The sequence below is a fragment of the Salvelinus sp. IW2-2015 genome, linkage group LG5 (assembly GCF_002910315.2).
Source record: "Salvelinus sp. IW2-2015 linkage group LG5, ASM291031v2, whole genome shotgun sequence".
NCBI classification, from domain to species: domain Eukaryota; kingdom Metazoa; phylum Chordata; class Actinopteri; order Salmoniformes; family Salmonidae; genus Salvelinus; species Salvelinus sp. IW2-2015.
The window spans coordinates 16,370,627-16,442,715 of record NC_036844.1 but is presented as its reverse complement, the minus strand read 5'-3'; the positions used below and the strand labels follow the sequence as shown (position 1 = coordinate 16,442,715).

General features: G+C 43.4%; 1 protein-coding gene across 1 annotated transcript; it reads right to left on the bottom strand.

Moving 5' to 3' along the window:
* Positions 1-21,288: 21,288 nt before the first annotated feature.
* On the bottom strand, positions 21,289-71,747 carry LOC111963976 (transmembrane protein 132D). Its single transcript, XM_023987590.1, has 9 exons — positions 71,193-71,747; positions 59,431-60,313; positions 39,727-39,870; positions 34,724-34,904; positions 33,328-33,471; positions 29,173-29,381; positions 27,898-28,195; positions 24,735-24,926; positions 21,289-23,572 (listed from the first exon to the last, which is right to left on the bottom strand). The coding sequence occupies exons 1-9, from the start codon at positions 71,233-71,235 to the stop codon at positions 22,115-22,117; spliced, it is 3,552 nt and encodes a 1,183-aa protein (XP_023843358.1). The 5' UTR covers positions 71,236-71,747; the 3' UTR covers positions 21,289-22,114.
* Positions 71,748-72,089: the final 342 nt, after the last annotated feature.

Here is a 72,089-nt window from a genome sequence, read left to right as displayed (position 1 = left end):
CATTATCCCACACTATTTAGTTCAGTTCTTTGCACCCCATTACTGTGAGGTATTGTTTGTTTTGTGACACACGTTGTGCTGAGTGCTGGTTTTCCCATGATTTACTCCTCCCGTGTATGATAGTTTTTGCCTGCCTCACTAACAACGCCTTTTGCCTATTCCCTGCATGTACTTTAGCCTATCGGATTTCCTGTTATCTACCTATCTGTTCTCCCGGACTATGTAACTATCCTTTTCCCTGCCTGTACTGTTGCCCTTTTGGAACCCTGTGCATGACCTTCTGCCTTCCCCTGAACCCATCTACCTGCCTCCTCCTGTGGTCCTTTGCAATAAACCAGCTCTCTGTCTCCCCTCGTGTTCATTACACTCACACTCCATGTCTTTCTCGCATTGACAGGCCAGTATGTTTTTGCTGCTTTCATTCTTATCCTTATATAAAAACACGCAAACACAAATGCACACAAACATACACACACACCTTCCTGTGCTCTTTAGATCTGAAGCTAAGTGAAAAATAACTGCAGACCCAGACTAGTTCCTCCATATTTCTGGGATGAATGTAACTTTTCCATTAGAAATAAACATATTTTATGCTGCTACATATGCCGGAACTTTTAGCTGGCTATATATATACATGTTATTTCCAGTCTGGTACCAATAATTCACTATATTCCACCTTTACACCAGCACTGTATATAAAACAATAGTGTATGTTTTTTCAAAAGCCTGAATGGTGAAGTACAATGTGCTAAATGCATGATCCAAATCTCCTTGGCCTGGTGCCAGTATAAAACAGCTACGTCACAACCATAGATGCTGTCACTCAATGTGCAGTTGCAGTTATTACTTTAGTGTAGTGAATGTAATGTATTACATATCTCTGGAAGCAAAACAGTCATCGTACAGCGGAACAGTTGTAATGAAGCGTGATGACCCTACATTTTTCAGTCTCGGAAACCTAGACATTGGAACAGCGTTGGAACGACGACACAAGGTCTGGGGAGAAAGTCGGATTCTCTTGGACATTTCGAAAGGAGAAAAAATTGTTCCGGAGAGGGTCTTCTACAGACAGACAACACCCAACAAATCACGAGTGTGATTCAAACCTTGCTCAATTGAAGGACCTAACGAGTGCCAGGAAAACATTCCCCACACCATTGCACCACCGCCACCGTCCTGTACCATTGACACCAGGCAGGATGTGACCATGGACTCATGCTGCTTARGCCAAATCCTGACTCTGCCATCAGCATGAACCGGGATTCGTCGGACCAGGCAATGTTTTCCCACTCCTCAATTGTCCAGTGATGGTGATCGGGTGCCCACTGGAGCCACATCTTGTTTTTAGCTGATAGGATTGGAACAAGGTGTGGTCGTCTGCTGCAATAGCCCATCCGTGACTGACAAGGACTGACAAGTTGTGCATTCCGAGATACTGTTCTGCACACCACTAATGTACAGTACCGTTTTTTGCCTGTTTGTGGCCCGCCTGTTAGCTTGCACGATTCTTGCCATTCTCCTTTTACCTCTCTCGTCCACAGGACTGCTGCTGACTGGAGTTTTTTTTTGTCGCGCTATTCGTGTTAAACCCTACCCACTGTCATGTGTAAAAAGCCCAGGATGCCGGCCATTTCTGAGATACTGGAACCGGCGCGCCTGGCACCGACTATCATACCATACTCAAAGTTGCTTAAGTCACTGTTAGTGACCTAAACTGGGACATGCTTAACACCCCGGCCATCCTACAATCTAAGCTTGATGCCCTCAATCTCACACAAATCAATGAATCAATGATCAATGAACCTACCAGGTACAACCCCAAATCCGTAAACACAGGCACCCTCATAGATATCATCCTAACTAACCTGCCCTCCAAATACACCTCTGCTGTCTTCAACCAGGATCTCAGTGATCACCGCCTCATTGCTTGTGTCCGTAATGGGTCTGCGGTCAAACGACCAACCCTCATCACTGTCAAAAGCGCCCTAAAACATTTCAGCGAGCAGGCCTTTCTAATCGACCTGGCCCGGGTATCCTGGAAGGATATTGACCTCATTCCGTCAGTAGAAGATGRCTGGTTATTCTTTAAAAGTGCTTTCCTCACAATCTTAAATAAGCATGCCCCATTAAAAAAATTCAGAACCAGGAACAGATATAGCCCATGGTTCACTCCAGGCCTGCCCTTGACCAGCACAAAAACATACTGTGGAGTACGGCATCAGCATCAAATAGCCCCCGCAATGTGCAACTTTTCAGGGAAGTTAGGAACCAACATACATAGGCAGTTTGGAAAGCAAAGGCTAGCTTTTTCAAACAGAAATTTGCATCCTGCAGCACAAACTCCAAAAAGTTCTGGGACACTGTAAAGTCCATGGAGAATAAAAGCACCTCCTCCCAGCTGCCCACTGCACTGAGGCTAGGAAACACTGTCACCACCGATAAATCAACAACAATTGAGAATTTCAAGAAGCATTTCTCTACGGCTGGCCATGCTTTCCACCTGGCCACCCCTAACCTGGTCAACAGCCCTGCACCCCCCACAGCAACTTGCCCAAGCCTCCCCCATTTCTCCTTCACCCAAATCCAGATAGCCGATGTTCTGAAAGAGCGGCAAAATCTGGACCCCTACAAATCATCAGGGCTAGACAATCTGGACCCTCTCTTTCTAAAATGATTAGCCAAAATTGTTGCAACCCCTATTACTAGCCTGCTCAACCTCTCTTTCGCATCGTCTGAGATCCCCAAAGATTGGAAAGCTGCCACGGTCATCCCCTCTTCAAAGGGGGAGACACTCTAGACTCAAACTGCTACAGACCTATATCTATCCTACCCTGCCTTTCTAATGTCTTCGAAAATCAAGTTAACAAACAGATCACCGACCATTTCGAATCCCACCGTACCTTCTCCGCTATGCAATCTGGTTTCCGAGCTGGTCATGGGTGCACCTCAGCCACGCTCAAGGTCCTAAACGATATCATAACCGCCATCGATAAGAGACAATACTGTGCAGCTGTATTCATCGATCTTGCCAAGGACTCCGACTCTGTCAATCACCACATTCTTATCGGCAGACTCAACAGCCTTGGTTTCTCAAATGACTGCCTCGCCTGGTTCACCAACTGCTTCTCAGACAGAGTTCAGTGTGTCAAATCGGAGGGCCTGTTGTCCGGACCTCTGGCAGTCTCTATGGGGGTGCCACAGGGTTCAATTCTCGGTCCGACTCTTTTCTCTGTATACATCAATGATGTCGCTCTTGCTGCTGGTGGTTCTCTGATCCACCTCTACGCAGACGACACCATTTTGTATACTTCTGGCCCCTCTTTGGACATTGTGTTAACTAACCCCCAGATGAGCTTCAATGCCATACAACTCTCCTTCCATGGCCTCCAACTGCTCTTAAATGCAAGCTCTTCAACCGATCGCTGTCCGCACCTGCCCACCCGTCCAGCATCACTACTCTGGACGGTTCTGTCTTAGAATATGTGGACAACTTCAAATACCTAGGTGTCTGGTTAGATTGTAAACTCTCCTTCCAGACTCACATTAAGCATATCCAGGCCACAATTAAATCTAGAATCGGCTTCCTATTTTGCAACAAAGCATCCTTCACCCATGCTGCCAAACATACCCTCGTAAAACTGACTATTCTGCCGATCCTTGACTTCGTCGATGTCATTTACAAAATAGCCTCCAACACTCTACTCAGCAAATTGGATGCAATCTATCACAGTGCCAACCGTTTTGTCACCAAAGCCCCATATACTACCCACCACTGCGACCTGTATGCTCTCGTTGGCTGGCCCTCGTTTCATATTCATCGCCAAACCTACTGGCTCCAGGTCATCTATAAGTCTTTGCTAGGTAAAGACCCGCCTTATCTCAGCTCACTGGTCACCATACCAGCACCCACCCGTAGCATGCGCTCCAGCAGGTATATTTCACTGGTCACCCCCGAAGCCAATTCCTCCTTTGGCCGCCATTCCTTCCAGTTCTCTGCTGCCAATGACTGGAACGAATTGCAAAAATCACTGAAGCTGGACACATTACATTTACATTTTACATTTAAGTCATTTAGCAGACGCTCTTATCCAGAGCGACTTACAAATTGGTGCATTCACCTTATGATATCCAGTGGAACAACCACTTTACAATAGTGCATCTAACTCTTTTAAGGGGGAGGGGGTTTGGAGGATTACTTTATCCTATCCTAGGTATTCCTTAAAGAGGTGGGGTTTCAGGTGTCTCCGGAAGGTGGTGATTGACTCCGCTGACCTGGCGTCGTGAGGGAGTTTGTTCCACCATTGGGGTGCCAGAGCAGCGAACAGTTTTGACTGGGCTGAGCGGGAACTGTACTTCCTCAGAGGTAGGGAGGCGAGCAGGCCAGAGGTGGATGAACGCAGTGCCCTTGTTTGGGTGTAGGGCCTGATCAGAGCCTGAAGGTACGGAGGTGCCGTTCCCCTCACAGCTCCGTAGGCAAGCACCATGGTCTTGTAGCGGATGCGAGCTTCAACTGGAAGCCAGTGGAGAGAGCGGAGGAGCGGGGTGACGTGAGAGAACTTGGGAAGGTTGAACACCAGACGGGCTGCGGCGTTCTGGATGAGTTGTAGGGGTTTAATGGCACAGGCAGGGAGCCCAGCCAACAGCGAGTTGCAGTAATCCAGACGGGAGATGACAAGTGCCTGGATTAGGACCTGCGCCGCTTCCTGTGTGAGGCAGGGTCGTACTCTGCGAATGTTGTAGAGCATGAACCTACAGGAACGGGTCACCGCCTTGATGTTAGTTGAGAACGACAGGGTGTTGTCCAGGATCACGCCAAGGTTCTTAGCGCTCTGGGAGGAGGACACAATGGAGTTGTCAACCGTGATGGCGAGATCATGGAACGGGCAGTCCTTCCCATATCTCCCTCGCTAACTTTAAGCACCAACTGTCAGAGCAGCTCACAGATCACTGCACCTGAACATAACCCATCTGTGAATAGCCCATCCAACTACCTCATCCCCATACTGGTATTTAAAAAATGTTTTGCTCCTTTGTACCCCAGTATCTCTACTTGCACATTCATCTTCTGCACATCTATCACTCCAGTGTTTAATTGCTAAATTGTAATTATTTCACCACTATGGCCTATTTATCTTACAGCATTTGCACACACTGTATATATACTTTTTTTTCTCTATTGTGTTGACTGTATGTTTGTTTATTCCATGTGTAACTGTTTGTGTTGCACTGCTTGCTTTATCTTGGCAAGGTCGCCGTTGTAAATGAGAACTTGTTCTCAACTAGCCTACCTGGTTAAATAAAGGTGAAATGTTGTTCCATTTTAACGGCTGGCTTCCTGGGCTTTTCACAACTGACAGTGGCTAGGGTTTACCGCGAATGGTGCACCAAACAAAGAACATCTAGTCAGCGGCAGTCCTGTGGATGAAAACAGCTTCCTGTTGAACACGGAATGAGGGAGAGCTTGGTTTGTTGTTTTGGAAAGTTTGTTGTTTTGAAAAGTTTCTTAGTAGCTAGCTAACTTTTGAGTTTGGATCCCACGAAGCAGTTGGCATCAGTTGCTGGGACTGCTACTCTCTGTCCAGTGATCCTGCCGACCAAGGCCGTGTCTGAGGAGCTATTTGGCATAGCAGTTAGCCTATCTGCTAGCTAGCTGCCTATCAAACTAGCAGGGTTTTCTTGAGGGCTTGAAAGCAGCCCGCGACGCGGTTAGCCATTGTGGCTGGGACCGCTGATTGTCCCAGGTTTGTGAATGTCTAGATCCCTGCTGTTTGTTCTCAATCTTCCCTGTGACCTGCCCTGTCTGGAACTATGAGGAGTAACTGCATAACCTACTTTGCTAGCTACCATGACAAAGACAATAATCCACTGAGAGTACCGTTGAGGACAGTGGTGTCTCTCTATCACAGGGGAAGGATCTGTTAACCCTTGTGTGGGACCCGTTTCCAAAAATAAAAATTATACAATTAATGATTTTTTTAAACCTGAGACTCAATGGCTTTGGCTCATTTTCTGTGAAGAACATGTAAAATATCAAATTTTCATTGAGTGCAGACTGTGCACCCCCTACACATTTATATCACATATGTGGTGTTCGGGTCCACTGGACCTGAGTGTAATAAAAGTGTGGAAAAGTACATATGTAGGTGAAAACAAGTAAACATTTAACAAAAAGGTTTGCTGTGTGCCTTCACTCTCTCTTCCTCCTCCCTGGGCCTGCTGTTTCAACATAGCACCAAGAACCTGTCTGTCTCTGTGCCTGGCTGCCTGGCTCCCGTTTTTCTCACACTCTTTACCCTTTGTAGTGTGTGAAACTACACATTGTCTTGCAGGAACCTGCACAATGTTTTTACAATACATTATTCCGATACATTATTTCGATACATTGTAAAAAAAAATCTGTAATTTTCCACACTCTACCCCAGACAGGTGAAAATTGGGGGAGGGACACAAAAAATAAATAGCTTTGCGTGTGTGGCTCCTTACCACAATCAATCAGTATGGCAAAAATAATCTCTGATAAAAAGGGCCTTGGAAATGTTTTTTGCAGAGAGAGAAGCTAGTGTGGAAGGAGCGTCTTCTACTTTAGAAGATGAATAATTTTCCGAATATGAGGATCATGTATCTGTCAATTCGGAGTCTGACAGTGAGTTGTAGAAAAGGATGAGATTGTGTCATGACTTCTGCCGAAGTCGGTTCCTCTCCTTGTTCGGGCGGTGTTCGGCGGTCGACGTCACCGGTCTTCTAGCCATCGCCAATCCATTTTTCATGTTCCATTTGTTTTGTCTTGTTTTCACACTCACCTGGTTTCAATTCCCTAATTACATGTTGTATATGTTCCCTCTGTTTCCCCCATGTCCTTGTCGGGAATTGTTTATTGTAAGTACGTGTGCTTTGTGTGACTGGTGCGATACGGGTTTTGTGCCCATGTGTTTGTTGTTTTTGTATGCCGGTAGTTATGTATATTAAAGGGCTCCGGCTATTTACCAAGTTCTGCTCTCCTGCGTTTGACTTCCCTGCCACCAGTTACGCACCCCTGACAGATTGACCCTCAGCCAGCCCCAGGACCAGCCCATCAGTAAACAGCTCATCAGCAGCCTGCAGGAGGAGAAATATGGATGTCAACATTTTTTAAAATGGAATGTTCTTCTTGCCCAAGGAATGAGCCACCCCGCATTGCTGCCAATGTGATAAGGATGTAACCAGGGCCGACGCAGATAGCAGTTACTTATGTGCAGGACATAAAGTCTACTTTTGAACTGTACATCCCAGACACCATCCAGAAAATCATTCTGGACTGCACTAATTTGAAGGGAAGGCGTGTTTTTGGAGATGGACCAAACTCAATTACATGCACACATTGGGGTTCTTATCCTTGGTGGTGTTTTCAGATCCAATGGGGAATCCACAGAATCCCTGTGGGATGCAGAAACTGGCAGATAACTTTTCTGTGCAACAATGTCTCTGGAAAACTTCTACAGTGTTTCAAGGATTATTCAGTTCGATAAACGAGACACCAGACCAGCTCGGCGGCAGAGAGACAAGCTAGCTGCAATCAGGTCAGTGTGGGACAAGTGGGTGGACCGCCTTTCCCTGTTGTATAACCCTGGGCCCAACGCTACTGTTGATTAGCGGCTTATGCCATTTAAGGGACGCTGCCCGTTCAGGCAGTACATACCATCTAAACCCGCAAAATAATCAAGATCTGGGCTGCCTGTGATGCTGCTTCATCATATACGTCGAACTTGCAAGTGTATACGGGGAAGCCAGATGGAGGAGCCCTGAGAAGAACCAAGGGATGCGGTTGTCCTGGACTTGACACAGGGACTACGTGGTCACAACATCACATGCAATAACTTTTTTACTTTGCACAAGCTGGGACAGGAGCTCCTCAAGAGGAAGCTGACGATGGTAGGAACAGTACGAAAATACAAGCCAGAGGTCCCACCTCAGCTGTTGAATACACATAACAGGCCTATCAATTCCTCTATGTTTGTGTTCCAGGCCGACACGTCCCTAGTGTCCTACGTGCCAAAGAAAGGCAAAAATGTGGTACTCATGAGTACTCTGCATAGGGATAGGAAAATCTTTGGCCAGAAACATCAAAAACCAAAAATCATAATGGATTACAATGCCACAAAAGGAGGGATGGATAATTTAGAGAAGCTGGTGACTGGCTACAGCTGCAAAAGAAGAACCCTACACTGGCCACTTGTGATATTCTTCAACATCTTGGACATCACGGCGTACAATGCGATTGTCATCTGGATGGAGTTGAAACCAGATTGGAACAGAGGGAAGCTCCAGATGAGACGGATATTTCTCGAGGAGCTGTGCAAGGCATTGGTAAGACCTCCAGTTAGGAGGAGGTAACATATCCCAAGGACCCCAGCTTCTGCAGCCTGCATCTGTCTATTGGAGCTGGTCAGTATGTTTAGGTAAATCGTGTCTAACGCGGCTTCAGAAAAATGTATTGCGTAGTAAAACTACATAAACCTAATGTCAAGTTAAAGTGTACTGTTGGCTAGCTAACGTTAGCTGACTGACTCGCAAGCTAACGTTATGTGTATGCTCTCCACTTTTTGGAGGCCCGAATTTTGAAATCAGTGGAATTCGAGTATGATAGCTAAGGAAATGGAGAAAACACCAGTCTGGATTACATCGTCAAACTAAGGTATCAGAGAGGAGACGCGTCCAACCAATATGTATACTGGTAAGATTTTCAGATATTACACGTTTCTAGTTTTGACAGAAAGTGGTTTCATTTCAATTGTACTGTTACCTAGCTAACCTTAGCTGGCTGGGTCGCTAGCTAATGTTATGTGTATGATCTTATTCTTCGTATCTCAGACACATTTGCTTGACTAGTTATAGCCATAGAACCTGGTTGGTTAGCTACCTGCAGATTCATGCAGGGTAGTAACGTCATGAGTTGTGATTATGATCCATTGTTTTGGTAGCTAGCTACATGTCTTAACAAAAGACTCCACTCTAATTTTGACAAAGTATTTTCATTTCAAGTTAAAGTGTACTGTTAGCTATCTAGRTAATGTTAGCTGGCTGGCTCGCTAACTAATGTTACGTCATGCGTTGGGATTCACTGTTTACCTAGCTAGTTATCTAGCTACATTTCTCAACAAAAGCCTATCGTCTTAGTGTGGCAGAGCGCAGAATAACTTTTGCATTTTTGAACACTCAACACCCGTTGAATATGTCCGGTGTCAGTAAATGTCAGCAACAATTCAATTGTTGCGAGGAGCACAGGTACAGTCACCAACACTCTGGATAACATGAAAAAAGCCCAACCAGCTCAGCAAGGGGAGTAAAATGATCAGAGTGGGGTGTTCTCTCATCATGTGTCTGGAAGTAGCTAGCCAATGTTAGCCAGTTAGCTTGGGTTCTTGACTGTAGTTGTGAGGTCAGAGCTTTCGGAACCCTACTTATTGGCCTGAGGTCCAGTGTGCGCTCTGAACGCGAAACCACAGATAGGGCAATAGGGCGAGTAATGTTCAGTGAGCTCTCTCTCTCCTAGATGTCTGGAAGTAGCTGGCTAGTTAGTACAGAATGATTGGATCAGCCCTTAAAGAGATGGGTGGGGCTAAGGCTTATAAGAGGGTGTGAACAATGCTGAATGGGTGTAGACAAAGAAGTGCTCTCCAATAGTAGTACCAAAACATTGAAAGACAGTTTTCTCAAAAGTGAGTTTACAAGTTGATCAACTTTCAAAACAGAATTACTTTCTCATTGTTTCCTCAAATGCCGTTTATGGTATACCATTTTGTAGCTCTGAGTCTCTACTTTTATCCAATGTTTATCCTATTATTATTATTTTTTTTAATGTATTGTTTTTTTAAATGTATTGTTAGTGTTGTGTTGTGTGGTGGCTTTGCTGGCGTGCATCCCAACATTTTTGGGGGACTTTGCCCCACCAAGATGTACATATGTCACTCCTTATAGAGGAGGTGTTGCTGTATGTATTTAGAGCCATATCCCTGTAATGCTTAGAGAAGATCTTATGTCAACTGTTATTGAAGCCTTCTGGTTGCAGGTTCACTTGGCACATCTAAAGCCTTTTCTTTTTGGGTGTTGCTATAGGCCACCAAGTGCTAAGAGTCAGTATCTAAATAATATGTGTGAAATGCTTGATAGTGTATGTGATGTAAACAGAGAGGTCTACTTTCTTGGGGACCTGAATATTGACTGTCCCGGTTTAGGGACACCGATCTCGTAGAGGTTTAAAAAACGGACTGTTAGAACTGTTAAGGCTCCATGGATTGATTAGGAATTGAAAAACTGTATGGTTGAAAGAGATGGGGTAGAAGGAGTGGCTAATAAGTCTGGCTGCATATCTGATTGGCTGACTTAATGTAAATTGAGAAATTACGTGACTGAACTCGTCAAAAGAAGACTGCGTGGCCAGGCACGACTCCAACACCATCATTAAATCTGCCGATCAGTGGTAAGCCTGATCACCGACAACAACGAGACAGCCTATATGGAGGAGGTCAGAGACCTAGCCGTGTGGTGCCAGGACAACAACCTCTCCCTCAATGTGATCAAGACAATGGAGATGATTGTGGACTACAGGAAAAAGAGGATTATTTTCTCATTGACGGAGCTACAATGAGCAGGTTGAGAGCTTCAAGTTCCTTGGTGTCCACATCACCAACAAACTAACATGATCCAAGCACACCAAGACAGTCGTGAAGAGGGCACGACAAAACCTATTCCCCCTCAGGAGACTGAAAAGATTTGGCATGTGTCCTCAGAGCCTCAAAAGGTTCTACAGCTGCACCATCGAGAGCATCCTGACTGGTTGCAACACTGCTTGGTATGGCAACTGCTCAGCCTCCGACCGCGAGGCGCTACAGAGGGTAGTGCGAATGGCCCAGTCCATCACTGGGGCCAAGCTGCCTGCCATCCAGGACTTCTGTACCAGAGGAAGGACCTAAAAATTGTCAAAGACTCCAGCCACCCAGGTCATAGACTGTTCTCTCTGCTGCCGCACGGCAAGCGGTACCGGAGCGCCATGTCAAGGTCCAAGAGGCTTCTAAACAGCTTCTATCCCCAAGCCGTAAGACCACTGAACATCTAGTCAAATGACTACCCAGACTATTTGCATTGCCCCCCCCCCTCTTTTCACCACTGCTACTCTCTGTTGTCATCTATGCATTGTGACTTTAATAACTCTACCTACATGTACATACTACCTCAACTAACCAGTGCCCCCACACATTGACTCTGTATCGGTACCCCCCTGTATATAGTCTCGCTATTGTTATTTTACTGCTGCTCTTTAAGTACTTGTTACTTTTATCTCTTATTCTTATCCGTCATATTCTCCATTTGTCATCGAATCAGATGGCTTATTCATCAAAAAACAATTTGACGTTGCCAATTATTTTAATAATTATTTAATTGGCAAAGTGGGAAAACTTAGCCATCGTATTCAGGCATAAAAAACMAATAATGAAAGAAAAGCATTGCAAGTTTGAATTTTGTAAAGTGTGGGAGAGGTGGACATTTTTTAATCGATCAATAATGACAAACCTCCTGGCATTGACACCTTAGATGGAAAGCTACTGAGAATGTTAGCTGACTATATAGCTAGTCCTGTCTGTCAATTCTAATCTGAGCCTAGAAGAAAGTCTTTGTCCTCGGTCCTGGAGGGAAGCCAAAGTAATTCCGCTACCCAAGAGTGGTAAAGCTGCCTTTACTGGTTCTAACAGCAAACCTATCAGCTTGCTGCCAGCTCTTAGCAAACTGTTGGAAAAAATGGTGTTTGACCAAATAAATGTTTTTTTCTCAGTAAACAAATTAACAACAGACTTTCAGCATGCTTATAGAGAAGGGCACTCAACATGTACTGCACTGACACAAATGACTGCTGATTGGTTGAAAAACATTGATAATAAGAAGATTATGGGGGCTGTACTGTTAGATTTCAGTGCAGCCTTAGATATTATTGACCATGACCTGTTGTTGAAAAAACATATGTGTTGTGGCTTTTCAACCTCTGCCATATCGTGGATTCAGAGCTATCTATCTAATAGAACTCAGAGGGTTTTCTTTAATGGAAGCTTCTCTAATGTCAAACATGTAAAGTGTGGTGTAACACAGGGCAGCTCGCTAGGCCTTCCAATCTTTTCTATTTTTACCAATGACCTGGCATTTAACAAAGCATGTGTGTCCATGTATGCTGATGATTCAACCATATACGTATCAGCAACCACAGCTAATGAAGTCACTGAAACCCTTAACAAAGAGTTGCAGTCAGTTTTGGAATGTGTGGCGTGTAATAAACTGGTCCTCAACATCTCTAAAACTAAGAGCATTGTATTTAGTGCAAATCATTCCCTAAGTTTTAGACCTCAGCTGAATATGGTAAGGAATGGTGTTGCTGTTGAACAAGTTGAGGGGAGAACATTATTAAGACATGGTTTTACCTTATATTTTAAACTGTCTTGGTTTAAACATATATGTGACTCACCACCTGGATTTGGTCTTATGTAGAAACATTTGAATTTCAGTTTTTTTAATTTTTTAATTTTTTTAAACATTTGATAAAAGTAGAGCCTCAGAGCTACACAATGGTATATCATACACTGCATTTGAGGAAACAATGGGAAAGTCATTCTGCTTTGAAAGTTGATCAACTTGTAAACTCACTTTTGAGAAAACCGTCTTTCAATGTTTTGGTACTACTATTGGGCTACTATTGGAGAGCCCTTCTTTGTCTACACCCATTCAGCATTGTCCACACCCTCTTAACTAAGCCTTAGCCCAACCTATCTATTTAAAGGTTGATCCAACCGTTCTTTACTATCTTGCCAGCTACTTCCAGACACATAACGAGAGAACACCCCACTCTAACCATTTTACTCACCCTATCAAGGCTGGTTAGGCTTTTACCAGTATACATCATGGTTGGACGAATCTCCTGTCTGATGCCATGCATGGTTGCCTTAGTTTGATGATGTATTCCAGACTGGTGTTTTCTCCATCTCCTTAGCTATCATACTTGAATTCCACTGATTTCAAAACTCGGTCCTCCAGAAAGTGGAGAGCATACACATAATGTTAGCTAGCGAGCCAGCCAGCTAACATTAGCTAGCTAACTGTTCACTTTGACTTGACATTAGATTTATGTAGTTTTACTACACAACACGTTTTTTTTAAAGCCGCGTTTGACGCGTTTACCTACACATACTGACCAGCTCCAATAGACAGATACATGCTATATGTTAGACCAATCCAAACTCATCTCTCGACATGTCCAGCCCACTCATTGTCTCGGCCAATCATGGCTAGCGGGAAGGTTGCTTTTTCTGTGGCTAAACCACCTAGGCTCGTAATTGAACCATTTTCGTATTTACAGATGGCATACAAGTTTGATATTAAGGCACATGAAAGTTCACATGTTCGAGAAGGCATTTCTGCCAAAAAAACGCATTTTGATAAAATAATATTTTACGTTCAAACAGCTCTCCTGTCGTGGCTTGCGACATATGCCTCGTTTTCTGAATCGGGTCACATATATTCAATGTTTGTAAAATGGGGAGAGGTCTGTCTGTAATAAAGAGATGCTCTGCTTTTTTGACACCACACTCCAAAAAGCAAGTCCTGCAGGCTCTAGTTTTGTCTTATCTTGATTATTGTCCAGTCGAGTGCAGCGAGGAAAGACCTAGTTAAGCTGCAGCTGGACCAGAACAGAGCGGCACGTCTTGCTCTTCATTGAAATCAGAGGGCTGATATAAATACTATACATGCCAGTCTCCCTTGGCTAAGAGTTGAGGAGAGACTGACTGTATCACTTCTTCTATTTGTAAGAAACAGTATGTTGAAAATTCCAAATTGTCTACATAGTCAACTTACACACAGCTCTGACACACACACACTTACCCCACCAGACAAGCCACCAGTGTTTTTTTCATAGTCCCCAAATGCAGAACAAATTCAAGAAAGTGTACAGTGTTATATAGAGCCATTATTACTTCGAACTTCAATCTCATGTTGCTCAAATGAACAGCAAACCTGGTTTAAACCCCCCCCAGATAAAACAACACCTTATGGCACAACTCCTCTCCCCTATTTGACCTACATAGTGTGTGTGTATGTATTGATATGTAGGCTACGTGTGCCTTTACATTTTTATTGGTGTAGTTATGTCCTTGAGCTGTACTTGTCTTAATGTTCTGTATTTTGTCATGTTTTGTGTGGACCCCAGGAAGATTAGCTGCTGTTTTTGCAACAGCTAATGGGGATCCTTATAAAACACCAAATTGAACATTAACTGAATGCTTCGATGCCTGTCTGCCTGCTTTTTTATAGCAAGCCACGGACACATGACTCACTGTCTGTGGGAGCGAACCATGTTTGTGAACGGGGTGGTGTACCTAATAAACTGAGTGTACAGTCAAGATGATTCATCAAAAAGTAACTCTGCACTGGTATACAGTAGAGTAAATTCATCCTACAGGTTTATCAATAGAGGATCTAGAATGTACCCCCTCTACTAATATACAGTGCCTTCAGAAAGTATACCTCTTGACTTTTTCCACATTTCGTTGTATTACAGCCTGAAACCAAAATGGATTAAATTTTAAAACATGTTTTTAGAAATTTTTGCACATTTATTGAAAATTAAATACAGAAATATCTAATTTACATAAGTATTCACACCCCTGAGTTAATACATGCTAGAATCACATTTTTGCAGTGATTACAACTGTGAGTCTTGGATTGCACATCTGGATTGCACAATAGTTGCACATTATTAATTTAAAAACGTTTTAAACTGTCAAGTTGGTTGTTGATCATTGCTAGACAGCCATTTCCAAATCTTGCCATAGATTTTCAAAGCCGATTCAAGTCAAAACTGTGACTAGGCCACTCAAGAACATTCAATGCCGTCAAATTCAGTGTATATTTGGCCTTGGGTTTGTCATGACTGGCCTGTGAGGATCAGGTGACAGTGATTCAGCTCTACAGAGATATCTCTCTCTCCCGCAGAGGGGGAGCGAAATGAAGGTGGGGGGGGGGGGTTATGACCTCATGCCCATCGTAAATTGTAAGGCAGCATGCCAACTCCTTTCTGGTCTAATGTGAGAGATCGGAATGTCTGTGTGCCTTATGAAGAGTTTACAGCCCAAAACTAAAACATCAAATGAATGGACTTCGGGACAATATATTTGATCAGCCAAATGGTGGAAATAATGATGGATGGAATATGAAAATGTATATCTATTTTATGATGTTATTAAAAATTAAATGAGGACATTAGAAGGAAAACATTGTAACGAAGAGTTTTCATCATGTGTATATGATGTTTACATCCTTTACGTTGTGTAGAAAATATCCAGATTAAAAAGCATGTTTTTGTAAAGATAAACTGTGATTTTAGTTGTCTAACAAGATCATAGTAAATTCTAATACCTTGCCTTGTAACGAGCTACACTCCAGGGAACCCAGAGAGCGTGTCATAAAGACAGAAACGCCCCCCTTTGACCCGAGGGTATAGAGCATGTGAGTTAAGAATTATTATACAAGACTAAGTTGACCACACGCTGCAGCCAAGGTCTACGAATAGTTGTGGCCCCAAAATGCAACACGAGGTTGTTGAAGAGGACAAAGGAACCTCTTAACAATCAATTTTACGTTTGAGTACTGTATCTAAGAAGGTGAATTCAAGCAGGACCACCCGGTTATTCTTTTCAAGTCACCGGTTGTCTACACAGTCCTCCTACCCATGCTGGGAGCGTCGACACAGCTGATTAGCCTCCTCCGTTGCCCACTTTCACAGAACGTGTGCAAGGAAACAGACAACTAAGAGAAAGGACATTGTGACATCTTATGGACAATCAGAGACTTACACCCGGCCATCCGAAGAACAAGACCCACTAAGAAGAACACAGCCCACGAAGGCCTGAGCCTATCAGAGATACACGAAGAGATACCCAACAGCCACCTTTAATACATAAATACAGGCATTACAATTCTTACCCATAAGAGCGGCAGTTCGGGGCAAGGTGTTAGGGTTAAAACTAAGCATAGTTTACAAATGTATCCAAGTGTTGCTTCTCTCTCTCTCTCTCTCTCTCTCTCTCTCTCTCTCTCTCTCTCTCTCTCTCTTTAAATCTACATCTGTGTAACATGTGTCATATTGTGTTGGTCCGCTAGGGACCTGTTGTCACAGTATTAAGTTCTAACCAATAACCCAGACTGTTTGTGTATATGTATATAATGTTATCATTTAGCTTGTTAGTAAATAAATATTCAGCTCAATTTGTGTGGTACGGAATGACTAGTGAGACCCGGGTTTGTGCAGATTTACAAATTATGAGATGTTCAGAATGAGACTGATGAGGAAATTCATTAATTAGTGACTGCTATGAAATCGATATATTCTGATATTCTTTGAGTTAATTCGGGAAACGGTAATTCCTTAAAGAAACTTTCCCGTCGTGCCCCAGGTTACTGATTTAATTGTTACATGACTCGTTGAATCACGTAATAATAAACATAGTTCATTATTCAATAAATGGTATGTCATCATATTAACGATAGCAACGTCACGACAGGTTTTAGGTTATTGTCCTACTGAATTGTCATGCTGTCCTGGGGAATTTGTCTCTCTGTGTCTTTTGGAAAGCAGACTAAACCAGGTTTTCTTCTATAGGATTTTGCCTGTGCTTAGCTCTATTCCATTTATTTTCTATCCTAAATATCTCCCTATTCCTTGCCGATGACAAGCATACCCATAACAAGATGCAGCCACCACCATGCTTGAAAATATGAAGAGTGGTACTCAGTAATGTGTTGTGTTGGATTTGCCCCAAACACAACACTTTGTATTCAGGACATAAAGTTAATTTCTTTAACTTTATGTCCTTATTGCAAACAGGATGCATGTTTTGGAATATTTTTTATTTTGTACAGGCTTCCTTCTTTTCACTCTGTCATTTAGGTTAGTATTGTGGAGTAACTACAATGTTGTTGGGCCATCCTCAGTTTTCTCCTATCACAGCTGTTACATTGTAACTGTTGGCTTCATGGTGAAATCCCTGAGCGGTTTCCTTCTTCTCTGGCAACTGAGGTTAGGAATGACTCCTGTATCTTTGTGGTGACTGGGGTTATTACTACACCATCTAAAGTGTAAGTTATAACTTCACCATGCTCAAAGGGATATGTCTGCGTATTTTTTATTTTTTTTCTACCAATAACTGCACTTCTTTGTGAGGCATTGGAATACCTCCCTGGTCTTTGTGGCTGAATCTCTGTTTGAAATGCACTGCTCGACCGAGGGACCTTACAGACAATTGTATGTGTGGGGTACAGAGATGAGAGAGTCATTCAAAAATAATGTTAAAAACTATTATTGCACACAAAGTCCATGCAACCTATTTTGTGACTCATTTATTTAGTCTTGAATACTTATTGACTCAATATATTTCTGAAGTCTAAAAACATAATTCTACTTTGACGTTATGGGTTGTTGTATGTAGGCCAGTGACAGAAAATCTCAATTTAATCAATTTAAAATTCAGACTGTAACATAAAATGTGGAAACAGTCAAGGGGTGTGAATACTTTCTGAAGAGACTGTAATCATGGAGTGATAATCTTATAGATTTAGACTGCTGAAGACATTTATGGTACAAAAATTATGTACTGTTTCTGCCAGCAGTTTAAATCTTCTTCCTCAGAAACGATCTATACACGTTGTAAGTGAGAGCTCTCACTCTCCCTAAAAACATTTTCAGTCACATTCCAGCCCTTCAGGCTAGGGTATTGATTGGCCGGTTCGGGTTCCGCAGAGAGAGGAAAAATGGATGTCCTTGTTTGTTCTGCTCCAGCTGCCCCCTGACCTGAGAGTGTCTGTCCCAGGGGCCCTTGGGGCATTGACTGTGTGGTCCCACTCAGGTCCTCATCACAGGCTTGACTGACTACCTCATTATACACAGGCTGTTGTGGGCTTAATGGTCTCGTTTTATTGTGTCCTCTCTCTCCATATCTAACCTCTCTCTCTTGCTCCCAACTTCTCCCTCTCTCTCTCTGTCTCTCTCTCTCTCTCTTCCTTCCTCTGTTTTCCAGATGTCTGTCGACTTGGCTGCTATGCTCTACTGGCCTGGTTTATTTTCTTCTGCCACTGTTTCATTAGTGTTCATCCTCATCGTGCTCCATAGTTAACCTGCCCTGCTTTACAGAATGACATTATCGTTGCGTATCAATGAGTGAAATGGGAGACTGTTGATCAGTGAGATCTGCGAGATGTGTTACGGCAAGTGCACCAGGGAGATCTGTTGATGCCTGCCTTTTGTGAGTTAATGAAGCACCAGGCAGAACTGCCATTGCACAATGCGTCACTTCACTGTTAGTGATTTCGCTTATTCATCTGAAGACTTAAACAGCATCTGGGGCAATATCCTTTCTATTAAACACCACTCACATCTAAACTTCCTTCAACAGTAGCATATCAGAGGATTCAATAAGGAAATACTGTAGCCTACATGAAAGAACAAGCATAAGGTTAGAGGCACTGTATATCATTAGTAGAAAAGACAACATTAGAAAAACATTCCATCTATTATGGCAAATCAGAAGCAGAGTCACGTTCAAAACGAGACGGCACCATCCAAACCTGTCCAGTACACGAGCACTCCTACTCGATTTCAGTTTGACAGCATTTGCCCCATTGAGCGTGATGAATATGACCCAGGGTAGTGTTGTTAACATAGCAACAAGTAAGCAACCTTGTCTTCTCTGGCCAACATTAAAGGGCATAGAGAGGGTCCACTAATGCACACTAATCCCAGCCCAACATAACGACCCCAATCCCTTCAATCTGACAATAGGGAAGCTGATGCTCCAGATTAAAGGGCCACTGTAATGATACTGCGGATGTAGGGAGATTGTCCTTCCTCCCTGTTGTTCATGAATGACAAACAGGAAACGGAAAGTGCTTGTCAAACCCAAATCTTTTTTATTTAGACAAATGTCTCAACTACCTTTCCTTTTTATACATTGGGGTACATTTGAAAATGCCTATCCGATTTGGGAAAATAAAATGTCAAGTATAAAGTACACTATTCAGTATGAGTCAAAACTCTTTATTTTTTACTATTTTATACATTGTAGAACAATAGTGAAGGCATCACAACTATGAAATAACACATATGGAATCATGTAGTAACCCAAAAAGTAAAAAAAAAAAAATATATATATTTTATATTTGAGATTCTTCAAAGTAGCCAACCTTTGCCTTGATGACAGCGTTGCACACTCTTGGCATGCTCTCAACCAGCTTCGTTAGGAATGCTTTTCCAACAGTCTTGAATGATTTCCCACATATGCTGAGCACTTACTGGCTGCTTTTCCTTCACTCTGCGGTCTAACTCATCCCAAACCATCTCAATTGGGTTGAGGTCAGGTAATTGTGGACCATCACTCTTCTTCTTGGTCAAATAGCCCTTACACAGCCTGGAAGTGTGTTTTGGGTCATTGTCCTGTTGAAAAACAAATGATAGACACACTAAGCCCAAACCAGATCGGATGGCGTATCGCTGCAGAATGCTGTGGTAGCCATGATAGTTAAGTGTGCCTTGAATTCTAAATAAATCACAGACAGTGTCACCAGCAAAGCACCCCCACACCATCACACCTCCATACTCCATGCTTCACGATGGGAACCACACATGCTGAGATCATCCATTCACCTTCTCTGCGTCTTACAAACATGACGAGTTTCAGAAGAAAGTTATTTGTTTTTTGCCATTTTGAGCCTGTAATCGAACACACAAGTGCTGATGCTCCAGATACTCAACTAGTCTAAAGAAGGCCAGTTTTATTGCTTCTTTAATCATCACAACAGTTTTCAGCTGTGCTAACATAATTGCAAAAGGGTTTTCTAATGATCAATTAGCCTTTTATAATGATAAACTTGGATTAGCTGTCTACACTGTATATCTGATCAATTTGATGTTATTTTAATGGACAACATTTGATATTTTCTTTCGATAACAAGGACATTTCTAAGTGACCCCAAACTTTTGAATGGTAATGTATTTAAAACAATATATATGGTCGATTAGAAATGATGCAGACAATTACATTGATGGTAGCTACAATCTATCTGCAATATTAAAGCTGATCTACATATATAAAATTGATATACAGTATAATTTTAATATTTGCCTTTACACATGAATGCCAGTTGATGTAATCTCTTATTACAGTAATTTTGTGGTCAGAAACACTGCAGAGATTCACGAGAACTGTCGCAGGTGAAAGTGTATTTAACTCTCCAGCTCCTGTATGAAAGATAAACTGTCTGATGGGGAGAGAGTCTACCCACATAGCTAGAAAACATGCTGGATGTGTAAAGGGAGAGAATTTTGGGAAAATTTAAATAGCCTTTATCAACACTTCAAATCCGTCCCCCTCTACAGCAGAAGGAAATGACACATGCTGTCAAATCCTCTGCTGTCAGTTTGAGGTTCAGCGCATCAGCACATCAGATTATCTGGGTTAGTTTAAGCTTGTACAGGTTTTTTTACTGTTGAAATGTAATTTAGAGATGTGTTGCCACGGTTACACCATAGAGAGGGAGCCAGGGAGTTATCACTTGTGTACCTCGGCAGAAGATAACAAACAGCATTTCCTCAGGAGTGTGTTGGCGCTATCGCAATAAGCAAAAGGGAGATCTCTCTCTTGCCGTCTTTCTCTCTCACTCACTCACTCACTCACTCATTCACTCTCTCTCCCTTACTCCTATCACTCAAAATGGACCTCATCCAGTGGGTGACTTCAGTTAACGGGAAACACTTCAATACCAAAGTGACTTTTTCGTAACAGGTTAGGAGAACTTACGCAGCAGGTTAGGATAATTCATGTAGCAGGTTTGGAGATCAGGTTAAGGTTAGGAAAAGGGTTAGCGAAAATGCCCACCTAACCTGTTATGAAAATCACTTTGTATCAAAGTGGAGTGAGAAGTTCCTTCATTTCACAGGCCACATAGAGGAGGGGACCTCTGCAGCAAGACCTACTCTTGTGATGCCACTGACATATTGTACTGTATGCCACATGACATACAGAGACAAACCAAAGCTCAGGGAATCTCACAATTTCCATTGGCTTTTATAGTAATAAACAAAGTATATTTTGGACAATTTCATTATTATGTGTTTTAAATATAAAAATAATCACATTATTTTAAATAAAAAGGAATAATGGTGGAAGACAATATGATGAATATGATGAAATTATGCTCCCAAACCATCCATTTGGTCCTCCATTCAGTAATTTATTGGTTAATCTCATAGGAATTGAACATCAAAACAGCATTGCACAGACAGAGCACTATTCATCTTCATTTACACATGAAATAACCCTCTCTTTTAAAATGCATTGCTCTGTGTTGAGGACAAGATTATACTTTTTTGTTCTTTTTTATTTTTTTCAAATGGAAGAACTTGTAGCAGAGGTATTTTCATTGTTTGGTTGGTGCCAATATTAAATTCAAACTCTACATGAACATGAACGGTGTTTGCATAGCACATACAATTTGAATAAATGTCCATTCAAAAGGGTGGTCTGTATAAAATCATTTTCCAATAATATTCATAAATATTGCATTTTCTCTGACCAATTGTACAAACTCTTAAACTATTCAGTTGAGGAATCATACAAATATACAAAGGCTGGAAAGTATATAACCAACTACAAATAATGTCTTTCATATTGCAATTACCCTAACAACTGGTACAAAGTGAAATCTGAAGCTATTTTGTGGAGGAGTCATACAAATATATAAAAGCGAAAGGAAATGAAACATTATTAAACTGCATTTAAACAGTGTAAACAATAATCTGTAGAAATATACATTTTTTACCATCCCATATTAATGAAGTCTGGTTATTCATTTGGTAATTTGGTCATATGTGTAACTTGTTCATGTGTGTGACATAATATGTGTGACATAATGGAATGACAGTGTCCATACACCTATTATTATGTGTATACTCTACTTACACAATTTATACACTTAAACAGGTTCAGAACACACAAATGCATGCACACACACGCACGCACACACACACGCACACAACCCATGTGGAATCTCACTTTGGCTCGCCCAGGGGTCTGACTACAGGCCATGGCATGTCAGGTAGGGGCCCCTGAGGCTCCCCAGCTCCCCCAGCCTGACTGGGCCAGTTAAAGTCCACTTCGTTCCTCTTCAGGGCAGCCAGGTGCTTAATGTCCAGCGTGGTGAAGGTGGTGAACTGGACCTGGTTCCTCTTGCTGGTGGGGGAGTGGAGGGGATCGCTGCAGGTGGGCTTGGCTAGGAGGGTGGCTGAACGCTGGGCAGTGGGGTCCAGGGCGGGAACCTGCTGGGAGCTGGTCCTCCTGCCCAGGGTGGCTGTCCTCTCTGGGATAGCACTCATACTCAGACTGCTCTCCAGGGCCCGGTGGGTATCTATGGAGCTGTGACTTTGCAGGCTGCAGTTGGACTCCATTGAGCGGTGGTTCTCCCGCTTGAGGGTGGAGACTTGGGGACCTGTGGTGGTCCCCAGCGACACCCAGTCATTCCTGTGCTCCTTAGGGCTGTTGGGATCTGGGTTGCCCTGGATGGGGGTCTTGTGGCCCCGGAAGCAGAGGTTATAGGAGGTGCAGTTTAGCAGGAAGGCCAGGATGGCCACCACAGAGACCCCCACCAGGGCGAAGATACCGATCTCTAGGTCTGACATGGCTCTAAATGTCCTCACCAGGTCACTCTCCACCACCAGCGGTGGCTTGGGCTGCTCTTTCTGGGGTGGTGCCTCTGCTTTGGGCATCTTTTTCTTCTGGTTGGGGTTTTCCACCAGGTTTCCCCAGTCTCTCCTCAGCCCCTGTCCTCTTCCCAGGGTTCTATCCCTGCCAGGTCTGCCAGTCACCAGAGGTTTGTCAGTGCCAGGTTTGCCCATGGTGGTGGTACTACTGTCAGTGTTGGTGGTAGTGGTGCTGATGGTAGAGATGCCACCTCCAGCCACTTCCTGAGCCCTGCTAGATGATGTGGTGACGTCAGTCATGATGGTCTCCTGGAGGTCTGGCACAGTGCTCGTGAACGAGCGTCTGTCTTCGCCCCCCTCAGTTAGAATCTGTGGTGATGTCACAACGCGCTCAGGCTCTCGTTGGGATGCCACGACTGCTGTGGGCTCCCATGGTAATGTCACAACAGGCTTAGGCTCTCCCTCTGACTCTGAACCATCATTGCCATACTCAGCAACACCCCCACCAGTGTCCCCTCCGTCGGGCCTGCTGCCCATCTGGAAAGTGACCCTGAGAAGCCCGTTGCCCACCACCAGCTTGCTCTTTCTCTTGGACTTCTGGCACTCCTCACAAATCCTCAGCTCTGCTTTCACCAGCGCCCCCTGACCCTCGCCCTCCGCCACCACAAACGCTGACTGGGGGGTCCGGCGCACAGTCGCCACTCTCTCGTCCCATGAAGTCACAGTCAGGGAGTAGACGCTGCGGTCAAAGAGGTCCAGAGGGGTCACTGAGCCATCACTGAACTGGACCCAGCAGCTGACCAGTGCCTCCTAAGGAGAGACAACACAGAGACTGGATCAGGAGAGGACAACGGAAATCCTAAAGTAGGACAAAATGCAACAATGAAATCAATATTCTCCCCAAGTTTGGTTCATCAATTTATTTCCAAATATTCCCTCTCATAAATAGATCTTGTGATAATGCATAATAGTAGGTGGTAAATCAGGAGCTGATCTGATTCGGTATCTTTCCAAAGGATCTTCAAGCAACCCAATGGTTCACAATTCTACAGTTATTTAATTTCCTGCCTCAGTGTTTTGTCGGTTGGGTTGCCATTTTAGATAATCCCTCCTTTTGTTGGTATCTAAGAACTGCCTCTGTTAATCTCTTTATAATTAGCTCAGAGGCTATTGTACCACACACCATAGTCCTATCAAATCATGCTTTGAAACTCAATTTAACCACAGGGGATCAATATCAATATACAGTAGATGCATAATAAACACTGTTAACAATAGCCACCAGAGGGCGCAATGTGGGTAATTACCCCCACCACAAGTCAGTCCAGTTACCATAGAACCAGAGAGCTGTTAGCTGATATGAACGATTAGAGCAAGAGGCCTGGCCTATATTCTGAGGGGAAATACATTATGCATAGCCCAGAATTTTACATTAACACAGCCCATCACAGAAACAAATGGGCATGTGCGCTAGCTCCATTCTAATAGCTTGAGTATTGACTGGGTCAAGCTAGCGGTTCACCAGGCCCCAAGGCAGCACAGGGCTGTCATAATGCTGGCTATGAAGTATGGACAACTGCCTAATGGTTTCCCCGCTCACAGTTTGGGAAGTGTTTTTGAATGGGCATGCTGCCCGGCTAATGTGTGAGCTGTTAAACTGTGTGCGTGCTCCCTGCCTGACTCACAGCGTGGCCACTGTACTACAGGCCTGAGCTGTGGACACCATTCAATCACACACACAGAAATCACAGGGACAAAACATATGCTACTAGACCACCAGGTTACGCTGTGAAATTGATAATTGTCTTGCCTAATATCTGTGAAGGGCTTTGAGGGTACAGTTTTCTAGCAGTGGCCCAGCTTCTGAATGGCACAATGTGTTGGGGCTTGTTCTTTGGAAAAAGTATTACATTGGAAGTTCTATATTTTTGCATAATAGGTTTAATACAGGTTTTATTTTACAGCTAGTTACCTGTTTGGGTTTCTGCATGACTTCCTGTGTGGTAGCCATGGCGACGATGGCCCTGTTGCTCCCTGAGCTGAGCTGGAGGGACAGAGAGAGGCCAGACACCAGCTGCACTCCCAGCTCTGTCACGCTCACTTTCTCATCCAGAACCCTGACCATCCGCTCAGCCAGGATCGAGTCAGACAGAGGAGACATCACCTGCAACATCATACACACACATTAGTATATACACAGACACACACAGTGCCTTCAGAAAGTATTCAAAACCTTGACTTTTTTCCCAAATTGGGTTTCAATTAGGCCACTGAGAAACATTCAATGTTGTCTTGGTAAGCCACGGTAGTGTATATTTGGCCTCATGTTTTAGGTTATTGTCCTGCTGAAAGGTGAATTTGTCTCCCAGTGTCTGTTGGAAAGCAGACTGAATCAGGTTTCCTCTAGGATTTGGCTTGTGCTTAGCTCTATTACGTTTCTTTTTATGATAAAAACTCCCTAGTTCTTGCCGATGACAAGCATTCCCATAACATGATGCAGTCACCACCCTGAAGAGTGATACTCAGTGATGTGATGTGTTTGCCCCAAACATAACACGTTGTATTCAGGACATAAAGTTGCCACATTTTTTGAAGTTTTACTTTGGTGCCTTATTGCAAACAGTATGCATGTTTTGGAATATGTTTTTTCTATACAGGCTTCCTTAGTTTCACTCTGTCATTTAGGTTAGTATTGTGGAGTAACGACAATGTTGTTGATCCATCCATCACTATTGGCCTCTCTGGCAACTGAGTTAGGAAGGACGTCTCTATTTTTGTAGTGCTTGGGTGTATTTATACACCATCCAAAGTGTAATGAATAACTTCACCATTGAGGGACCTTATAGACAATTGTATGTGTTGGGCAGAGAGATGAGGTAGTCATTCAAAAATCAAGTTAATAGGATCGGACCCTTTTTTTCAATTTTCGCCTAAAATGACATACCCAAATCTAATTGCTTGTAGCTCAGGACCTGAAGCAGAGATATGCATATTCTTGATACCATTTGAAAGGAAATACTTTGAAGTTTGTGGAAATGTGAAATTAATGTTGGAGAATATAATACATTAGATCTGGTAAAAGATAATACAAAGAATTAAAAAAATATAGATTTTTATCATCTTTGAAATGCAAGAGAAAGGCCTCAATGTATTATTCCAGCTTTGGCGCAATTTAGATTTTGGCCACTAGATGGGAGCAGTGTATGTGCAACGTGTTAGACTGATCCAATGCACCATTGTATTTCTGTTCAAAATGTTGTATCATGTCTGGCCAAATGTGCCTAATTGGTTTATTAATACATTTTCAAGTTCATAACTGTGCACTCTCATCAAACAATAGCAAGCTATTCTTTCACTGTAATAGCTACTGTAAACTAGACAGTGCAGTAATATTAACAATAATTTAAGCTTTCTGCCCATATCAGATATGTCTATGTCCTGGGAAATGTTCTTGTTACTTACAAATCAAATCAAATCAAATTGTATAAGCCACATGCGCCAAATACAACAGGTGTAGACCTTACAGTGAAATGCTTACTTACGAGCCCCTAACCAACAATGCTGTTTTAAAAAATACATAAAGGAATAAGAAATAAAAGTAACATGTAATTAATCAGCAGCAGTAAAATAACAATAGTGAGACTATATACAGGGGGGTATTGGTACAGAGTCAATGAGAGGGGGCACCGGTTAGTTGAGGTAATATGTACACGTAGGTAGAGTTATAGAAGTGTTGAAAATAAAGGAGAGCCGCACACTCTAGGAGCTCAGATGCAAAAATTGAATGTCCAACATTTCGACAGCCAAGCTGTCTTCATCAGGGTGTAATCAAACATTACGGGATGACTCGTTTATGTAGTGTCAAAAGACACAGGTGTCTGTAATCATGGCCAAGTGTGGCCTAATATCATTGGCTAATTATCAAATATTAAAATGGCATACAAAGAACAGCATACAAAAAAACAAATGGATAGCATACGATCATAGATTTATTTTAGACTACACAAGCTTACAAACAATTACAATGGCAAAGTCACAATAATCACAAGAATGGCTTCAGATCAAAGTCTACGTTGAGACCCGAAGGGAGCAAGGGTCTTTAAATTAAAGATCCAGGCAGCCTCTCGTTTTAACAATAAATTATCAAGGTCACCCCCTCTCCTAGGGAGGGTGACATCTTCTATAAGTTATAAAAGTGACTATGCATAGATGATGACAACAGAGAGTAGCAGTAGTATAAAAGAGGGGGGCAATGCAAATAGTCTGGGTAGCCATTTGATTAGATGTTCAGGAGTCTTATGGTTTGGGGGTAGAAGCTGTTTAGAAGCCTCTTGGACCAAGACATGGTGCTCCGGTACCACTTGCCGTGTGGTAGCAGAGAGAACAGTCTATGACTAGAGTGGCTGGAGTCTTTGACAATTTCTAGGGCCTTCCTCTGACACCAAGGTCCTGGATGGCAGGAAGCTTGGCCCCAGTGATGTACTGGGCCATTCGCACTACCCTCTGTAGTGCCTTGCGGTCGGAGGCCGAGCAGTTGCCATACCAGGCAGTGATGCAACCAGTCAGGATTCTCTCGATGGTGCAGCTGTAGAACCTTTTGAGGCTTTGAGAACCCATACCAAATCTTTTCAGTCTCTTGAGGGGGAACAGGTTTTGTCGTGCCCTCTTCACAACCTCATGCTAATGACATTAGCGCACTTTAGTTCAACCGTCCCGCGGGGGGGGGGAACTGATCCTGTATAGGTTAAACACTATTATTGCACACATTGTCCATGCAACTTATTATGTGACTTGTTAAGCACATTTTTACTCCTGAACTTATTTAGGCTTACCATAACAAAGGGTTTGAATTGACTTATTGACTCAAGACATTTCAGCTTTTCATTTTAATAAAATGTATAATCATTTAAAAAAAAAACATAATTCCACTCCGACATTATGGTGTATTATGTGTAGGCCAGTGACACAAAATCTCAATTGAATCCATTTTAAAGGCAGGCTGTAACATACCAAAATGTGGACAAAATCAAGGGTGTGAATACCTTCTGAAGGCATTGTATGTACACACGTATACACACATGCACACACGCATGCACGCACGCACACACACATACAAACACACACACACACATTACCTGTAGAGTCGTGGTCCCTGCAGCGCGTCCCTGCAGTACAGTCCCAGCCTGTAGTGTGGCTATAGCTGGGTCTCTCACCCTGAAAGAGTAACGCACCAGCCTGGTGACATCCACCTGCCAGTCTGTCCCCAGGAAACTCTCCAGAGTCCCCCCCACTTTCCCTGCCATGGGGTCTGGAGCTCGGTCCGACGGCTCGGCTACAAAGGGTGTGAGCACCCTAACCACAGTGTGTTGGTACTGTAGCATGCAGCCCCTGCCCTTCCTCATCTCCTCCTCTTCCTCACTGTCCCAGCTGGTCCTGAGACACACAGAGACACACAGAGACACACAGAGACACAGGGGATTGATGGCTATGACCAGAGTAATGCAAGACAAAACATAGTTATATAAATTGTGTAAACCGGGTAGTTTGATACTGGGTGCTAATTGGCTCAACCCAACCACCCACCCGTGTGTATATGAGACGATATTGGCCATATACCACACCCCCTAGGGCCTTATTGCGTATACTTAAACCAAGAACTGACAGACGTCTGCAAAAATAAGTGAGTGTTAAATGGATTTGGGTAGCTGGCTCTGACACCACCTATAACCATGTTAAGATATCTCCAGAGAAAAACAACAACACCCTACACAATCCATCCATCCACGTCAGTGTATTGAGTGAGAACCAGGCAGCGGTACGAAACTCAGTATTGAGAGAGACCCTACTGACCTGTTTCCTGAGAGCAAGTCTATACAGTCCCATCTACAGGGCATAACACACTTATGTAACTAACAGTGATGTGATTATAGTTGATTATTATAGAGTCTCTCTGTAATATGCATTAGGCAAGGCTGGTAAGCTGGGGGATTTCCATTCCGTACCCTCTCTGTCACAGTACTTACTGTACTGCTTGCATTTATGAATTCATCTATCTGTCTGAACAGCACAGCTCTAGTTTATAGGCTGGTAAACAAACACTATTTTGTGGTTTAGGGGTTTAGGATTCTGGGTATAGCTCTGTGAAATCCTACTTACATTTAATGTTCTTTGATTTCATCCTTTGTCACTATGCAGTGGGTCACTACCAGTAGATCTTGTGATGATTTGTTATGACGTTTGTGCAACTCACAATTTATCAAATCCTTCCTTAAAATGTAATGAATGCCAAACTCCAGCAGGTCATGGCATCAGCTCTCCCATTCTGTACTATGGCTTTAAAATAGCATTGACCGAGACGAAAGCTCTGCCAACATCGATATGTGGAGAGTTGTAAACAAACAAAACCATACCTCTTGTTGCCAGCGGCCACCGGGACCCTCCAGCCCTTGATCTGGCTGAGCTCGGGGTCAGCCACGTCGATGACCAGGGGGAGGCGGGGCATCCACACACTCATCTCCAGCTGGGCGCTCAGGTAGCTGTAGGTGAAGTTGAGCACCATCCTCATCCTTCCCCTCGTCTCCTTCCCATTCACAAACACATAGTCACAACGATCCGACACCTGGGGGGGGCAGGGGGAGGTTGAGTTAAAAAACACAACCTCTCCATGTGGAGTTATTTAAGTGGTTAGCAAGGGTTCTATCAAACGTGAGGTCCCTGTGCCCATAGTCACATACTGTAGGCGTATCCATCTAAGTGCCGAGAGAGAGAAGACAGAAAGAGCATGCTGTGGAACTATCTTACTGTATCTGTGTTTATGTGTATGGAAATGTATCCATGCTCGGGGATCATCCTTTACCCTGACCCAGTGAGGTGCTTTACTCTAAGAGGGGTCACTGATCGGGAAGAGAGAGTGATATGAAAGAAACTGGATAAAGTTCCAGGGCTAACCTTGAAAAGACCTGCCCGGGCTCTCTCTCTCTCTCTCTCTGCATGCTGGGAGTGTTTGGTGCATGCTGGGAATTGTGTGAGTGAGTGCGAGTGTTGTGTAGAGTTAGATATCTTGGTTTTTCTTTTACGTTTCTTTTCTTCCTATGCATGATTAAGGTTATCATTATTTTTATTTAGTTGTTGTGGTAGAATTAAGTATATTGTTTTTCGTGTCGAAATTACCCTGGTTTTGGCGGGGATGGCGACCCACACGGGAACGCCGTCCCTGTCACTTCGACACAGCTTTAGGTGTGTTACTGAAGCTACTGTCACGGTGGAGGAGTTTCTGGTTGCCGTAGGAGAGAAGGTAGGATATGAGAATGTTGCTTATGCGTCACGGATGAATAAAGCGGTGGTGGTTTTTCTTAAAGAGCGCCTTGTTGATCGTATGGTTGAGCATGGCGTACTTCTTAAAGGAATGTTTATTCAAGTTACGCCGCTTTTTTCTCAGTCAACAAGGGTAACGATTTCGAATGTACCGCCGTTTATTCCCAATGAGCTATTGGAGCGCGAGTTATTGCGGTTTGGGAAGTTTGCAAGTTCAATTAAGATTGTCCCATTGAGTTGCAAACAACCAGCTTTGAAACAGGTTATGTCGTTTCGGCGACAGGTGTTTCTGTTTTTGGACTCACCGGAGCAGACTTTGGAGTTATCGTTTAAAGTCAAGTATGACAACAGACTGTATATGGCTTAATGCTTAGCATGGGTAGTCAACGGTGTTTTGAGCGTGGGGATGTTGGCCATAGCGACATGCTCGCCCGAAAAGGGAGAAGGCAGAGGGAGGGGCGCAGGTGGTCCTCGTAACGCCTGGCCCACTGATGTAGGGAACAGGTGGGCCGACAGCGGTAGAGCAGCCACAAGCACCTGTTGCTGAGGAACAAGTTGTTCCGTGTTGAAGGGCACGGAGTTGCAACTTGTACCAGAGGAAAATGTTATGCAGCAGAAAAAATATTGTTGTAGAAGGTAAGGATGGATCTGAAGACCAGTTCCTCAGACTGGTGAGGAGGTGCCCCAGTATGAGTGCTGGGGTACAGGAGGGGGTTCATGTGGAGCTAATCTACAGTAGTGGAGGATATGCCCACTATGAGTATTGGGGTACAGGAGGGGGTGCAGGTGGGGCTAGTCTCCCAGGTAGGGGGAGAATGCCTGGTACGAGTGATTGGGTGCAAGTGGGGAGTACTGAGAGGGATGTGGTAGAGAGGAGTCAGTGGTCTGTGGCCTCAGTTGAGGAGGATCAGGATAAGGATATGGATATCTCTATTGATAAATAGCAGCTGGTGATGACTCAATTTACAATCTAGAGGAGGTAAATGGGTTCCTGGATCAGACTTTTAAGGAAATCTGTCAAATTGGCATATTTTTTTGATATTGAACGTTTGTTGAGGTCAGCTGTGATGTTACAGAAGACGGTGGGTTAGACAGTTGAGTGAGAAGCAAGCAATTTCGCTGAGGAAATTTGTTGTGGGAACGTGGTCAGGTTAAAAGAAAATTTAAACAATGATGAGATCATGCTCATAGGGTGTTTTTTTCTCTTTGTCTGGTTTCTCTGTGGTTTCTTCTGCTTTCCTTTCTCTTTTTCTATAATGGAGGTACTACGGGTAGGTTTCTCATATTAATGGGGGAAGGGACAGGAATAAGCAGGGCTTGGGTTTTAGAAGTAATAAAACAGAAAAGCTTCATGTAGTTTTCTAACAGGAGACACATAGTGATGAGGCTAATGAGGTTGAATGGGTATGGTTGGAGGGGCAGCATGTACTCAGTCATGGTACTAATTTCAGTGCTGGGGTGGCAATTTTGTTTTCCTCAGGCTTAGGGGTGACTGTGGTATCTACAACAGAGATTGTCAAGGGACGGGTTTTATTGGTCAGGTTGGATGTTATGGGTTTTTTATTCGTTTTTTTGAATGTTTATGCGCCTAAGGAGGGTACAGAGCGTATTGCTGTATTTGATCAAATAAAGGAAACCTTAAGACAGTGTGACCAAGAGGGCTGTATGGTTTTAGGGGGGGACTGGAATTGTACAGTATATTTTACTGTTGACCGCACTGCTGAAGAACCTCATCTGCTGTCAGCCACTTGCCTGTCTGGTCTATTAACTGAGTTAGAGCTTTCTGATGTGTGGAGAGTTAGGAATGCAAAAGTTAGGCAGTACACATGGTTAAAAGTTAATGAAGGTGGTGTCAGTGCAGCAAGGTTAGACAGGTTATATGTATCTGATCACTACTGTAGTAGGGTTGGAAGGTTAGACAGGTTGGTATGTATCTGATCACTACTGTAGTAGGGTTGGAAGGTTAGACAGGTTGTATGTATCTGAGCACTACTGTAGTAGGGTTGGAAGGTGTGATATTACTCCTGTGGGTTTCTCTGATCACCATATTGTTGCTGTTGATATTCACTTGTCCACGAAGGTCATCACCTTACTGGTATTTTAATGTTAAGTTGTTACATGATGTTATGTTTTGGGAGGGTGTAGTGGAGAAAGTGTGTGCCAGACTGTCAAGGTGGAAATGGTTGCTACCCCAGCTGTCTTATAGGGGAAGGGTACTGGTAGCTAATAATCTTGCTGCCTCTACCCTGTGGCACAGACTAATGATTTTACAGCCACCGGGGGYTCTGATACAAGAGCTTCAGAGGACCCTTGTCKATTTCTTCTGGTCTGGACAYCACTGGATTAAAGCTGCAGCRRTGTACCTGRCACTGCACYAGGGWGGGCAAGGCCTGGTGGACATTTCTTCCAGGATCATGGCTTTCCGGCTTCAAGCAGCCCAGAGACTGTTGTACAGTGACGGTTCTAGCTGGGTCGACACAGCCTACACATTGATAAGGAGAGTGGGCTGTTTGGGCTTAGACAAGCACATTTTCCTCTTAAAGCTGGAGGGGGGTGAGTTATCTGGCCTGACTCCATTTAATGAGTCTGTTATGCAGGCTTGGAGAGTTCTTGTCAAGTCCCGTAAGGCCGGCACGCCACCAGGGATGTGGCTTTTTGAAGAGCCTCTTTTTCACAAACTGCCTACTGAAAAGAGGACAGCTGACCTCCAATGGAGGATAATACATGGAGCCATAGCCACCAATATGCATCTGGTACACCTGGATCCGATAGTTGGGGAAGGGTGTACATTCTGTGCTGAGTCTGAAACTCTGGCACATCTGTTCTTACAGTGTCCCAGATTTGTCGGGATGATTGACCTGGTCACTTCTTGGTTCTCAGCTTTGGGAGAGGTTTTCTCTTCCCAACTGTTTATATTTGGGCTAAAGTACAGGTTTAGTCGAAGGGGTGTAGTTATTTTGCTTAATTTTGTGTTAGGGGCAGCTATAATTAGCAATATGGAAGACCCGAAAGAACAGTATTCGGGGACAGCCTATCACAAACTGGTTGACAATATTGATCTGTTTATGAGTATACGGGGTATTCAGAGTCTGTTGTGTTTAGTTACTGTGGAGGAGGATTTGGTGTTTTTAATTGATGTGTAACTATGGTTTTGTATGAGTTTTTATTGTGTTGTGGGTTCCCAGACCCAACTTGTAATCTTGCAACATAGGGAAACAGTGAATATTGAAAAAGGGGTTCCAATGCTGTACCTTCAGCACGTTTTCATCAGTGGACCTGCAGTTGGTGTAGTTGGTGACATCAGTGACGGAGCCGTCAGCCTCCACAGCCAGAGTCCTGACTGGGACAGACACCTTCTTAGCAGTCAGAACAGCTGTGTTCAGCACGTCACTGTCCTACAGGGGGCAAGACAGGACAGAGCGACCGTGTGAGGCAGGCAGGCAGATTATCATACAAATACATACACAAATTGGCATGTACTGTACATACACATGCATGCACCAATGCATGCCCACACACAATCACATGCACACACATGTCCTTGTACTGTTTATTGTGTTTAACTGCTAGGTATAACTTCTCAACATGAATAGACAAGTCAACGTTGATCCACGGCTGATGAAATCTCTCTTATAGCTCCATAACCTCTCTTTGAACATTGATTCAAAACAGTTTTCTTGACGTGATGCTCTCTAATAAAATGTCTTCCTAATCTAGGAGTTGTAGGGGTGGATACAGTGGCTGATGACTGTATGCCCTGGCTTGGTGTAGATTTAACTGAAGCACTCGCCAGATGTTGCGGCAGCCTGTCAGCCGTTCTAAACTCAGCAGCACAACAGCTGCTGACCGCGATTCAGAAAGGACAAGCTCTAGTTCTGCCTCTGAAAGTCACCCAAACCTAACTGACTATTTGTACAAACCTACTGTACTGAAGCAATTCCTATGGGATTTGTGGCACAAACACTGCTGTGAATGTGTAAAGTACTCACAAACGTAATGGAAGTGTGCTTGATTTCTGTCACAAGTATGCAGGTGGTATTAGCGTCTTCTGACAATCCAGATCTGTACTTAGTACATACTTAGGGAGACATTTTATAAATCAATATGCATTGTGGCTTCATTAAAAAGATGGTTCATTCCTACCTATGGTGAGCCGTTTGATCCTCTCAATGAACGTCGACTTCATTAACACTGACTGAGGGAGAGTGTGACCTGGGACAGAATTGATCAAAGCTAGAGGCCAAGGGAGCTGGCACTCAGCCGACACCCCCCTGACATCCCCTCTCCAGGGCTCTCCCAATCATTTACACACACGCTTTATTGTTCCTTTATCGCTTCCATAAAACATCAAACCCGATGAGAGAACAATAGAGGTAAAATTATGGTACACCCAGCCTACACTTAATTGCACATCCAGGGGAGTTTAATTCAACTCACAGTTAAGCTGCAGGGAGAATACAGTGGTGGTGTTACTGTTAATGCAGCTGCTGCTGTGCCATACAAACTGGCATACACAAAGATGTGCATGCACACATAGTAATAAAAATTGCACACACACACACACACACCCACACCACACACACACCACACACACACACACACACACACACACACACACACACACACACACACACACACACTCCTCACCATGACCAGTGGTGCCAGACCCACGTAGTCTCTCTGAGATGTATAGATCCTCATGACGCCGACATCCTTGATGTTTCCTGTCTCAAAACGCCATGTGATCATCTGGCTCTCTGATTGTTGATCAGTCAACTCCTTGGTCTCAAAGTCAAGCTGCAATACCTCCAACAGACCCCTGACAATCCTGGAATAGAGTTACATTCCCATTCTGCATTCTAATGATTTTCACAAAAGCATCCAATACAATGTTTCACAGCTCATGAATGGACATGAATGCTGCAATCAACAAGATCTAACATGCACATTCAAAGTCCCAGTGTTATTATAAAACGATGCTGTTTTAATCTACACTTTGGTTATACTGTAGTGTAGGTAAGTGTTGACAGTCATAGTTTGGGTATCATAGTTGTTCATGTTCCTCCAACCTAGCAGATATCAACATCACTTCAATGGTCATACCATTTAGCTATTTGATTTAGAATTTTAGGACCCCTGTATGAATAGAATAATAATTCGAAAAAAATATACAAATATTGAATTATTTACTACTATAGCCCATAGAAACACATTGAATAACACATTCACAAATGGCAAAATAGGGTTTGAAGTGTCTGTCTTATATCTAGGAGATATAAGAAAGCTCAGGAAATATATTTTATTTGGGACACATATTTATCCCCTTTTTTTTGTTGGTATAAAACTCCTTCCATACTTCCGGTACCGGGTTACCTTCAGACGAGTCCCGGAGAATAGCATCGTGTTCGTGAGAGTCTCATCTTTCCATAGAGTGATCATGTTAGCCTTAAGGCAAAACCATTCAGACGCTACAGATGTTTTTGTGAGAAGACCAATTTTCGGGACATTTCCTGGTCTGACAAACAGCGGTGTATCTGAAGGCGGATGCGGTGGATTGAGACACAGCCCATAAAAAAACCTGATATCTCTATCTTAAACGGATGGATTTTGATGGCCGCACAGGTAACTCAATCAACTCCTAAGGATTTTTAAATCAGTCAGAGCCTTGACAGCATCTCTAACGCTCAGATAGGGCCTTTAGATAGCTTTGCTCTACATTCACTTCTTTCTCAATAAAAGTGATTGGACAGGATTCTTGGTGGTTCATTGGGACCATTTTCACCATGATTCCACTCAATTACTACTAGACAGGAATGGAGGAGAAAAAAGTGTACATTTTCCCTCTGAGGGCTTTGGTGGTCACAGACTGTAAAGCTTCCTATCATCAGTTCCAGAGTGGGTGCATGGAGGGGTGGAAACCTCTGTCCACCCGCCTGGGTGTTCACTGGGTATTCACTAGTTAATACCGCTGCTGGGACTTGGAATATCTGGGCTCCTAATCTTCCCTGGAGCACGCCAGCCAGTGCTTAAGCCCGGATAACGCACTGATGATTACTGATGATTACAGATAAGTGGGTCGGACGGGCGGCACGCTGAGCCGGGTTGGAGTGTGTGTGTGTGTTTGTCTGAGGGGGAGAGCAAGTGCTGGGAGGTTGCTGGGCAGAGGTCTGTTTTACCATCTGGATCAGGTAGTGCTGTGATAGCAGCACACAATGTCCCATGTTGACGGTACATTTTTGATAATGTGACACGTGATGCTGTGTGATGCTGTGTGATGCTGTCCTCTAAAGCCAACATGTCCAGTCCATCAATAAATACTGTAGATGTGCATCTGTAAAGCATCACGTTACCTGGCCTGTTACAATTCTTCATGTGTCCATGAGAAAAAATTAAGTGTCATATACAGTATGGTGCCAACTTCTCAGAATGTTTTCAATTAAATACATACATGAATAATATAGCAACTCAAATCTATTGGCAGCAGTGACTTGTGTACATCACTTGAGTACATAGATCAAATGCCTTTAATGACAAAATAACAATTGACAAATGGACATGAGTTGTCACTAACAAGATGTGTCTGATATAAAGATGGGGGATTACAAGATCACATCACGAAGAAATATTCTAAACCAGGGGTATTCAACTCCTACCCAACGAGAGTGGTTCCCAAACGTTTTATAGTCCTGTACCCCTTCAAACACTCAACCTCCAGCTGTGCACTCTCAAATGTTGTTTTTTTGCCATCATTTAAACCCTGCCACACAGACACACTATTCGATGTTGCTCTTTATTTAGCCATCTTACATATACAACCTTATTTGTTCATCAAAAATTGTGAATAACTCACCACAGGTTAATGAGAAGGGTATGCTTTAAAGGATGCACATAACTCTGCAATGTTGGGTTGTATTGGAGAGAGTCTCAGTCTTAAATCATTTTCCACACACAGTCTGTGCCTGTATTTAGTTGTCATGCTAGTGAGGGCCGAGAATCCACTCTCAAATAGGTATGTGGTTGCAAAGGGCATCAGTGTCATTTGCCAAGGGGGAGGCAAGAAACTCTGAGTGCAGCCCTATCCAGAAATCTGGCATTGGCTTCTGATTAAATTCAATTTTCACAGAACTGCTTGTTGCAATTTCAATGAGGATCTCTTGTTCAGATATCGGTAAGTGTAGGCAGGGCATGAAAGGGATAACGAATCCAGTATTTTGTGTCGTCCGTTTCGGGAAAATACCTGCGTAATTGCTTACTCAGCTCACTCAGGTGCTTCGCTATATCACATTTGACATTGTCCGTAAGCTTGAGTTCATTTGCATACTAAAAATCATACAAGGATGGAAAGACTTGTGTGTTGTCCTAGTTCATGCAGACAGAAAAGAGCTCCAACATCTTAATCATAGCTTCATTGTTGTCCTGCACAGTGAATGTAGTTGCGGAGAGTCCCTGTAATCCTAGATTCAGATCATGCAGGTGAAAAAAAACATCACCCAGATAGGCCAGTCGTGTGAGATACTCGTCAACATGCAAGCGGTCAGACAAGTGCAAATGATGATCAGTAAAGAAAACTTTAAGCTCGTCACTCAATTAAAAATAACTTCTTTGACACTTGATAACCAGTATGTTGTAAAAGCGTTACATGGTCGCTGCCCATATCATTGCATAATGCAGAAAATACATGAGAGTTCAGGGGCCTTGCTTAAACAAAGATAACAATTTTCACTGTAGTGTCTTTCAAGCTGTCAGGCATTCCCTTGGCAGCAAGAACCTCTCGGTGGATGCTGCAGTGTACCCAAGTGGCGTCGGGAGCAACTGCTTGCACGCGCGTTACTACTATACTATGTCTCCCTGTCATGGCTTTTGCGCCATCAGTACAGATACCAACACATCTTGACCACCAAAGTCCATCTGATGTCAAAAAGCTGTCCAGTACAAAAAATATCCTCTCATGTTGTCCTCCTTAATTGACCCCCCATAAACATAACGGACATATACCAGGAGCTGTGCCAGGCCCGCCACGTCTGTTGACTCTTAGTTTCTAAATGTCTGCGCAAGAGTGAAGGTTTATCGTGAGAGAGTAACGGTTAATATGATTGGATGTTAATTATTTGACGAGGCTACCTGTATTTGACATTGTGTTGCTATTTCGCTAAACATTAGATGGTTAAATTTTTTGGGGGGCAGTGAAACTAGGCTAATCAGGCGAGAGAGAAAAACACACAAATGTATAGCCCCGTTGGAAAATATAAATGTACTGTTTGAAAATGTGAAGAGAAAAAGAAATCACATTTTTAAAATGTATTTAAAAAAAAAAGTGAATCACATTTTTATTTGGCGTACACCCGACAGCATTGCGCGTAGCCCTGGTAATAACTGCCCTACGAGGTCTGAAGCCTGCTAGTTTTGTGTTCTATCTGATAATGAATTGCACCTATCTGGTATCCCAGATCTAAAGAAGGCCCCGATTAGAGGAGAACAATGAAAAAATGCAGTGAACAGGCTTCGAGCTCCAGAGTTGAGTTTGAGGGTTTTATAGTGTTCATATTAACCCAGTTGATCCGTCCCCCACTGTGGTAGACAGCAGGAATACTAACGTTCTTGCTGATGTCATCATCATCTCAGAGTATTACAAACAACTGATTTGCGTTGTCAACTACTGTATGTTATTCCTTGTAGTTATAGGGCTGGTTTCCCAGGTCAAAGATTAGTCGTATAGTCTATTTCAATGAATATTGTTCATGGGGGAATACTTTTTTAGTCAGCACTAGGCTTGATCTCTGTCCGGGAAACCGGTGCATATTGCATAAGATTATAACTAGGGCCCAGAGTTTTGTCCTGACCACATGATCTCACCTGACCAGGGAAATCACCGGGTCCCATAATATATCTAATGTAAATCAGGGGAATTACTGCATAAAGCAAATAACTATGTCACATATACTGTATCTGTTAAAATAGTTCCCTAATGAGGTATTTGAATAGTCCCTTCAGTCTATTTACAATGAGAGTGATTCATCACAATGTAATATAGACCTGCTTCATACAATAACAGGCTGTCACAAAAATGCCATGAACACACCAACAAGGCAACTGATGAAATTCAATAGTTTTATTCCTCAAACAAAATTCTAGATTTGCAATTTGTTCCTTCTTCCTATTTTAACAGATGGGGTGGCAGATAGCCTAGTGGTTAGAGCGTTGAGCCAGTAACTGAAGGTTTGTGGATCGAATCCCCAAGCTGACAGATAAAAATCTATCGTTCTGCCCCTGAACAAAGCAGTTAACCCACTGTTCCTAGGCTGTCATTGTTAATAAGAATTTGTTCTTAACTGACTTGCCTAGTTAAATAAAGGTTCAAATAAATCATAATGTTTTATCAAGGAGAATTCTCAGAAATCTATAACAAACCTGTTTGTTTCTTCTACCCTTGTCTTTGACACGTGCTGTGCATCAACAATCGTACACTACTTATATCAGTCAGTGGTAACAGGACAGAGGATGGCCATTTAAGAAAGCAGAACATTTAGAGCTTTTAGAAATTTGGCAATCACTCAGTTTTGTAAGGAATAAGATGTTCAGAAACATTTGTTGTTTCATTCTTTTGAATTCAATAGAGGTTGGTTAGGAACTTCTCATTGTTGAACACCCACCTTTTCCCCATGGTGGTGCTTTTCCTCTGACACACTGCAGAGATGGTGTTTGCGCCCCCTCTGCCAGACTCCAGGGCGATGTCCCATAAGGCTGAGTCACTGGGCCTCGCTGTACTGAATGACATGCCCTTCCTCACTGTGGCTCTGGAACACACAGACACACAGTTACTGTAACACACACAGGTCAGTTGGCATACACACATACTGTACAAAAACAGGCTACTTGAGTTGATATCAACAGAATCTCCACCTATCTGTTTGAGTATTATTGACGCATGAGTATCTGCTGCAGGGGAGGTGGGTCACCTGAGAACCTCAGATAATGATAGAAGCCTGATGTACACTACATGACCAAAAGTATGTGGACACCTGCTCGTCGAACATCTCATTCCAAAATCATGGGCATTAATATGGAGTTGGTCCCCCCTTCGCTGCTGTAATAGAGACTACTCGTCTGGGAAGGCTTTCCACTAGATGTTGGAAAATTGCTGCGGGGACTTGCTTCCATTCAGCCACAAGAGCATTAGTGAGGTCGGGCACTGATGTTGGACGACATTTGGCATTGCGCATGGTGATCTTAGGCTTGTTTGCAGGCTGCTCAGCCATGGAAACCCATTTCATAAAGCTCCTGACGTACAGTTCTTGTGCTGACGTTGCTTCCAGAGGTAGTTTGGAACTTGGTAGTGAGTGTTGGAACCGATGACAGGCGATTTTAACGTGCTATGTGCATCAGCACTTGGCGGTCCTGTTCTGTAATCTTGTGTGGCCTACCACTTTGCGGCTGAGCCGTTGTTGCTCCTAGACGTTTCCACTTCACAATAACAGCACTTACAGTTGACCGGGGAAGCTCTAGAAGGGCAGATATTTGACAAACTGACTTTTAGGAAAGGTGGCATCCTATGATGGTGCCAAGTTAAAAGTCACTCTTCATTACGGTTCATTCTAATGCCATTGTTTGTCTATGGAGGTTGGTTGCACTGCTCTGCGCTCAGCATCTAAAGCTGCCTGGTTGGTGAAAGTTCCATTTGAAAGAAGATCAACATGTTATTACCACTGTTTGGCTGGTCTCTGTGTGTGTGTGTGTGTGTGTGTGTGTGTGTGTGTGTGTTGGTGGTGGTGTGTGTGTGTGTGTGTGGTGTGCGTGCGTGCGTGCGTGCTCTAATGAGGTGTGCTGAAAGACACATCGGAGAAGTGATGTTTACCTCCCTGCCTGCAAACCGAGAATCAGCAGGCACATCTTATTCCCATCAGCACTAGTTGCTTGCTGGGGAACCACTGATCATTTAATCTGCTGTGTGAATCATCCCGTCTATCTCTCCAGTCAACAGCAGTGCAGGAGCCCTCATTACACGCCTCTAAGGGTGGGAGGACCAGGCAGGGTGGCAGTACGAGGCCCTCATACAAACTCCCTAGGACGGGGTGACCCAGTGTGGGTAAAGAATGCTCTCTATGTCCTGACCATGGAGATCTTGTCATCAGACTTCCTGGGATGATTGAATAAGCATGTACAGTGCTGTGAAACAATATTTGCTCCTTTCTAATTCTCTCTACTTTTGCATATTTTTGATACTGAATGTTATCAGATCTTCAAGCAAAACCTAATATTTGATAGAGGGAACCTAAGTGAACAATGGCATACTTATTTCATAAACAAAGTTATGCAACACCCAATGTCCATGTGTGAAAAACCAATTGCCCCCTTACACTCAATAACTGGTTGAGCCATCTTAAACTGCAATGACTCCAACAAAACACTTCCTGTAGTTGTTGATCAGTCTCTCACATTGCTGTGGAGGAATTTTGGCCCACTCTTCCATGCCGAACAGAGATTTGTGGGTTTTCAAGCATGAACTGCTCGTTTAAAGTCATGCCACAACATCTCAATTGGGATTAAGTCTGGATTTTCACTAGGCCATTTCAAAACTTTCGATGTGTTTCTTTTTAGCCATTTTCATGTTGACTTGACTGTGTGTTTTGGATGATTGTCTTGCTGCATGACCCAGCTGCGCTTCAGCTTCAGCTTCAGCTCAAAGATGGATGGCCTGATATTCTCCTGTAGCACTCACATCGGTAGCCATGAAGTGCTTTGAAAGGCTGGTCATGGCTCATATCAACACCATCATCCCAAAAACCCTAGACCCACTCCAATTTGCATATCGCCCCATCAAACCCACAGATGTCACAATCTCAATCGCATTCCACACTGCCCTATCCCACCTGGAAAAAAGGAACACCTATGTGAGAATGCTGTTCATTGACTACAGCTCAATGTTCAATACTTAGTGATGAATGGTCCCTGGACACTTAAGGGACAGTTATGACGAGTGTGTTTCATTTGGTGATCTCATGAAGGACAGGAAACACACATAACGGTATCTCTTAAAGTGTATATTTCCCAGCTGTCAGGTTTACATCTAAATATTGTGAAAAGTATGTGAATAAACATGAAACTATTTGTGAAAAGATGTAATGTGATATTTACCTTGTGATGTGATATTTACCATGTGATATTTACCATGTGATATTTACCAACCTTAAATGACTTAAATGTACCTTCTAAACGAGAGTATGGATTTTCATATATACTGAAACGTGTAAAACCCACTCCTGATGAAATTCACACCAGACCACGCAAACCCCGGTAAGCTAAGGTTGCAAATGGTTGAATTTCTAAGACCAAAACATGCCGGGTGACGCTGGTGTGTGAAGTGGTTTTAAAACTACAAGGTGCCAAAGAGACACACGGTAAGCCGGATGTCTCGAATGGTTAAGACCTCTAGAAACTATAAGACTAGAAAACCATCCCACGTGGAGCATATGCTACACAGCTGTATATGGTTAAACTCTGAGACTATCGATTCACTACTGAATAAGTGAGAAACTCTAGACGACACAAATTACTAGTCTGAAGTTCGAAATTACGTAAATCTGGGACAAGAACACAGTCAACAGCTGAAACACAGTACTCTGAAGTACCCATTCTAACATCCACGAAATACTTTGATCTTAGGGGAAACGCAACCAGAGACTTTTCTGTCGACTCTCTCCAGCAGACGGACCGGATTCCAACAGAGAAGACAACAACGACATAGGTGCTGTAATATAAATTGCAATTTCTTTTCGAATGAGCTGTCGTTCATGTAAAGTGTTAGCAATTTCTATGAGTGTCGTAATCCTCTATGAGTTTCCTGCTCTTGAACTGCACACCCCTTTTCTTTTGTCTACCAAGCCATCATATCGGTTTTGTCCGCTAGGGACTTTTTCTTTGTATCATGTAGCAACCCAATGTACAATATCTACTGTGTATTTCCATGTATGTCTGTGATTTGATTAGTTAGTAAATCAATTATTAATCCAATTTGCAAATCGCTGATTCATAATTTATATTAGGGTTCGAGCAGATATCCAAGAATTTTACAACTTTCAGATGAGACTGATAGAAGGTAAAGAATAATTCATGATTGACTGCTTGTCACGATCGTCAACGGGACTGAGAGAGGACCAAGGCGCAGCGCGTGGAAAGTACATCTTCTTTTATTTTAAAGAAGGAAAAAACAAAACAACAAACAGAACAGACGACCGTGAAGCTATACAAAAATCAGTGCTGACACAAAACACTTCGACATAGACAATTCCCCACAAACAGCTAAAGCCTATGGTTGCCTTAAATATGGCTCCCAATCAGAGACAACAATAACCAGCTGTCTCTAATTGAGACCCAATTCAGGCAACCATAGACTTTCCTAGATACCTACACTCAACCATAGACACAGCTAGACTACTATACTAAACATAAACCCAACTACTCTAATAAACCCCCTAAACCTTACAACCACCCTAGACACTACAAAAAACACATACATTCCCCATGTCACACCCTGACCTAACTAAAATAATTAAGAAAACAAAGAATACTAAGGCCAGGGCGTGACATAACCCCCCCCTTAAGGTGCGAACTCCGGGCGCACCAGCACATAGTCTAGGGAGGGTCTGGGGTGGCGTCCGTCCACGGCGGCGGCTCCGGCACTGGTCGTGGTCCCCCCCCACCTAGTCACTACCCGCTTTCTTAACCCCACTGGAATAAGGGGCAGCACCGGACTAAGAGGCAGCACTGGACTAAGGGGCAGCACCGGACTAAGGGGCAGTACCGGCCTAAGGGGCAGCACCAGGATAAGGGGCAGCACCAGGATAAGGGGCAGCCCCAGGATAAGGGGCAGCTCCGGACTGAGGTACGGCAGCTCCGGACTGAAGGGCAGCACCGGACTGAAGGGCAGCACCGGACTGAATGGCGGATCCTGGCTGGCTTGCTCTGGCGGATCCTGGCTGGCCGGCTCTGGCGGTCCTGGCTGGCCGCTCTGGCGGATCTGGCTGGCGGCTCTGGCGGATCCTGGCTGGCCGGCTCTGGCGGATCCTGGCTGGACGGCTCTGGCGGATCCTGGCTGGACGGCTCTGGCGGATCTGGCTGGACGGCTCATGCTGGCTGAGGATCTGGCTGCTCATGGCTGGCTGACGGATCTGGCTGCTCATGCTGGCTGACGGATCTGGCTGCTCATGGCTGGCTGACGGATCTGGCTGCTCATGGCTGGCTGACGGATCTGGCTGCTCATGGCTGGCTGACGGATCTGGCTGCTCATGGCTGGCTGACGGATCTGGCTGCTCATGGCTGGCTGACGGATCTGGCTGCTCATGGCTGGCTGACGGATCTGGCTGCTCATGGCTGCTACGATCTGGCTGCGGCTGGCTGGCGGATCTGGCTGCTCATGGCTGGCTGGCGGCTCTGGCAGATCCTGTCTGGCTGGCGGCTCTGGCAGATCCTGTCTGGTTGGCGGCTCTGGCAGATCCTGACTGACGAACGGCTCTAGCGGCTCCTGACTGACGAACGGCTCTGACGGCTCGGGACAGACGGGCGGCTCTAATGGCTCGGGACAGACGGATGGCTCAGATGGCACTGGGCAGACGGATGGCTCAGATGGCGCTGGGGAGACGGATGGCTCAGATGGCGCTGGGGAGACGGATGGCTCAGATGGCGCTATGGAGACGGATGGCGCTATGGAGACGGATGGCTCAGATGGCGCTATGGAGACGGATGGCTCAGATGGCGCTGGGGAGACGGATGGCTCTGGCCGGATAAGGCGCACTGTGACCTGGTGCGTGGTGCCGGAACTGAAGGCACCGTGGGACACAGACACATTTCAGGCTAGTGCGGGGAGCAGGGACAGGGCACACTGACCTCTCAAGCGCACTATAGGCCTTGCGGGTCGTGGCTCGGGCACTGGTGGTACCGGGCTAAGGGCACGCACCTCAGGGCGAGTGCGGGGAGAAAGAACAGTGTGTAAGGACTCTGGAGACGCACAGGTGGCTTAGTGCGTGGTGCCGGAACTGGAGGCACTGGGCTGGAGACACGCACCACAGGAAGAGTGCGTGGAGGAGGAACAGGGCTCTGAAGACGCACTGGAAGCCTGGTGCGTGGTGTAGGCACTGGTGGTACTGGGCTGGGGCGGGGGTAGCGCCGGAAATACCGGACCGTGCAGGCGTACTGGCTCCCTTGAGCATTGAGCCTGCCCAACCTTACCTGGTTGAATGCTCCCCGTCGCCCGCCCAGTGCGGGGAGGTGGAATAACCCGCACCGGGCTATGTAGGCGAACCTGGGACACCATGCGTAAGGCTGGTGCCATGTAAGCCGGCCCGAGGAGACGCACTGGAGACCAGACGCGTTGAGCCGGCCTCATGACACCTGGCTCAATGCCCATCTAGCCCTACCAGTGGGGGAGGTGGAATAACCCGCACCGGGCTATGCACACGTACAGGAGACACCGTGCGCTCTACTGCGTAACACGGCGTCTGCCCGTACTCCCGCTCTCCACGGTTAGCCTGGGAAGTGGGCGCAGGTCTCCTACCTGCCCTTGGCCCACTACCTCTTAGCCCCCCCCCCAAGACATTTTTGGGGTTTCTTCTCAGGCTTCCTTGCTAGCCGCGTACCTTCATATCTGCGGTTCCTCTCTCCCGTTGCCTCCGCTCTCCTAAGCGCCTCCAGCTGTTCCCATGGGAGGCGATCCCTTCCAGCCAGGATCTCCTCCCATGTGTAGCAACCCCTGCCGTTTAATACGTCCTCCATGTCCATTCCTGTTTATTAGTCCACTGCTCGAACTTGCGCTGCTTGGTTCTGGATTGGTGGGTGGTTCTGTAACGGCTTTCCTCCTCCTCTTCATCAAAGAGGAGGAGCAGGGATTGAACCAAAATGCAGCGTTGTGTGATGACATAATTTATTTACACAAGACGAAAAAACGAACTATACTTGAATAATTAACAAAACAAATAAACGATGTAGACAGACCTGGACGACGAACTTACATGAAACACGAAGAACGCAATAACAGGAAAACTGACTACATAAAACGAACGAACAAACAAAACCGAAAACAGTCCCGTGTGGCGTAACATACAGACACTGACACAGGAGACATTCCCCACAAACAGCTAAAGCCTATGGTTGCCTTAAATATGGCTCCCAATCAGAGACAACAATAACCAGCTGTCTCTAATTGAGACCCAATTCAGGCAACCATAGACTTTCCTAGATACCTACACTCAACCATAGACACAGCTAGACTACTATACTAAACATAAACCCAACTACTCTAATAAACCCCCTAAACCTTACAACCACCCTAGACACTACAAAAAACACATACATTCCCCATGTCACACCCTGACCTAACTAAAATAATTAAGAAAACAAAGAATACTAAGGCCAGGGCGTGACACTGCTATTGATATAAAAGATCTTCAGATCTTTAAGAGTGGATTCGGGACATAGCCCTCTCTATAAACGAATGATTCCGTGGTGCCCCGGATTCCTAATGAGTTAGTTATTGCCTGATTAATTTAATCAAATAATTCAACGTTAGGTAATCGATTTGAAAATAGCATGTCATCACAAATAGTAAAGACATGACAACTTATTGATGAAGCCGATGACTGAGGTGTTATACTCCTCAATGCCATTGGATGAATCCCAGAACATATTCCAGTCTGTGCTAGCAAAACAGTCCTGTAGTGTAGCATCCGCCTCGTCTGACCACTTCCGTATTGAGCGAGTCACTGGTATTTCCTGCTTTAGTTTTTGCTTGTAAGCAGGAATCAGGAGGATAGAATTATGGTCAGATTTGCCAGATGTACATCACTGGGGCCAAGCTTCCTGCCATCCAGGACCTATATACTAGGCGGTGTCAGAGGAAAGCCCATAAACGTGTCAGAGACTCCAGTCACCCAAGTCATAGACTGTTTTCTCTGCTACCGCACGGCAAGTGGTACCAGAGCGCCAAGTACAAAAGGCTCCGTAACAGCTTCTACCCTCAAGTCATAAGACTGCTGAACAATTAATCAAATGGCCACCGGACTATTACTTTGACCCACACCCTCCATTTCTTTGTACACTGCTGCTACTCGCTGTTTATTATCTATGCATAGTCACTTCACCCCTACCTACATGTACAAATGACCTCAACTAACCTGTACCCCCGCACACTGACTCGGTAGCTGTACCACCTGTATATAGCCTCGTTATTGCTATGTTATTGTGTTATTTTTATTATTATTGTTATTATTATATGTTTTTTTACTTTATTTGGTAAATATTTTCTTAACTCTTCTTGAACTGCAATGTTGGTTAAAGGCTTGTAAGTAAGCATTTCACAGTAAGGTCTACACTTGTATTTGCCGCATGTCACAAATAAAGTTTAATTTGATTTGATTTGAAAGCTCATCACCAAGCTAAGGGCCCTGGGATTAAACAKTTCCCTCTGCAACTAGATCCTGGACTTCCTGACGGACCGCCCCCAGGTGGTAAGGGTAGGCAACAACACATCTGGCACGCTGATCCTCAACACGGGGGCCCCTCAGGTGTGTATGCTTAGTCTCCTCCTGTACTCCCTGTTCACCCACGACTGCGTGGCCAAGCACGACTCCAAAACCATCATTAAGTTAGCTGACGACACAACAGTGGTAGGCCTGATCACCGACAACAATGAGACAGCCTATAGGGAGGAGGTCCGAGACCTGGCAGTGTGGTGCCATGACAACAACCTCTCCCTCAATTAGAGGAAGACAATTGAGCTGATTGTGGACTACAGGAAAAGGAGGGCCGAACATGCCCCCATTCACATCGACGGGGCTGTAGTGGAGCGGGTCATGAGTTTCAAGTTCCTTGGTGTCCACATCACCAACAAACTATCATGGTCCAAACACACCAAGACAGTCGTGAAGAGGGCACGACAACACCTTTTCCCCCTCAGGAGACTGAAAAGATTTGGCATGGGTCCACAGAGCCTCAAAAAGTTTTACAGCTGCACCGTCGAGGGCATCCTGACCGATTGCATTACCGCCTGGTATGGCAACTGCTCGGCATCCGACGGTAAGGTGCTACAGAGGGTATTGCCTACCTCCCAGTACATCACTGGGGCCAATCTTCCTGCCATCCAGGACCTATATACTAGGAGGTGTCAGAGGAAGGTCCCAAAAATTGTCAAAAACTCCAGTCACCCAAGTCATAGACTGTTCTCTCTGCTACAGCACGGCAAGCGGTACCGGAGCACCAAGTCTAGGTCCCCCCCCCCCACCACCACATAGTTTTTACACTGCTGTTACACGCTGTTTATTATCTATGCATAGTCACTTTATCCCTACCTACATGTACAAATTACCTCGACTAACCTGTACCCCCGCACATTGACGGCAGGTAGACTATTGGTTAGAGCATTGGGCCAGTAACCGAAAGGTTGCTAGATTGAATCCCCGAGCTGACAAGGTAAAAATCTGTCATTCTGCCCCTGAACAAGGCAGTTAACTCACTGTTCCTAGGCCATAATTGTAAATAAGAATTTGTTCTTAATTGACTTGCCTAGTTAAAAAAAGGTTAAATAAAATAAAAAATTTACTCTGTACCCAGAACCCCCTGTATATAGCCTCGTTATTGTTATTTTATTGTGACTTTTATTTTTTACTTTAATTTATTTAGTAAATATTTTCTTAACTCTGTGTCTTGAACTGCATTGCTGCTTAGGGGCATGTAAGTTAGCATTTCACGGTAAGGTCTACTACACCTGTTGTATTCGGCGCATGTGACAAATCAAATTTGATATGATTTGATAATTCTCTGATACAGAGCAGAAATCATGGTTACGGCAAGTCGTCCAGGTCCTGAGGCAGCAAAGCATCCCCAAACCATCACACTACCACCACCACCATGCTTGACAATTGGTATAAGGTTCTTACTGTGGAATACATTGTTTGGTTTTTGCCAGGAATAATGGTACCCATGTCTTCCAAAAAGTTATACTTTGGACTCATCTGTCCATAGAACATTCTTCCAGGAGTCTTGATGATCATCCAGGTGCTTCCTGGTGCTTTTTGGCAAACTTCAGTCAACTTTTTGGACGAGATGTATCCCATTATGTCTGGTGAAAACCAAACACTGCATGCCACAGTAAGAACCTAGGGGAGGTTCAGGACCTGGACGTCGGCACTGTATGTGGGGTTGGGTACAAGGAGTACAAGGAATCAAAGTAAGTCTTTAATCTTGTGTATGCGTGTGAGATATACCCGATATAACCTAAATGTATGTCAATCTGTCCACTACAGTATATACATTTGCAATATATGTTTAATGTGATGTAATACATATAGTAATCTGTGTGTTTCTCTTTGCGTGAAAACATACAAGCTTATTTATATGGAGTGATTCTGTCCTGGCCGAGTCTGGGCTGACTGAGTTTGTATCCCAAATGGCACCCTATTCCCTATGTAGTGCAGTACTTTTGACCAGGCCCATTTGTCTCCGTCATTGTGTGTGTGTGTATCTAAATGGTCATTGTGTGTGTGTGTGTGTGTGGTGTGGTGTGTCGTGTGTGTGTGTGTGTGTGTGTGTGTGCGTGTGTGGTGTGGTGTGTGTGTGTGTGTGTGTGGTGTGTGTGTGTGTGTGTGTGGTGTGGTGTTGGTTGTGTGTGTGTGTGTGTGTGTGTGTGTCTAAATGGAGAAGTGCCTGTAACATTGTTTCTTAATCAGGCCCGTTGATTGTGTGGCCTAAGGAAGCACTAATCTCCTCTCCTTTTGGGTTTCTTCCAGCTGTGCAACATGGCCCTGGAGCTCTCTCCGCTCTGCCTTAAGCTTTTTTCGACTCAATCCATAGGCCCGACAGCTTGTCTGTTCCTCCCAGCGAACATAAAGGCTTAGAGAGGGGACAGAACAGAACAGGGACACACGAGACTTCAAGGCGTGGGAGGAGACCTAGTGATAGATTTTGAAGGCCGACCAGGGGCTGCCTGGAAGTAGAATTTAGTCAAAACCACCATAGCAATGTTTACGCAGTCAGTGTCTTTTTTACAAATCCCTACTTGTACATATTTATTACACTGAGAACTGGAGGCCAATACATGTGAGAGCAGTCTAGTTAATATAATACTTGTCTAAATAAAGTAAAGTAATATGGAGTGGCACATCTTCCATCAGCGAGATAAAGGTCACTGATCTATCGCTCTCATCTATCTCAACAGAAATAAAATACCTTTCCAAGAAAAGATGATTAAATCATGATTATTTGTCAGAACCCATCAGGATTAAAAGGTGACAGGAAAAGATGTCCCTGTTTTTCCAAACCTTTCTACAACAATACAACAGCTAAATACATCATAAAATGATCTGCAATAATATTTTGGTCAGGGTAGATTCTGTATCCTTGATATAACACTAAAATAGGTATGGCTACCTGTCAACTTGCTCTATTGAAATTCTTGGAAAATGTTAAAAGTTGTCTGATTTTAGTGCACAATTTCACACATTTCTGAGCTCACATGCTCAATATTGTACTGTTGAACAATCAGAACTCTATTTTACATTTGATCCAGCTATTTCAAAGTAGTTTTCATTTTTCACTTGTGTTGCACTAGCTAGGTTTCGATCCAATTGGCGACAGATTTTCATGCGAATAATCTAGAATATAAAATATGCACATTTTCCCACCAGTGGTGTGTGTCCACCAAATTGACTTTTAGTGGATGAAAAGCAGTGCATGGCGACGTAGTGCACACAAAATGTACTTAAGTTTTCATGTGCCGAATAAAAATCTAAAGTTTAATATGTTTCCATTTCATTTTCAACTCTACTTACAGTTTTGTAACAAAAACTGTTGCGTTAAAAAACAAATGTGCGCACCCTGGTCTTGGCTAGTGTGCTCTAGACAACAGCTCGCAGATATAATGAGGTTAGGCTGTGCGGGTAGGCTAGTCTACATAATGAGATTATTGTGGATAAGAGCAAGAATATTTGTATTTGTCAAAAGGCTGTGAAGCTTCGATCATCATGTCACCAGAAGACCCTCAATATTTATTGGAAAGGAGCATCTAGATCACAGTTCACTTTCACCACCCTGTGATGTTCATCGTAACTTATTTAAATTGCATTGTTTCTCAAGTCGCAGCGGGAGGACACACCATCACCGCGTTAATCCAAGTTAATTTTGAGATGATGGCTATTATATCAATATTGGCACATATAGGACTGTTATTATATCACTATTTGCGCATAAAGGAGTTTTCACTGCCATTTCCCGCATAATTCATTTTACCGACACAAAAAGATTCCACCATGTCCAAATGATTGTACCGAAACGTCCTGTTTCCATCACAGCTGTCGTGATATTTTTTAAATGTTATGACTTTACTCACATAAAAACTGTTGATGGAAACTTGGTTCGTGTGACAGTTGGTGGTCGGTCAGATTTATGCTGCAGAATGAGAAGACACGATGCTGTTCTTCTTCTAGCTAGCTATAATAAATCACTTGAAACGACAGTACTATTGAAGTGATCTTTAATTATGTACAGCTCAAAGTGGTAGGAGTATTTGTGATTGAGAAGATGCTTATCAAAGCAGTTTTACCAGGAGAGATCATGATCATGGATGTTCTTGGTTAGCTAAGCCACACTTGGTCTAGCTAATGTTTGCTAGCTAGCTATCCAGCTAGCTAACCTTGTGTTCACAGTACAATTGTCAGAAAGGGTCTAGCTAGCTATATATGGTAACATTTGACCAGTAATAGCAACATTATTTTAATGTGGTAGTTAGCCACATTTTGATTAGACTGCTTGCTGGCTGCAGCAAAAATGGCTAGCTAGATAGCAGAAATATTGTTTCCCAAGAAGTAAACTAAGTGTATTAGCTAGGTAACAAGCTAGCTAACATTCATTATACTGTACATGTGTTGTATCATCCAACAAGTATTATCAACTAAAACATTTAGCTAATCTTAGCTGTATGAATGGGAGCCTCATCAAATTGATTGGGAATACACTGTCTGGCTATAGCGAGCTAACTAACTAGCTAGATTATACTGGATCTCATTATCTCTACTTGCTTTCACAGTCTCATGTCATAATTAGATGTTCCTTCATGTTTCGCAAACTTCAAATTTCGAAGTTGTTCCAAACATCAAATTTCTAAGTGTTTAAGATTAAGTTTAGGCATTATTTGAATATTTTTTAGGTTAGGGTTAAGTTTAGGCATTAACCCCCTGAAATCTTAAGGTTGGGCATTAACTCCGAATGGTCAAGGTAAGGGTTAAGGTTTGGGATAGGCTTAAAACAAAAATCTCAAAAACAACTTTCTATCGCTGGATTCGAACATGCTTACACCCATCCGCCATCCCTGTCTACAATGCCCTAGCAAAACCAAAACCTACTTCAAGGTAACAGTGCTCACTGTTGTCCCTAGTGTCTGGTTTCCACGTCATCAGACATGGATGAACGTTGAACACTGACTTATATCACGGGTGATCTGGCTGCATTATCTGCATATGAGTATAATCATTATTGACATACATGTTTATTTCCCAGATCATGTCAGTATCATTTGTTTCATTTCTGATCCAGAAAATTACTCATAAAAGCCTTGTCTGTAGCTTGTGTTCCTTGCAGTGAGCAATTGTTATTTTCCTTTTGCCCTCAAATTATGTCATCCTTGAATTCTATGGACAGAAAATGGCATTCACCAAAAAGTAGAAATATTTTTTGGTGTGTGGAGGCTTATTTAATGAAGCCTACATGAGCATTATTATTAAGTGTTATAGTTTTGTGGAGACCTTTGCCTGTCACCTTTAAACGCACATGTGATAGGAATCACTGATGCTCTTTATGTGGCATTAAAGGAAAATGTGACTGGCATATGATGTAGCTGTGGATCATAATATCAGATAGCGCCCAACAGGGCAGTGTGTGTGTGGTGTGTGTGGTGTGTGTGTGTGTGTGTGTGTGTGTGTGTGTGTGTGTGTGTGTGTGTGTGTGTGTGTGTGTGTGTGTGTGTGTGTGTGTGTGTGTGTGTGTGTGTGTGGTGTGTGTGTGTGTTGTGTGTGGTGTGGTGTGTGTGGACGTGTTTAACTATTCTTGTGGGGACCAGAAGTCCCTACAAGAATAGTAAACAAAGTAAAAATTGACCAACTGGGGACATTTTGTTAGTCCCCACAAGGTCAAATGCTATTTCTAGGGGTTTAGGGTTAAGGTTAGAATTAGTGTTAGGGTTAGAATTAAGTTAAATATTAAGGTTAGGAGCTAGGGTTAGTTGTAGGGTTAGGGTTAGGAGCTAGGGTTAGGTTTAGGGTTAGGATAACGTTTAGGTTTTTGGGTTAGGGTTAGGGTTTAGGGTTAGGGTTAGGGGTTAGGGTAGGGTTAGTAGTGGGTTAGGGTAAGAGTACGGGTTACGGATTAGGGTTAGGTTTAGGGTTAGGGGTAGGGAAAATAGGATTTTGAATGGGACTGAATTGTATGTCCCCACAAGGTTAGCGTACAGAAACTGTGTGTGTGTGGTGTGTGTGTGTGTGTGTGTGTGTGTTGTGTGTGTGTGTGTGTGTGTGTGTGTGATGTGTGTGTGTGTGTGTGGTGTGTGTGTGTGTGTGTGTGTGTGTGTGTGTGTGTGTGTGTGTGTGTGTGTGTGTGTGTGTGTGTTCAGACAGAAATTATTTGCTTTATAGGTAGGTATTTTGAATTGGCAATTGGAATACTAATTGCTTAGCAGCGGTGTTTGTCTATAAGGTACTAACATCTCATTATTCTTCAACTGAGCTGACTGTTTGAAACAGCACAAACACGGATCAAGACAGAATACTTCTCACATTAGGCTCTATTACAGCAATTGTATTAGAGGGAAATTTCAGATAATGGGGAGACATCAGATTAGTGTGGTCATGAAGTGGCTTAAAGTCACACGCTGCAGACATACAACTCCTAATCTCCACAACACAAACACACCTGGCAAGGCAACTTCATAAATATGATAACAGGGGTTAGACACACACACACACACACACACACACACACACACACACACACACACACACACACACACACACACCACACACACACACACACACACACACAACACACACACACACACACACACACCCACACCCATAACACACACGACACACACACACACACACACACACACACCCTCCCCCTGTCCCGTCCACCTGCAGAGGTGTGTTAGTCAGTCAAACATACAAAGACTGGTGCTCTGTGACAGCTGATATTCTGATCAATACTAACCCAGGCAGGGCCGCGGCATGGGTCAGGAGCCAGACTAATCAACTCTCAGCTAGGTTTGTTGAGGCAAGGCCAGCATCACAGCCAAACAATCTACCAACCAAACATATCATTACTCCTGGGAGAAATTCAGTCAAAAACGGCAGAAACACAGCCTGCTTGAAAGTCCTACATCTTCTAAACTTGACTGCTGACATGCAAACATTTTGTGGACTATATTTACAGTGGACTAATGAAAAAAATACTAAAAGATAGTTGTCTTGTTGAATATGAATATTACAATAGTTTGAGTGGATTTTTCCATTAAGATAAATTAGGACATTTTGTTTTACATATATAACTCAATCTAGTTGGCCAGTACCAGGAATCAGCAGGAATTCAGACCAACAGGGGCAAAGCCGGATGACAACAGTCTATTTTCAGCCTGGCTGGATCAGTAAACAGTCTAAGTATGAGATCAGGATGGTAAAGGAAACGAGAGTCAATGAGGAGGTTGATTAAATAAATCCTTTGCCTGAGATCATGTAGAAAAAGGGGGGAAATGAAGGGAGACTTGATAGAGCTGTCTGTGTGACTTCCTCAAAGTCAACTCACCATCATCTCATTAGTGATGTTTTACAGCTCCACTCTTCATCTACTACCTTCACATATCCCACATTTACAATCTATTTAGTGTGGAACAGCCAACAGGCTATCAGCTAAATAGACTGCTGCCGGAGACTTCCTGAACCTCCCTTAAAGCACAGCACAAACTCATCACTAAAATAGAACTTTTCAAAATACACAATGTTAGCATCCCATGGCCTGAATTTGACAAAGTATTCATTCCTTTGGACTAAGCAATCAAATTGTTTTGCAGATAAAAAAATAAGGCTGCCTGAAATGTCCTTAGGTTACCCACAATTCTACGGGGCAAAGTAAATTACTTGTGGAAAATGAACTGCCATGCAACCGTCATTTCCACCGAGCTAATTTTCCCAGCCAACCATGCAGCAGGAGGACAAACAGAGTGGGCTCATTTTCATAGATTACAGTAGGTGTCTGTGGATTTGGTATTCCGAGTTCACTTCATATCTAATGTAAACACTCGCTAAGACTCTACCCTCATATTAGCTTCTGACATTTTAATTTCAGATTTTTTGATTTTGATGATTCTAACAGTCTTAAGAGCTTAGGCTAGAAAAGTGAGCTTGGTTTAATTTATGTTTTTTTTCTTCTTTCAAATGAAATACACAGTGTTTATAAAGAAACTGATATGGGAAGAACTCAATTCGGTCACCAAAAATATTGAAATTAATTCCACAAGTAACTCTCTAAGGCTTTGTAGAGAATATCAAATAAGTTAAAGTTTAATATACATTGTAGCGTACGATCTCTTTATATGCTGATATTGTACTGTGGGCTTTTTCATAGAGGGAAAGAGCAAAAGGGATAGCCACTTTGGACAGACTGGGAATGGATGGTCTCCAGTGGCGTAAAGTACTTAGGTAAAAATACTTTAAAGTACTACTTAAGTAGTTTTTTTGGGTATCTGTACTTTACTTGACTATTTATATAAAATATTGTATGTTTTACTCCAAACATTTTCCTTGACACCCAAAAGTACTTGTTACATTTGGAATGCTTAGCAGGACAGGAAAATAGTCAAATTCAACTGAACATCCCTGGTCATCCCTACTGCCTCTGATCTGAAGGACTTACTAAACACACATGCTTAGTTTGTAAATTATCCAATCTGAATGTTGGAGTGTGCCCATGGCTTTCCGTAATTTAAAAAACAAGAACATTGTGCCATCTGTTTTGCTTAATATAAGGAATTTGAAATTATTTATACTTTTACTTTTGATACGTAAGTATATTTTAAACCAAATACTTTTAGACTTTTAGTCAAGTAGAATTTTACTGGGTGACTTTTACGTTTACTTGAGTCAATTTCTATTAAGGTATATTTACTTTTCCTCAAATATGACAGTTCGTACTTTTTCCTGATGGTCTCTGAGTACTGGCTATGAGGTAGAGCAGCAAATATGCTTACTGTAATTGAGAGCCTTGTTCCAATGACTGTGGGACTGGAACTACCAACAAACTCAAATGCACACACTCACACATATTCCGACCGCACACACACACACATGTCCAGGAGGCAGTAATGGAACGGTGGTCAGATCATCTCCACCCAAAGGGTTAACCTCTCGAATCGTTTTCAATCAGAACAGGGATTATCTGCCATAACCCTTGGGGTTTGGACTCAATCTTGGGCCTGGAGGAGTGAAGAGGAGCAGGGATTTCCCCAAGGAAGAATCACACATCTCTGAGCCAAGCCAATGCAGACCTGGTTCCACATGGCCTTAAAACACTCGGCTCAGTCCCTTCACTCGTCTCCCCTCTCTAAATCCTGGTATGGGGCTATGAAGAGCAATGGGACTCAAGCACAGAGACCTAACAGCATCTGCAGTGGGTCAATGGATCTGGGAAGTTCAGGTGGCAAACAGATTGATCTCTCAAATAAATATTGTGACCAGAGAGGGTAGGCATCTCTCACTCAACTCTCCTCAATTCCCACCGACGCAATGCAACAAATCCAGGTCAGTTTCAGGTTCAGAGATGATTAAACTTGTAACATTTTTGGCAGCCAGTCACAGATCCCATTTCGGCAATAACTAATCTAGTGGAGGTTTCATCTTTTGTTATCTGCACTGAATATCCCTCCCTGTGCCTTTTAGTCATATAATAGGATATGAACTGTGGATTAACACAAGGTCAGGGTACGCTTTGGGATATCACTGTATCAGAAGATAGAGTATGTTCTGCTGTTTTTCAGTATACTCATCTAAAACATTCCAATAAAAGCAATATTATTCTGCTCTGTGATGTGCATCCGAGGCAAATGAGTAGAGCTGTTGCAAAACAGATTGAATTGTGTGTTTTGGCGCGATAGAGCTGCCTGCGTAATAAGTTAATTTCTGCCCAAAGGAGTCAGGCAGCTGTTAGTTATTTGTTTTCTTGCTCCATTAAATTGATGCATTATTTATGAACTAAAATATCCAGAAATCCCTGTTCAAACATTAATGGATGTTAAGATATGAAGGCTGCCGAATAATTTCCCAATTATTTTCCCATCTATGGAAGAGCGACTTGTGAACCTTTTTCAGTCAGGAGTGAAGTAGACGGGGACTAGCATACAACAAGTCTGTAATCTGTGTAGGGAGCGGAACTGCAAGACGACTCCCAGCCACACCAGCATTCAACCATCCCACAGCATGGCCTTGGAGACACGCCCTGGCGCCAATCAAGTGGCCTTAAGTTACCATTTAAATGCATGGAACTTATCCTTCATGAAGTGCCTCTCCCATACATCATGGTGATACATTTTTCCCAGAAGGCCTAAAATGACACAAATTATTTATTTATTTCTGCTAACTTCCTCCAACATACACTACATGACCAAAAGTATGTGGACACCTGCTAGTCAAACATCTCATTCCAGAATCATGGTCATTAATATGGAGTTGGTCCCCCTTTTGCTGCTACAACAGCCTCCACTATTCTGGGAATACTTTCCCCTAGATATTGGAACATTGCTGCAGGGACTTGCTTCCATTCAGCCACAAGAGAATTAGTGAGGTCGGGCACTGATGTTAGGCGATTAGCCCGGGCTCGCAGTTTGCATTCCAATTCATCCCAAAGGTGTTCAATGGGGTTGAGATCAGGGCTCTGTGCAGGCTAGTCAAGTTCTTCCACACCGATCGTAACAAACCATTTCTGATTGGATCTCGCTTTATGCAAGGGAGCATTGTCATGCAGAAATAGGAAAGGGTCTTCCTCAAACTCTTGCCACAGAAACATCTAGAATGTCATTGTATGATGTAGAGTTAAGATTTCCCTTCAGTGGAACTAAGGAGCCTACTGTAGCCCAAGCCATGAAAGACAGCCCCAGACCATTATTCCTCCTCCACCAAATTTTATAGTTGGCACTATGCATTGGGGTAGGTAGCATTCTCCCGGCATCCGCCAAACCCAGATTCGTCCGTCGGACTGCCAGATGGTGAAGCGTGATTCATCACTCCAGAGAACACGTTTCCACTGCCCCAGAGACCAACGGCGAGGAGCTTAACACCACTCCAGCCACCACTTGGCATTGCGCATGGTAATCTTAGGCTTGTGTGCGGCTGCTCGGCCATGGAAACCCATTTCATGAAGCTCTGACGAACAGTTCTTGAAAGTTATTGTGCTGACGTTTCAAACTGCCTCTGGAAGTAACTTGGTAGTGAGTGTTGCAACCGAGGACAGATGATTTTTACGCGCTACGCGCTTCAGCACTCGGTGGTCCCGATCTGTGAGTTTGTGTGGCCTACCACTTTGCGGCTGAGCCGTTGTTGCTCCTAGGTATTTCCACTTCAAAATAACAGTACTTACAGTTGACTGGGGCAGCTCTAGCAGGGCAGAACTTTGACAAACTGACTTGTTGGAAAGGTGGCACCCTATGACAGTGCCACATTGAAAGTCACTGAGCTCTTCATGGCTGTGTGCTCAATTTTATACACCTGTCAGCAACAGGTGTGGCTGAAATAGCCCAATCCACTAATTTGAAGCGGTGTCCATATACTTTTGTATATATAGTGTATTTTGTACTCATAAAATCCGCTTAACATAAAAGGTTAACATTTCTGTGTTCTTTGAATGTTATCATAATCCAATAAAAAAAATCATATTTATACATTTAATGTTACATATGGATTTATGTTCTGAGCCAGGGGACAGCACATCATGGTAGTATGCATCATATTAACAGAGGGGACGCAGTAACACATTAGTATTAGTAGTATATTAGTAGTATTAGTAAACCCACATTAAACAAATAGGATGTAGAATTTATCCTCAATAGTCATCAAAAGCCATCAGTGTTTGAGAGTGCATCAGTGTATACAGAATATGTTCTGCACGCAAAGCAGCACAATACAATATATGGACAGTAAAGTCATGTCAACAACATTATGTACGTAGTACGTACAACATTCATAGCTAATTTATCAGACTATCTGATTGTGACCTGGATATTCTAGCTATGCAATGAGAGAGACGCACAGACAAACATTATATCCAAGCAGTGTTCTTACCTAAGAGTGAAGCTCTCCACAGCAGACACATTGGACAGGAACACATAGAAAGTGGCCAAGTCGGTGGTTCTCAGTGGTTTGGAGGAGGTCTGGACTACCAAGGCTCCCCCTAGTCTCAGACGCAGAAATGTAGGGTTCCCAGGTGAGGCCTTGAGGAGGTTGACACTCCCTACCCTCCTCATTGGTATACCAGACCCCACTGGGCCTCCCCTCCCCACCCCCACACGCTGCAGGCTGTCCTGGGGCACACACTGGCCCGTCCGGTCCCGTCGGCTTTGGAAGTAGATCTCTACGGGGTTCCCCTGCACCTCTCCCAGTCTTTCCCTGGGGCTGAACCAGGCTGGCTCAGGCTTCAACTGGGCCACACAAAATCCCCCTGGGGACAGCAGGCATGCCCCCCGCACCTCCCGTGTCTCCCAGAAGGCATACGCCGTCACACAATGCGCCCCCTCCTCCGCCGCTCCCTTCCTCCCACCACTACCCCTGTCTTCTTTTTCCCCTCCCTTCATCCCAGCGTCACCTCCACTGGCCAAATCGGGCATGTGGAAGAGGATTCTGACAATGGGCGTGGAGGAGCGGACCTGGCGGGCCAGGATAACAGGAAGGATCCTACGGCCGCTGAGGAGCAGCTCTCGGCCGATAGGCCTCGCCACAGACAGGGGGCCGTACGTGGCGTTGACGGCCGGCCGCAGGAGGCCCGCCCCGGGGTTGGTGATGAGGAAGGCCTGCCTCTGGGCCTGCAGGCCGGAGTTCCCCAGCAGCTCTTGGCTATTCTCTCTCAGCAGTAGGTGGTCTGCATTGAGGATCTGGTAGCCAACTGAGGGGTAGACAGGGAAGGGTGCTTGGTTCTTGGTGTCTTCTGACATCTCCTGGCAGTGGACACCTAGAGAATGAGATTTCAAATACAGCTGTTAGCATAGCGCAAAAAATCACAGAGCAAATGTGTGTCTATTCAAAGTAGCAGCATTATTATGGTTTCTCCCAAAAAATGAGTTTAAATGTTGAATAATGGTGGTGGATAAAATAAAAGCTGACACCATTCTCATGCACAGTGACCATGGTTATTCAGTGGATTCAGTGGAAGTCTAGAAGAGATGACCCCACTTTTCATGATATCCAATTGAGATCCAATTATGATCTTGTCTCATTGGGAGAGGCAAAGGTCAAGTCATGCATCCTGCCCACTTAACCCAGCTTCTTAACACCTGCCCACTTAATCCGGAAGCCAGCTGCACCAATGTGTCAGTGGAAACACTGTTCAACTGACAATCGAAGTCAGCCTGCAGGCCCGCCACAAGGAGTCACTAGAGCCATAGGCGGAAATCCCAGGGGGGACGGGGGGGACACGACCCCCCCATCCTGGGGAAAATATGATTTGTCCCCCCCCAATCTATCACTGTTTAAAACATAACTATGTAATTTCAAATAATATAATAATACGCAATGAAAGCAGTTGTGCTGATTATAGACACTTAATAGCGCCTTTTTAAGTTTCAAAAGATTGCGACCACCCCGCCCTTTGCCTCACAATGGTTTGATCCACTGCCAGTTCTTTAGCTGGCAAGGTAATAGAGGTTCGTATCTACTGTCCGAAAGGCACATGTACGTAACTGACGTGAGGTTAATCCAGTCAATCGCGCCATAGCAATGTTTACATTTTTATGTTGGCAGGGTTCACACACTAGCTGAATTTGCAGAGCTAGCGCGCAAACTAAAGCAAACATTAACTAGCAAGCTAGCTAGTACCTATTCCATTATGTGGCGTCGTCAAAGATGGAATCTTTGCTATCGTCAGTTTATTCCAAGATCAGCATGCAGCTGTAGTGCTTCAAAGTCCCTGTGATAAGGTTAGCGATAAACTGAAGTCCAAACTGAACAGAACTACACTCTCTTATACCATTGTCTTAAATATATTTAATGGTCTCGTTGCAAAAGCTAATTGTTGCTAGTGAACTTTTTTTATCTATTTATTATTCCACTTTTTTTTTTTAAGATTATAGCAAACACCACAGAAACGGAGTTGGTGCTCGCTAGCTTTACAAATTCAGCTATTGTTGGAAGCCAGCCAATATGAAACAAACTATATTAAAATTAGAAAAGGTTGTAGCATATGTTGTGTAAATGTGTGTGTGTGCAGCTAGACCGGCCAGCCAGCCAGGTAGAAAAACGGCAGAAAAAGTAAAAAGACGGACATCAGAGTATTTTTCAGTAACAAAACGCAAAGTAAGACTCTAGTAGCCTAATATCTCAAAGACGAGTTGATAAAATGTTCATAAGAATGAGTGAAATGCTAATGGAATGTTTCACAATGATGTCATTAGGCAGAGCAGGCAACAGATGGCACACAGACAGCAGAGCTGGGGACAGATAGGCAGGGACAGACTGACAGAGACAGGGAGTCTCAGGTAAGTTTGTTGAGTCTTTGTTTGGCAACATTATGAAAGGTTCTCAATTTTTTTTACTTGTAAAATAGGGACATAATTGGAAAATGCCATGGATACCCCCGCTCTCAACTTAAACTGATGACTAAACTAAGATTTGTTTATGGCAATGGTATTGCTGTTGTAATTAATTGTGTAGTTTTGGGTACCGGTAGTTAGGAGTACGGCAAACACCTTATTTATTTTCTAGGAGACAGACTGAGTCTGTGGGGTGGTGAAAGGGAAAGAGCCAGGGAGAGAGACTTCAGAGAACAATGTCACAGCCACGGCAGGACCAGGTGTCACCCTTGTTGCCAGCAGCACCAGTATAGGGGACAGTGGCACAGCATTGTCCAGTTACCTCAGTGATGGCACAAAACCATATCAGCCACACCCACATTTTTGAACCGCAAACTTCTTGCCAACAGAGTGTTGACGTTTCAAGAGGCCCCAAAGCACAGAAATGAAATTCTGAACATCATGGCAATACAATCATTCGAGGCATTGCAGCTGAGATTAGATCTCTTCGTTGTACAATTTTCATTAATTGTTGATGGTACTCAAGATGTCTCTGGTGCTGAACAGGAGAGTGTCTTTTTGCATTATGTTGACATGACCTTGTCCCTCACGAGGAGTTTATTGGGGCTATACAGGGTGTCGGAGACAACATGCGAGGGCATTGCGAAAGTGGCAACTGAAGTGTTGTTGAGGCTCAATTTGCCCATGTCTGGCTTACGTGGGCAGAGTTACGATGGTGCCTCAACATGGCAGGAAAATACACAGGTGCACAGGCAATTGTGAGAAGCAGCAGCCATTAGCCCTCTATGTCCATTGTGGAGCACACTGTGTAAATCTGATTACACAGGCTGGCTGCTCAGCCTCCCCACTGATCCGGGATTCCCTTTCTTGGGTCCATCAGTTAGGTGTCCTCTATGGCCAGTCAGGAAAGTTTAAGAGCATGTTTGAATCAATTGCCACGTCCAAAGAAACACATCTGCCCACCCGGAAACCCTATGTCCAACAAGGTGACTGTGCGGAATACTGCTATTAGAGAGCTGTGCTAGGGCAGTATGAGCGGGTACTAAGCAGCCTAGAGGAGAGTGTTTTTAGTACATGACAGTACACGACAGTACACTTACAAATTATTTATTTCATGTTATTTTATTTAAAATTGCATACTTTGTGCGACATACTTGTCCATAGCTGCTGTTTGAAGAGTTGAGACACTGACTGAAGGTATTTTGTTTGATTTATTTGGGTTTTTCATTGAAGTATTATTTTGCTTTTAGAACTGTACTTATTTTAAGCTTTTTGTTCTTGTAAGATATTGTAGTAGACTCAGGCCAGTGGCACATTTAATGACTATATAAATGTATCAGAAAAAGTCAAATTAAAAGGTCAATTCAATACGGAGACTAACTTTGTGATGGTTCTCAATGGAGATTATTTTAGATGAGATCACACCATGTTCATTGTATTTATGAAAACTACACCCATCAGTGTACAGTACCCATTGCTACCTACTGGCCTTTCTTGATATTGCTAGTTGTAAGTACGAATACCTGCATACATACTGGACTGGTAAGGAGCACTGCTATAACTATTATTAGTAGTAGTATTATAATGATTTAAACATTTGAACAAGTTGGTTAAACCCTTCAGTTAACTACTGTACCTATCAATTATTCAGTTGTAGGAATTATGGTTCCTCAGCCTACGTTGTAATATGTTAAATGTATATTATGTGTTACAGCACTACTTTTGGTGTCCCCCTCAGGAATTGCTCTTGAGAAAATGTAATGTAATTGTCCCCTCCAAGGTTGATATCAGATTTTCGCCTCTGACTAGAGCACGATGAGCCAAGTAAATCCCCCCCAGCCAAACCATCCCCTAACCTGATGATGATGGGACAATTGTGCGCCGACCTATGGACTCCCGGTCATGGCCGGTTGTGACACAGACTGGGATCAAACCCGGGGCTGTAGTGACGCCTCAAGCACAGCGATGCAGTGCCTTAGACCGCTGCGACACTCGGGAGGCTGAAATTATGTCTTTAGACATTTTTACAAATTAATTTAAAATGAAAAGCTGAAAAGTCTTGAGTCAATAAGTATTCAACCCATTTGTTATGGCCAGCATAAATATGTTCAGGAGTAAAAATGTGCTTAACAAGTCACCTCTCTGATTCATAGGGGTTGGGTTAAATGCGGAAGACACATTTCAGTTGAAGGCATTTAGTTGTACAACTGACTAGGTATTCCCCTTTCCTTTCCTAATAAGTTGCACAATAGTGTTTAACCCCCAGAGTTACATAATAGAAAAATTCCCACCAATATCAGTTTTTTTTGCATTGGATGCATCTCAATCCACCTCATCCGCCAGTGTTGCACTTCAACAAATCAAATATATTTTATATTTGAGATTCTTATGAGTAGACACCCTTCGCTTTGATGACAGCTTTGCACACTCTTGGCATTCTCTCAACCAGTTTCATGAGTTAGTCACCTGGAATGCATTTCAATTAACAGGTGTGCCTTGTTAAATGTTAATTTGTGGAATTTCTTTCCTTCTTAATGCGTTTGAGCCATCAGTTGTGTTGTGACAAGGTAGGGGCGGTATACAGAAGATAGCCCTATTTGGTAAAATACCAAGTCCATATTATGGCAAGAACAGCTCAAATAAGCAAAGAGAAACGACAGTTCATCATTACTTTAAGACATGAAGGTCAGTCAATCTGGAAAAAGTGCAGTCGCAAAAACCATCAAGCGCTATGATGAAACTGGCTCTCATGAGGACCGCCACAGGAAAGGAAGACCCAGAGTTACCTCTGCAAAGGATAAGTTCATTAGAGTTAACTGCACCTTAGATTGCAGCCCAAATAAAAGTAACAGACACATCTCAAGGTCAACTGTTCAGAGGAGACTACGTGAATCAGGCCTTCATGGTCAAATTGCTACAAAGTAACCACTACTAAAGGACACCAATAATAAGAAGAGACTTGCTTGGGCAATGGACATTAGACCGGTGGAAATCTGTCCTTTGGTCTGATGAGTCCAAATGTGCGATTTTTGGTTCCAACTGCCGTGTCTTTGTGAGACGCAGAGTAGGTGAACGGCTGATCTCCGCAGGTGTGGTTCCCACCGTGAAGCATGGTGGAGGTGTGATGATGTGGGGGGTGCTTTGCTGGTGACACTGTCTGTGATTTATTTAGAATTCAAGGCACTCTTAACCAGCACGGCTACCACAGCATTCTGCAGTGATACGCCATCCCATCTGGTTGCGCTAAGTGGGACTATCATTTTGTTTTCAACAGGACAATGACCCAAAACACAGCTCCAGACTGCGTAAGGTCTATTTGACCAAGGAGGGTGATGGAGTGCTGCATCAGATGACCTGGCCTCCATAACCACCCGACCTCAACCCAATTGAGATGGTTTGGGATGAGTTGGACCATAGAGTGAAGAAAAGCAGGCAACATGCCCTCAGCATATGTGGGAACTCCTTCAAGACTGTTGGAAAAGCATTCCTCATGAAGCTGGTTGAGAGAATGACAAGAGTGTGTAAAGCTAAATCAAATAGCTTAATGATCCATAGTATGACCATCTTAAAACAATTCCATATGTCAGCTTCTCATGTAATCATTTGTAGCGTCTGAACGGTTTCACCTAAAAAAACATTATGACCACTCTGTGGAAAGGGGAGACTTTCACATGATGGTGTTAACCGTTTTGCTCTACAACACATACAAGTGTCACAGGACTCGTCTAAAGATAACGGTTAAAAAAAAAAAATTGAAGTATGATGGTAGTTTCATGCCTATGCCAAAAAAAGAGGTTAAATTCGTGTAAAAAATTATACTAAATATTTCCTGATTTTTTTTATATCGCCTACATTTAGGACAGCCACTTCAAAATCTTGTTTCTTATGATTTATTTTTTGACCTTGATGAATGTGTTATTCAATGCGTGTCTATGGGCTTTATAGTAGAAAAGGCCAAAAGAAATGCCTAGCAAAGAAGGGCACCTTTTGGTAGATGGTTAAAAAAAGAAGCTGACATTGAATATCCCTTTGAGTTATTAATTACACTTTGGATGGTGTATCAACACACCCAGTCACTACAAAGATATTAGAGTCATTCCTAACCCAGTTGCCGGAGTGGAAGGAACCCGCTTAGCGATTTCACCATGAAAAAAAGCAGCCAATCACCGATCACACATGCAAAATATTAACGAACACATTGCAAAATCATTAGAATTTTGTTAGAGGAGAGTAAGCAGTCTCTGGCCAATTATTGTTGGGAAATGGAAGGGTTGTGCTGCCCTTCATGGCTCAACCTATGTGACCTTTCTCTTACGAAAGAGGGTCAATCAAAATCACATTTTAATTTCCAAGGATAAACTGGGGTTGTAGAGGGTCATGAGGTGAAATTGTGCACAAAGCAAATATGAATACTGCCTGACATTTTAATCTTTCTACAGGCTAGACCTGTGTAGGCACAGCTTAGATATCTTAATGAGTGCACAGCAATGGAAGATAATAAATGCATGCATATTCATGTCCAAGCAGGGAGGACATCAAAAGACTGAGCTCTATCATTTTAATACAAACGTGAAGAGCACAGTGGCACTGCAGACTGTTTTCCCAGTCTGCAGCTGTTGAAAGAAGAGGTTCTGGTAGATGGCTTTTACCCACCTCAAATACAATTGCCTGCTTCATTGATCAGAGGCGCTTGCAGTAGCTGATTCCACTGCAGATAGTATCCGCTAAGGCTTTGAGCACCTGGTTGTGGCACCAGCAGTAGCAACCCTCACCTAAGGCTTTTGAGCAGCAGCTGAGGATGTGCTCAAGGATTTCTCTCTTCAGGCACAGAGGACATGATGGTGAATCAACATTGCTCCAGCAGAACAGAAGATTTTCGGTCATTTGGCTGCCTGTATTGCAGCACCTCCCTTGTAAAGGTCACCATGCATTCCTAATTTAGGCTGCTGATTTCATTTAAACTCTTATTTTACCAGGTATGTTGACTGAGAGCACATTCTCATTTACAGCAACAACCTGGGGAATAGTTACAGGGGAGAGGGAGCCAATTGTAAGCTGGGGATGGTATGAGGGCAAGATTGGGAATTTAGCCAGGACACCAGGGTTAACACCCCTACTCTTACAATAAGTTCCATGGGCTGTTTAGTGACTACAGAGAGTCAGGACACCGGTTTAACATCCCATCAGAAAGACAACACCCTACACAAGGCAATGTCCCAAATCACTGGCATGGGGCATTGAGATATTTATTTTTTGACCAGAGAAATTACTGCCTCCTACTGGCTCTCCATCACCACTTCCAGCAGCATCTGGTCTCCCTTCCAGGGATCGACTAGGACCAACCCTGCTTAGCCTCAGAAGTAAGCCAGCAGTGGGATGCAGGGTGGTATGCTGATGATGGGTAACTACAGTTTTTTAGATGTCAAACATCTTACCGAGACTGTTCACTGGTTTCTCTGTGACGGATGAGATATGTGTGTCTTGAATGGCAAAGCGGAACCTGTCCACTGTCTTCCCTCTCTTCACAACCAGGGATCTAGACTTTGCTGGCTTAAAGATCATCCGTGCCCAGGTGACAAGCTTCTGCAACCCCTTCAGATTCCACCTACTACATGGGACAGATGTTGTTGTCACAGACCGGTCGTCCATGAAGGCTCTGATAGGAGGCTGTCGCATGGCAGACTTGGTCAGCGGGCCTCTACATTCCACCTCTGCTGACTTCACCAGTATGATCATGGCAAGGGCAAACAGGATCACTGAAATGGTGCAGCCAGTGATGATTCCTTTCTCAAGCCTGTGCCATTCCGATGCTGTGGTCTCAGAGGTGACTCTCAAACTGAAACTGTTGTAGTAGTCCAGCCTGGGATGTGGTGCCGAACTAGAGCCACTTCAAACAGCTTGTGGGGTATGGCGCTATAAGCATTTGTGAGGTTCAGCCACAGTACAGCAATGTCTCCTCTGTTCTCCCGGGCTTCTCTGATTAGCTGCGTGACCATGCTTGTGTGCTCCAGGCACCCTGACACCTTCGGAATCCCTCCTTTCTGGACTGATGTGTCGATGTAGCTGTTTTTCAGGAAGTAGTCTGTCAGATGCCTGGACACAATTCTGAAGAATATCTTTCCTTCAACACTTAGCAGCAAGATGGTTCTGAACCGGTTTATGTTCTTTGAGTTCTCCTCCTTAGGAATCCATACTCCGTCTGCACATCTACACAGTTGAGCGACTTTGCCCCTTCTCCAGAAGACCTTCAGGATTCTCTAGAGCTGGTGTAGTAGCTATGGGCAGTGTTTGTAGAACTTGTAGGGCACACCACTCAGTCCAGGGGCTGAGCTAGCTCTTGCCCTCTTGACAACCTCCTATACCTCCTTCCAACTGGGCTTCTCGTTGAACTCTGTGGTTGGTACTGGTGGAACTATCAAGGCTTTGCAGTGCTCCAGATCTTGCTCTCTAATAGCGTCACTGTACGTGCTGCGGAGATTGTTGTTGATCTCATCTTTGGAGCAGGTCAGGTGACCACTGCGCTTCTGCCCTAGTGGTGTAACTGTAATGGGTTACAGAGTTAATGTTTACAGTTATTACATTGAGAGTTATTTACAGTGTCTTCAGAAAGTGTTTATACCCCTTGACTTATTCCACATTTTGTTGTGTTACGGTCTGAATTCAAAATGGATTCCAAATATTATGCCCCATAATGACAAAGTGAAAACATGTTTTTAGAAAAATTTGGAAATCTTTTGAAAATGAAATACAGAAATATCTAATTTACTGTACATAAGTATTCACACCCCTGAGTCAATACTTGTAGAAGTGTAGAAGCACCTTTGGCAGTGATTACATCTGTGAGTCATTCTGAGTAAATCTTAATGGGAGCTTTCCACACCTGGATTGTGCAACATTTGCCCATTATTCTTTTCAAAAGTCTCCCAGCTCTGTCAAATTGGTTGTTGATCACTGCCAGACAAGCATTTTCAGGTCTTGCAATAGATTTTCAAGCAGATTTAAGTCAAAACTGTAACTCGGCCACTCAGGAATATTCACTGTCATCTTGGTAAGCAACTCCAGTGTAGATTTGGCCTTGTGTTTTAAGTTATTATCCTGCTGAAAGGTGAATTCATCTCAGTGTCTGGTGGAAAGCAGACTGAACCAAGTTTTCCTCTGCCTGTCCATTTATTTTTTTATTCTGAAAAACATGCCAATCCTTAACGATTCCAAGCATACCCATAACATGATGCAGCCACCACTATGCTTGAAAATATGAAGTGTGGTACTCAGTAATGTGCTGTATTGGATTTGCTCCGAACATAACACTTTGTATTTAGAACAAAACCTTAATTGCTTTGCCATGTTTTTTGCAGTATTACTTTAGTGCCTTGTTGCAATCAGGATGCATGTTTTGGAATATTTTTATTATGTACAGGCTTCCTTCTTTTCACTCTGTCAATTAGGTTAGTATTATGGTCATAAGTAGTGCACTATATAGGGCAGGGGTAATTAACTCTTACCCTACGAGGTCCGGAGCGTGCTGGTTTTCTGTTCTACCTGATAATTAAGTACCTACAATGTTGTTTATCTATCCTCAGTTTTCTCCTATCACAACCATGAAAGTCTGTAACTGTTTTAAAGTCACCGTTGGCCTCATGGTGAAATCCCTAAGCTGTTTCTTTACTCTCTGGCAGCTGAGTTAGGAAGGACGCCAGTATCATTGTAGTGACTGTGTGTATTGATACACCTTTCAAAGTGTAATTAATAACTTCACCATGCTCAAAGGGATATTCAATGTCTGCTTTTATATTTGACCCATCTACCAATAGGTGCCCTTCATTGCAAGGTATTGGAAACCCTCCCTGTTCTTTGTGGTTGAATCTGTGTTTGAAATTCGCTGCTCGACTGAGGGACCTTAAGGATACAGTGCATTCGGAAATTATTCAGACCCCTTCCTTTTTTTCACATTTTGTTACGTTACAGCCTTATTCCAAAATGTATTAAATTAGTTTTTCCCCCTCATCAAGCTACACACAATACACCATAATGCCTAAGCAAAAACAGGTTTGTAGAAAGTTTAGCAAATGTATTAAAAATGAAAAACAGAAATGCTTGTTTCCTTTGTAATGGGGTCTATTTGAATAGACTAAAATTAACCGTTTTTTTTTTTTTTTTTAAACATGTCATGCTAGCTCCATCCTGGTGGCGCGGTGGACTAATTCCATGGATGGAGAACAGAAGATTATAGGTTTGAATCTCACTGGTGCCGTGTCACAATGAAAGAGACAATAAAATAATGTGTTTGCATGATTAATGCCTAAGGAAATACATTTCCATGTGTCCTTTCTGTGAACGTTTTAAGGAAGTTATAAAACAAATCTCCAAATAATCTATATTTTCCGTTCTCAGAGCGTTAATAAAACCTCAGAGGAAAACTTTCAAGGAACCAGAGTAAGACGTTCTCAGAACCTCCCTGCAACCTAAGAACAGGATACATTTTCACTTCTATTCTCAGAACATAAAATAAATAAATAATGTTTTACCAGTGAGAAAACGTATGGCTTCGTCCCCACAAACAATGTTAAACCAAAAACATACATTCCCACAACTTCCATGGAACCAAATGTGTTAGCTGGGCTCTCAGTGAAGCAAGGGAAATTAAGCAACTTAGTCAAAATTAATAAACAGTAGTCATGCCAGACTACTTTCTAGCAAACATTGGCCTATGGCAGAGTTTCTGCCCTAGCACTACACAGTTGATTAAAATCATCAAAGCTTGATGATGATTTAGTCTTTTGAATCAGCTGTGTAGTGCTAGGGCAAAAAACCAAAACGTACACCCAGAGGGGGCCGCAGAACCGACTTTGGGAAACCCTGGCCTAATGGTATCTCAAAGCATCATAGAATACATGTTATTTTCAGGATTATCATCACATGTAAGTGCAAACAAAAAAATGGAGATATCATGGTTCCTGTCTCTTTAAAAAGTTGTATCCTCTTTTTCATTGTGTGTGTAAATAGGAACTGTTGTTTTAAATGAATGAGTGCATCTACATCAAAGTATGGGGCTAATGTTATAAAATAAGCTTTTCATTCAAATGTGTTTCCAACTGTCAAGAGGACACTACATCCATTTTGATCTGTTGATCAATTGTTGACTTTTAACAAAACATTTGTCAGGACCAGTGAAGTAGCCTACAGTAAAGTACATATGGGTGACAATTAAAATGAAAAAGATCATGTACAAACAGATTTTTATTTATTTATTTATTGAAAACTATTTAATAACCACCATCCATCAACGTAAAGTGCAAGTCTTACCTGTCAGAAGTGTGAAAATGAACACTATGGCAATTGGCAACATCACACGGAGAGGAAAGTAGAGTGTCTTGGCAAATTGGAAAGTCCTGATAATCTAGAGGAGCGCTCTAACACCGCACCGACCGAAGAGCTTCTGTCTTTCTCCTGTCAATTGACACACATCTCTGGTAATTTACATTTCTTCAGTTCCCAACAAAGTAAAGGGCTCTGATGGAAAGATATGACTCTATATTAATAACAGATGCAACAGTACATTCCTATTCCAAATAATAACTCAGTGTTATTTACGTCCACCTGCTTTGGTATCCACATTACGCAAATTTTTGTATGTTGCCTCCATCTGATTTTTCTGCGTCAATATTCACTTTCGCTTGTTGTTCGCCAATTTGTAGGTTAGAACAAAATGTTCAAGTTGAGGGTTGTTGCTTCTTACAGTAAATCCACCGTTTAATGTTAACGCAATTAATTGCACACTCCAGAGAGTAGACAGTGAACAGTGGCTAGTTTATATCCTGTTCAGTCCTGCATACACAATGAGCAAACATCAAGGCAGGCTATGCCATAGATCGGCTGTTCCCATCTTCCGTCCGATTAACGACTCTCGTGCGTAATCGCCGTGGGGGAAAGGGGCTGCGAGGAAATGAACTGCATGAGTAGTCAATAGAATCTAGTGATTTCTCAATGAATTATGGGCTATCCCATCTGGAATATGTTGTATAAATACTATACACAATTCATAACAGGCCTAGATATAGACCTACTTTGCAGGCTATATGCCTATATATTTTATTTAACTGCATTTTTTTTTAAATATCAGTTATATTATCCTCTGTTTTTGTAGCCTTGAATAAATATCCCATCATAAAGTTAGAGTTGAGACTAACATGCCTACAGTAA

Excerpts from the sequence above, each read along its gene's own strand:
- LOC111963976 (XM_023987590.1), bottom strand. The coding sequence starts at position 71,235 with ATGTTGCCAATTGCCATAGTGTTCATTTTCACACTTCTGACAG. Across the intron at positions 34,905-39,726 it reads AGCACCACCATGGGGAAAAG|GATTGTCAGGGGTCTGTTGG; the intron begins GTGGGTGTTCAA and ends ACTCTATTCCAG. Across the intron at positions 23,573-24,734 it reads TCATGCAGAAACCCAAACAG|GAGGCACTGGTCAGCTGCTG; the intron begins GTAACTAGCTGT and ends GTCTCTCCTTAG.